General features: G+C 42.8%; 3 protein-coding genes, 1 long non-coding RNA gene and 2 pseudogenes across 4 annotated transcripts in view; 4 read left to right on the forward strand and 2 right to left on the reverse strand.

The window, feature by feature from the left end:
- Positions 1-560: 560 nt before the first annotated feature.
- Positions 561-8,129, forward strand: LOC117426941 (polyunsaturated fatty acid lipoxygenase ALOX12-like). Its single transcript, XM_034045198.3, has 15 exons — positions 561-625; positions 1,224-1,370; positions 1,572-1,770; positions 2,000-2,081; positions 2,218-2,340; positions 2,446-2,552; positions 2,746-2,918; positions 4,905-5,048; positions 5,531-5,734; positions 5,991-6,077; positions 6,261-6,430; positions 6,659-6,780; positions 6,961-7,061; positions 7,152-7,322; positions 7,478-8,129. The coding sequence occupies exons 2-15, from the start codon at positions 1,224-1,226 to the stop codon at positions 7,655-7,657; spliced, it is 2,010 nt and encodes a 669-aa protein (XP_033901089.3). The 5' UTR covers positions 561-625; the 3' UTR covers positions 7,658-8,129.
- Positions 8,130-8,462: 333 nt separating this feature from the next.
- On the reverse strand, positions 8,463-12,653 carry LOC131739326 (uncharacterized; annotated as a pseudogene).
- Positions 12,654-23,939: 11,286 nt separating this feature from the next.
- LOC131739327 (polyunsaturated fatty acid lipoxygenase ALOX12-like) lies at positions 23,940-30,161 on the forward strand. Its single transcript, XM_059032690.1, has 9 exons — positions 23,940-23,945; positions 24,289-24,504; positions 27,537-27,740; positions 28,005-28,091; positions 28,293-28,462; positions 28,691-28,812; positions 28,995-29,095; positions 29,186-29,356; positions 29,512-30,161. Exons 1-9 carry the CDS (start codon positions 23,940-23,942, stop codon positions 29,689-29,691), a joined length of 1,257 nt encoding a protein of 418 aa, XP_058888673.1. The 3' UTR covers positions 29,692-30,161.
- A 333-nt stretch (positions 30,162-30,494) lies between these two features.
- On the reverse strand, positions 30,495-37,027 carry LOC117427047 (uncharacterized). Its single transcript, XM_059032691.1, is given in 8 exon segments — positions 30,495-30,547; positions 30,786-30,956; positions 31,036-31,052; positions 31,054-31,120; positions 31,164-31,317; positions 31,888-32,044; positions 32,416-32,540; positions 37,019-37,027. Coding segments are annotated over 8 exon segments (753 nt in total).
- An 18,946-nt stretch (positions 37,028-55,973) lies between these two features.
- On the forward strand, positions 55,974-69,947 carry LOC117427046 (sodium- and chloride-dependent GABA transporter 2-like; annotated as a pseudogene).
- Positions 69,948-71,411: 1,464 nt separating this feature from the next.
- The window catches only part of LOC117973306 (uncharacterized), an 800-nt gene continuing 122 nt past the window's right edge, over positions 71,412-72,089 (forward strand). The window contains exons 1-2 of the long non-coding RNA XR_004663910.2: positions 71,412-71,538; positions 71,626-72,089. The exon at positions 71,626-72,089 is cut by the window's right edge and continues 122 nt beyond it. This is a non-coding gene — a long non-coding RNA (uncharacterized LOC117973306). The remainder of the gene's footprint in view (positions 71,539-71,625) is intronic.

A 72,089-nucleotide genomic window follows, 5' to 3' on the forward strand; every position in this document is an offset into this window, starting at 1 on the left:
GAAGAAGCTTGAGACCACAAAACATTATTTTACAATGTATTATTATCTGTTAAGTCTACTATTATTATTTTACAATGTATTATTATCTGTTAAGTCTACTATTATTATTTTACAATGTATTATTATCTGTTAAGTCTACTATTATTATTTTACAATGTATTATTATCTGTTAAGTCTACTATTATTATTTTACAATGTATTATTATCTGTTAAGTCTACTATTATTATTTTACAATGTATTATTATCTGTTAAGTCTACTATTGCCCACATAGCTTGCTGCGTGTAGCTGCTTGCTTTATGTTGGCTCAAGGACAAGCTAGATTATCCAAATGTTTGTATTATTATTATTTGTATTATTATTGTTTGCGGAGCGGACGAAACGTCGCCGCTATTATGTGTTTTGTACTTTTTAATTTTAAATACCTTGTGAGAATGCGTGACTGTCAGCTACTGATTGTTTAACTAGCTGACAGTCGCACAGACTTGGTAGACCCGTGCAGAATGTGACCGAGGGATAATATAATTGATAGTTAGTTAGTCCCTCGGTCACAAACTATAAAAGATCTGCCGTTTGGCTGCACTCGGTGAAGGGTTCAAGTAGTGGAGAACGAGTGTGTAGAGGAGGTAATAGAAAAAAAACTAGTCTAGAGTAAACACTTGCTATACATGCTGGCTAAAAACTAGCATGATACTTTTTTTTTAAATATTTTGTTTGATTATTATTTAATAAAATAGTGAGCACTGTATCGTCTCAGTTTCTTCAGCTACTTCCTGAGTCTGTGTTTCTGGTATGACGTCAACCCTGCAGCCATCCTGTTCACTTTTTCTCACGCTGTTTTCCTCTGAAGGGCTCCATGACGTATCGAGGCTCGTTACATTCACATGCCCCCCACCTCCAGAGTGGACTCGGGGCAGCTGAATGACTGCTTTACTGATCTGCCAGTTTCCTTATTCTCTGTAAATCAGATATCATGTGTTTATTGCGGCTGCATGGCAGTTTACACACAGAGGGTTAGGGTTGAACTGACCAAGAATTCAACAACCAGCTATTGTATTATTATTAGTATTAGTTTGATTCTTACTGTAGTGTTTATGTTGTGTCTGTGTTGTATTTTCATTGCTTCTGACTTGTGTTGCATTGTGATTGTGTTGCTGCTGGCTTTGTGTTGTCGTTGTGTTTGTATGACTTTGTGTTTGTATTGCTTTGCATTGTGTTGTGTAGATGGCGGTGTACAAGGTAACCGTGGCAACAGGAACCTCGGAATACTCCGGAACAATCAACTATATTTACCTGACCCTGATCGGAGAGGCAGGGCAGAGCGAGAGGACCGTGCTGGACAATGAGGGGCTGGATCTGTACAGAGGAGCGGTGAGGGGTGGAGATACACTCACGCACACACACAGGCTCAGACTCTAACACAACATACACACACACACACACACACACAGGCTCAGACTCTAACACAGGTACACACACACAGACTCAGACTCTAACACAGGTACATACACACACACACGCACAGGCAGGACCCCTTTGTGAAGGAGATGCTGACTCCGATGTTTCTCTCAGGTTGATGAGTACGAGATTACGAGCCCGGTTCCTCTTGGACCGCTCCGGTTCGTTCGGCTGGAGAAGTGCCGGTACTTGGTGGAGGATAACTGGTTCTGCCGCTTTGTCAGCGTCCGGACCCCAGAGGGCAACACTCACTCCTTCCCCTGCTACCGCTGGTTGGTGGGGGAGGTGACCATTGAACTGAGGGAGGGGCCAGGTGAGAGGGGGAGGGGCCAAGTGGGGAGGGGTGTGATCAGTGGAGAGGGATCGGGCTAAACGGGAGGGGGGATGGGAGAGGGTGATAACTATATTGAGATACAGACAGTCACTGAGTATAAACAGGTAGACACAGACTCTTACAACAATTACACCACAAACTGTCACTGTCCTCTACCCCCACTTTCCTCTCTCCTTTCTCCCCCTCTCTCCCTTTCCTCCTCTCTCAGCTATGAAGTTGTGTGATGATTCTCTCCCAGAGTTTCTGTCTCACCGCAAGAGACAGTTGGACGAGAGGCAGCAGATATACAGGTACTTTGGAGTGATGGAGAGAGTGATAGAATGAGAGTGTGTGTGTGTCTCGGTCTCAGTGTGTGTCTCTTTCCCATTTGTACTGAGCAGAGTTCCCATTCCCTTTCCTGCTTGTCTGTGTTTTTTTCCCCGGAAGGTGGCTGGCCTGGGAGCCAAGGATTCCGAAGTGTCTTGACGCCAAAACAGAGAAGGAGCTTCCGCAGGATGTGCGATTCGACAACGAGAAACAAGGAGACTTTGAGGGATCTCTGCATTATGCGTGAGTCCCACTGAGAGAGAGAGATGCTCTGAGAGAGAGTTGCTCTGAGAGACTCCTCCTTTTTCTCCACTCTTTCTCTTTCTCCCTCTCCCTCTCTCTCCCCAGGTTGCTGGAGTTGTCTCTCAAGAAGCTGGCCATTAATTTCGGGAAGTCTTGGGACACACTGGAAGATTTCAAAAGAATCTTCTGGAGGCTGAAGAGTCCGGTGGCAGGTAGGAACCCCTGTACCCACAAAAACACACCATGTACCCCTCTACCCCTGCACTACTGCACCCTGTTGACAGTGAATTGTACAAGTCCTGTATTTCCATGTATCGGGGCCTTTCACTAATTCACTGCTTTGAATAGACACTTTTGATGTGTGAATCAGTCTCTCTCTGTCCTCTCCCCCCTCTCCTCTCTCAGAGTATGTGATGGAGCATTGGAAGGAAGACTGTTTTTTCGGATTCCAGTTTCTTAACGGCAGCAATCCCACGATGATCCAGCAGTGCCGGAGGCTGCCCAGGAACTTCCCTGTGCGTGCGGACATGGTGCAGGCCTCCCTGCAAGCAGGGACCACCCTGAGCAAGGAGATGATGGTGAGACACCCCCCTTCTCTCTCTACACCCCCCTTCTCTCGACCCACTCTCTCCTCTCTCTAACCCTCTCATCCTCTCATATCCTCCTCTCTCTTAACCCATCTCTCTCCTCTCCCTCTCTCTATTATTATTTATTTATTTATTTATTTATTTATTTATTTATTAGCAAAAGCCCTTACACAGGGCGACTTAAAGTTGAACAAAAAATACATATTAAGAATTATAGTACAATTAAGATACAAAATACAATGACTTCAGCCCAATAAGAGCAAATACAAAACACAGTATGATTTGATCGGGGCAGTTCAAGAGCAGATAAGTGTTCATAGTTACATCAGGGTTAGATACGAGTGCAGGTGAAATACAAAATATTACAGATTAGGGTTAAGTATAGGATTAAATACAGTAAAATAGGGAGCAGATAAGTGCAAGTTAGAGTGCTATATTGTCCAGAAGGGAAGAGTTGTGTTTCAAAGGTGTGGTCTGATGAGGTGTGTCTTGAGGAGGTGCCGGAAGGTAGTCAGGGACTGGGCAGTCCTGACATCCATAGGAAGGTTGTTTCACCACTGTGGGGTGAGGGAGGGGAGCGTAGAGGAGGTACAGCCAGTCTTCTAGTGCAGGTGGAGAGGTCGGGTGGGGGCGAAGGGAGAGATGAGGGTCTGGAGGTAGCTGGATGCAGCCTGGTCAAGGCATCGGTAGGCGAGTACAAGAGTCTTGAACTGGATGCGAGCGGTGATCAGGAGCCAGTGGAGTGAGCGAAGGAGAGGAAGATCTGAGCATCATCAGCATAGAAATGGTATGAGAAACCATAGGATGTGATGAGGGGTCCCAGGGAGCTGATGTAGAGAGAGAATAGGAGAAGACCCAAGACTGATCCTTGGGGGGGACTCCTGTTGAGACAGGGCGAGGTGTAGAGGTTGAGCTGCGCCGGGTTACCTGGTAGGTGCGGTTGGAGAGGTAGGAGGAGAACCAGAGCAGTGCCAGAGATTCCCATGTCAGCGAGAGAGGATAGGAGACTAGAGTGATCAACAGTGTCTAAGGCAGCAGAGAGATCAAGGAGAATTAGGACTGAGGAGAGGGAGGCAGCACGGGCAGAGTTTAGTGAGTTAGTGACAGACAGGAGAGCAGTTTCAGGGGAGTGAGCAGAGCGGAAACCAGATTGGAGAGGGTCGAGCAGAGAGTGGTTAGACAGGAAAGTAGAGAGCTGGCGGTGTACTGCCCGCTGGAGGGTTTTAGAGCAGAATGGTAAGAGGGAGACAGGACTGTAGTTCTGGAGGGAGGTGGGGTCGAGGGTAGGTTTTTTGAGGAGGGTGTGATAGAGGCTTGTTTGAAGGCAGAGGGAAAGAGGCCTGAGAAGAGAGAGGTGTTGAGGAGAGATGAAGGGGAGCAATAGCTTGAAAGATGCGAGTAGGGAGGAGGTCCAGGGTGCACGTGGTGGGTTTGTGTCTCTGGAGGAGGGAGGAGAGGTCAGAGTCTGAGAGGGGAGAGAAGTAGGAGAAGGAGGGTGTGGTGTTAAAGAGTTTGCAGATATCAGATTTTAGAGGAGAAGAAAGAGGCAAAGTCATCAGAGGAGATGGAGGGGTGGAGGGTTGGGGTTGAGGAGGGAGGAGATGGTAGAGAATAGTTTCCAGGGGTTGTTAGTGGAGGATTGGATAATAGATTGGAAATAGGAGTGTTTAGCAGAGGAGTGGAGGGAGCGGTAGAGGTCTAGGGCAGCAGGGAGTTTGGTTCTCTTCCATTTCTTTTCAGCAGTGTGCAGTTTTGGTTCTTGCTGAGAGGAACACAGAGGAGAGCCAAGGTTGGGGAGGGGTGGGCAGGTCAGGAGGTGAGGGGACAGATGGAGAAGATGGTGTAGGTAGCAGAGTCTACAGAGAGTTGGAAGAAGGAGTCGATAACCCCTCTCTCCTCTCTAGCCCCTCTCCGCTCACCCTCTCTCTAACCCCTCTCTCCTCTTCTCTCTTTAACCCCTCCCCACTCTCTCTCCAGGCTGGGAATATCTACCTGATGGACTATGCTATATTGGATGGCCTTCCTGCTAATGTGATCCAAGGGAAGCAGCAGCACCTCACTGCCCCCCTGTGCCTCCTCTATGAACATCCAGACAAGGGGCTGATCCCCCTGGCTATACAGGTACAGAGACCCCCAGACAAGGAGCTCCTCCCCCTGGCTATACAGAGACCGCCAGACAAGGGGCTGCTCCCCCTGGCTATACAGAGACCGCCAGACAAGGGGCTGCTCCCCCTGGCTATACAGCGACCGCCAGACAAGGGGCTGCTCCCCCTGGCTATACAGAGACCACCAGACAAGGGGCTGCTCCCCCTGGCTATACAGAGACCGCCAGACAAGGGGCTGCTCCCCCTGGCTATACAGAGACCGCCAGACAAGGGGCTGCTCCCCCTGGCTATACAGAGACCGCCAGACAAGGGGCTGCTCCCCTTGGCTATACAGGTACAGAGACCCAGTCCTGCAGTCCTATACACCTTGTCTATACAAGCTGTTGCGCGATACAAAGCACTTTCAAATGAGTTTATTTGACTTATGTTAAAAATAATATATATAATATATAACTCGCTCTCTCATTGTGTATGTCTGTGTCTCACTCTCTCACTCAGCTGGGTCAGACCCCTGGCCCCAGCTCACCTGTTTTCCTCCCCTCGGACCCCCCTCTGGCCTGGCTGTTGTCGAAGATCTGGGTTCGAAGCTCTGAATTCCAGATCTTCCAGGTCCTGACTCACCTGCTGCGCACTCACCTGATGATGGAGGTGTTCTGTGTGGCCACACTGAGACAGCTCCCCGCAGTACACCCAGTGTACAAGGTACTGGGGAGACTGGGAACGGGTGTACCAGGGGACTGTGGATACTGGAAACCAGTGTCTGGGGGGCTGGGGTTACTGGGAATAAGTGTATGAGGGACTGGGATACTGGGAAACATCCATAGCAATACAACTCTCCATACAGGATACAGGGACTGGAGATTCGATCGGATAATTCACTGATTTCGTTCATTAATGGTGAGGCCATGTTGACAGCAAATTCACTGTTTTCAGTAATTGTATATTGGTCTCCTCTCAGCTCCTCACCCCTCACCTGCGCTACACGCTGGAGATCAACACCCGCGGGCGCTCCCAGCTCATATCTGAAGATGGCATCTTCAAAAGGGTACATCTGTCTGCCTATCTGTGTGTGTGTGTGTCTGCCTGCCTATCTGTATGTCTGTCTGTTTGTGTGTATGCCTGTCTGTGTGCCTGTGTATACCTCTCTCCCCTCTCACTCCCACACCCCCTCCCCTCTTTCATCCCCTCTCGCCCCTCTCATCTCTCTCTCTCTCTCTCTCTCTCTCAGGTTTCCTCTACAGGGGGTCCTGCTGTCCTCCTCCTCTCTCAGAAAGGGTATCAGACTCTGTCCTACGAGTCTCTTCAGCCCCCGTTAGATTTTCAGCGGCGCGGCGTGATGAAGCTCAGGGATTACTTCTACCGCGAGGACAGCCTGATGCTGTGGAACGCCATCCAGAGGTAACCAGAAACACACCTGAACCAGGAACACAAACACACACCTGAATCAGGAACACAAGCACACACATCTCAACCAGGAACACACACACACCTGAACCAGAAAACACACACGTGAGCCAGGAAGACACACACCTGAACCACAAACACACACACCTGAACCAGAACCACACACACCTGGGCAGGTACCAGGACCGAGCTGCCCTACACAATCTCACTCTCTCTCCTCAGCTATGTCTCCGGTCTCGTCTCTATCTATTATTCCTCGGACTCTGATGTCTCTCAGGACTCGGAGCTGCAGCTGTGGATCCGTGACATCACTGAGGAGGGGTTCGGGGACATCCCCCAATTCGGTGAGGGGGGGGGGGGGGCGATTATGGTGGTCTAATCCCTTTAATCTTTGTCCAGATGGTTAATGCATCGTTAATTTGTTAGCTGATTCATTGGCAGTATGTTTTGTGTATGTCTCATTTAATAATAGATTGTGTCTCTCTGTCTGTCTCCATCTCTCTGCCTGTCTGTCTCTCCCTCAGGTCTATCCAGTGAGTTGAGAAGCAGGAAGGAGCTGGTGACTCTCCTCAGTGTGGTGATCTTCACCTGCTCTGTACAGCACGCGGCTACCAACAATGGACAGGTAACCCCTGTCCCCTCACCCCTAACCCACCACCCCTACATCCTGCACAATTCTCACCCCTCACCTTGTGGTCTCCTTCCTGCCCTGCAGTTTGATTGGTGCGCCTGGGTTCCGAACACGCCCTGCACTATGCGCCTGCCCCCACCCACCTGCAAAGATTCTGTTACCATGGAGATGATCATGGAGACTCTGCCAGACATCAGCCAATCCTGCATGGAGATGGCGATCACATGGCACCTGAGCAGGGCACAGCCAGATGCGGTGAGAATCACACTGTCACCTGACTCGGTTCAGTTTCAATAACACCGATGAATGCACTAGAGCCCAAACGCTGGTCTGCTTGACTCAGCTTAGTTTATAATCCTGGAGGTTTTCCCATGCAGTCTGTGACTCGCTGCCTCGCTTTGTCTCCTCAGATTCCTCTCGGACGGCACACTGAGGAGTACTTCACAGAGGAAGCAGCCCAGGCAGAGATACGCAAATTCAATGAGACTCTGAAAGAGATCGAGCAGAAAATAAAGGAGAGGAACCAGAGCTTGGCGCTGAAATACGAGTACCTGAAACCGAGCAGGATCGAGAACAGCATTACTATATAGAGGGAGGACAGAGAAGAGAGGAGACAGGGAGAGGGGAGAGGCATCTACTACTATCTGAAACTTTATAATGGTACAGTGGGGATCCAGTCACAAGACTTTCACCTTATAATGAGGGGAAAAAAGGCTAGTGTAATAGCATTATGGGGGAAATGGGAGCCATGTCCTTAACATGTTATAACATTGTTTCCAATTTTAAGTGTATTTACCCTGACAAGGAAAGCATGAAGAAAATCGGTACAATTATGATGAATGCATTATGGATGTCTCTAGTGTTTTAATGTCCGAGAAAAATACATTGAATGCAAATTAAGTAAAGGTACAGTTAATGACATTTAAATCATGTTTTGCTAAGCAATTATGACTGAGTGATTAATTTGATTTGCTGATGTAAAACTAAAGAAAAGTATGCTTTGTAATTTGTCCTTTTAACCTCTTTTGAAATTTCAAACTGGAATAAATAAATAACAACCCACCTTGGCTTAGAGTTGGTTCCTGAACAGTGGCTGCCTGTGAATCCTCTGAACACACTGAAGAAAGGGTAGTGTCGCACTGGTAGCAGATATTGGTTGTATTTTGCTATTAAGTGTGAAAACAAATAATTTAATGTGAAAGCACATTGGTGGAAAAAGTCTACATAAATACATACTTGGAGATGAACATGGACATTTGACCTGATTGTATGATTAATATGTTTTTATTTTAGCAGTAACAAAAGCTGTGATGTTAAAGAAGGTGTTTAAATTACAAGTAAGATTAAAGCAATGCAGTAATACCTTCATTTACACACATAGCCTCCAATATATCTTCACCTGTCTGTGATGCTGCAAACATGGCATTCCTCAGACTGCTTGTGCTGCTCTGGAAATTAAACAATGCTGATTTAGATCACATAAGCACTTTTGACACATCATTGACTTCATGCTTATGTCTTGCATCGCAGGGGTTATGTAGAGCAATAAAATACAGGTTGCTGAAGTATTCTCACTCCAGTATCATCAATTAGGAGATTAATCTAAGCATACAACTGTCAGTTACCCTAAGCATCAATAATTACAACAGGAAGACAATGCAAATGTTACAATTGTCATGAACTTACCCATTTCAAATGAAATATCCTTTACTCCTTTAAGGAGAGAATGCAATTGCTGCCTTCCATAAAAGGAGGGCTTCCTAACAGTCAAGTCACAGGGAAGGCAAACCGCTGTTATGGTGACCTTTCCAGCTAACAGAGACATGTAGGGAAGCCTTGCACTACCCCTGGCCTCTCCTAAGAGCTAGAACAACAGTGTGCTTTTCCCTCTATTTGCTTGGCATGTTACTGTTCTGTTTTGAGTTAATATGCTTACTGTAGTTTGTGTTAAAGCTCCTGAACCTCCTTAACCAGTAGTTGCAGAGATTCAGTGCTTTTGGGCACTGAGGATGTTGAAGGGGCTGAAAATAGGAGAGGAAAAATGTACTTGTCATTAATAACCACCTTCCATATACAATCCAAACTTGTTGGCTGTTCCAGTCTATTTAAGGAACTCTGCAGCTCTTTTAGTGTAGAGTTTAGTAACAGCTGGAGATGAACTGAGGCAGTCATATGACATCATTGCCGTTTCCACTCCCAATTCCTCAAGCCTGGACATCTTTGCAGAAACACAGAAAAGATGCTGGTTTCCACAGTGCAACAGTAACACATCTTAATAACCAACCATTGTGTAAGTGACAAGTTGGATTTGTGATTTTCAGGTCTTTTAATATGTTTTCTTAATTAAAAAGTTGAGAATACTGTTGTCAAAAATTGTCATTAAAAGATGTTTAAGCAGAACTAGCAGCAAAGTACATAAATATTTAACAAAACATGATAACACTATTGCACTCAGGGGTGTCAAAGGAAGTTCCTGGAGGGCCGCAGTATCTTCTTGATTTTTTCCACCTCAACTCTTAATGTCTTAATTGATCTAATTATTTAATTAGCCAGATACATTTAACGCCTCTCTCCAGGCCTCAGTATATTTTATAGGCAGCTGTACCTGGAATCAAGTGCACATTTTAAACCATCAACTGTAAAATATTTGGATCGATTAAGTAAATTGAAAGCAGTAGTTGGAATGAAAAAGACACTGCGGTCCTCCAGGAACTGAGTTTGACACCCCTGCACTATCTGATATAGGTTCATTTCAACGCAATGTTGTTAAAACACAATCCTTTCATACCTGCAATCTGAGCTGCTTTTAACTTCCCAATTTGAGTTCCCTCATCTCTAGACTCAGCTGGTCTCCCTGCGCTTTCAGAGCTGCTGTCTCTTCGAGATATCTGACCCTGTCCTCCTGCCCTAAACTGAGCCACCTGCCTTTAATGACTTCCCTGTACCTACAAATTAAAAGCAGTGCCAAGGCTTTACAATCATGCTGTTTTTTGGTTTAGTTTTTTCTCAAATTAAGTACTGTTAAACCATTAACAAACATTTAAAAGTGTTTTTATAAGAACAGTGTGTTCACAACGCATTAAAGTTAATTTTCCAGAATATTCAGACAAAGAAAATTGATATTTTCAAGGCTGTTGCTATAGAAACAGAACTTTAACCAATAGAATTCCTAGTCCAAAGTGGAAGTAACTTGCTACCTTTCTCTTGGAAAAGAGGGTGTGGGAGACTTGCAATAAAATAATAAATTAACCCTTTCAGAATATGTCACATAGTATACAATATTATATGTTGTTTATAGCATACTTTCATACATTGCTTTTTAAGAATGTCCCGGCAAAATAAATTGTATGCAGACAGGTCTCGTGTGTGCAACTTTGGTTTGGTTGGCTTAGTAACTGCAGGAACAGGATTTAATTTGTGTTTATAGTTCCCAATCCAGTTCTGAAAGGGAATCACATCTCATTGCATTTCACAAAAAACAGACATTAACAACATACGTTTTTAAAACTCTTGCATAAGTTATGGTGGTTAAAAAAAAGAAAATCCATTACATGAGAGTAGGTGTTAACAATTCATGCTGATATTGGACTTAGATCTCGCCAAGATAAGCTCCAACTAAGACAGAGCTTATTTTACTGTAAACTAATGTGCTCCATCTGCATTTCCTTCCATCTGATGATGTAGATATATTACTGCCTGGTTTTGATGGCTGAAGTATAATGCTGGCTCCAGGGATCAGCCTATTTTGCCTTCCTGGTGCACCAACACACACAACGGCTGCAATGCTGGCTCCAGGGATCAACCACAGTGCAGCCTCCCTAGCGCAACAGTATGACAACCGTCTGGACTGAGCTGAGTAGGGTACATCTCTGGGGTCTTCAAGTGGGCACCTTCCATCCTTGGTGTTTCGTCGATTAGCCCACGGCACCTTAAGAGGGTTCGACAGTGATTCTGGCATCCCAGCATCACCGCCCTCTATCCCCACTCAGCTAAACCCAGCTTACTTACCTTCCTTTACATTGACATTGCTTTCTTTCTACTGTGCTTAAGGTCCCCAACCAGAATCTTTTCATCTCAACCACAACCAGTTGCTGCCCCTCTGCTGCTTCAGATAAGTTATTCACTATGAGTCACAACTCTTGACCACTGAATCCAGTGTCTCTGAGAAAGTGGGTTGTGGAGTGTGCCACAAATCCTCGACAGCCCACCTCCACTGGGTAAACCTGGACTCCCCATCCTCGCTGTTCTGCTTCAGCAGCTAGTTGTTATACAACGAGACATTAGTGCTTCTTCACTTGTAGCATATGTGGAGTAGTGGTTAGAGCACTGTGCTCTTGACTGGAAGAGCGCGGGTTACATCTCAGGTTGGGGACACACTGCTGCTTTACCTAGATTGGTCTAGGTAAAGACAATATGTTTTAACGGCGAGCGTCTGTGTTGTGTTCAGAGAATGTGAGCGGAGTGAATCGGCGGTGACAATTCTGCTCACCGCCGATAATGGCATCCTCCGCTCTGCTCCGCTCTTTCTTAGCTCCGCTCGGCTTTCTTTCATTCCACCACTGCTGTATAATAATAAGTAAATAAACAAGCTGTTTTTCCCCCTTCGTGTTGCCGATTGCAGATGAAAATATGTAATGTACATTCAGAAATGAATACCGTTTAATTGTCCTTATTAATCGCATACTTGACTCAAGTATAACAAACAAACAAAAGAATCGCCACCTATGACCAGCAAAGTAAAACGCCGACATAAAGCACTCAGAGACGTTATCTAATTGAATTTGAAGACGATTTCTCATTATTATTGTTTGGTACTGAAAACATGTGTAAATTTCAGACTTTGCATATGATTCGTATCAAATTGGATAAGGGCGTCTGCTAAGAAATAAATAACTTTTTCAAACCTGAAGATTGCATGTTTGATAACCTTGCATATCAAACAAATGAAAGAAGCACCAAACTTTGGTGTCATTTTTTCTCTCAGACACCCTCCATATACTACTACAACCCACAAACAAATCTGACCAAATACAATGTGAAAAATGTACAAAAATACAGAAAATCAGACAGGGGCAAATACTTTTTCACGGCACTGTGTGTGTGTGTGTGTGTGTGTATATATATATATATATATATATATATATATATATATATATATATATATATATGAAGAGTTTAGATGAAAAACGCGATATACGCCATTCGCACCAAAACTGAGCTAAAGGCAGGATCAGTCATCACAGTGACTACTTTCTGATGTTAAATGTCATTTGTCCTCAAAACACGAAATACAACTCGTTAAATGTAACTCAAATGATTGTTACTTTCCATAACGCGCTATAAACCAGGCTTCTAATTTAGCAAAATCTGACATATCTCGAGCCAATCAGCATGCAGTATCGCAGTCGGGTGACCCTATTGGCAGCGCCTAGGAGGTAAAGTAGCGTATTTAATCTTGTAAATTATGATTTTATGATTAAATGATGATTTTTTTTTTTTCTAACGGGGTCTAGCAATTGATGAATAACCATTTAAAAATAATGCTTAGAAAACTCACTCGATCGGAACTGTGAAACCTCCCTTCATCTCCCTTGCAATGCCAACCCCACTTAATGGTGTTTTAAGTCTGTGTTCTCCCTCTGCGCGGGATGCGAAGTTTATCGTTTTAATTTACTGAAACGAGTTGCATCTCTAGAAGTACCTTTAAGTGTAAAGTCATTTTACAAAAATGTGGAGATTTATACTTGGTTACGACCCTGACTAAAGATGTCATTAGCAAAGGAGCCCGGTTGTACTAACGAGGTCAAACAATAGGTCGCGTTAAACATTTTAAAACTAATAAACAAACAATTACGATAGTGAACACTAGCTTCACACTGGGTGTTATAGTAATTCAACTGACACCTTTATCTCACTCTCTTCAGTGATGAAAGGGTAACTTAATATCAGTATTTAAAATGTTTTATTTGAAAACGTATCTTACTGTAAAATGTGTCTCCTCATTTCCACATGCCGTGTATTATTATAATTATACACAAATATAGAATAAATAAAAATGTAATAAAAAAGCCAAACATAACAGAGCTTTGCAATTGTATTTGATACAAGAATGCGCCGCTCCTCTTACTCTCCTGCCCCGCCGACTCACTATGGCAAGCCAAATTATCATTTAGAGATATCTCAAATTCATTTATAGATATCTCTAAATATTTGAAGATATCTCTAAATATTTGAAGATATCTTCAAATATTTAAAGATATCTCTAAATCATTTTAAGATATCTAAAATACATTCAGAGATATCTCAAAATGATTTACAGATATCTTTAAATTGAGCTTCAAATGAGATATCTAAAATGCATTTTTAGATATCTTTAAATCATTTTAAGATATCGCTAAATGTTTTTGAGATATCTTGAAATACTTTTCAGATATCTGTAAATCATTTAGAGATATCTCTAAATAATGTCCTGTTCATTTAAAGATATCTCTAAATCATTTAAAGATATCTCTAAATCATTTGAAGATATCTTCAAATAACTTCCTGTTCATTTAGAGATATCTCAGAATAACTTCCTGTTCATTTAGAGATATCTCTAAATCATTTGAAGATATCTTCAAATGAACAGAAAGCTATTTAGAGATATCTCTAAATGAACAGGAAGCTATTTGAAGATATCTCTAAATGATTTGCAGATATCTCTAAATGAACAGGAAGTTATTTAAAGATATCTTCAAATGATTTACAGATATCTTTAAATAATATGTGGATTTGGCTAGCATGGTGCGTCAAACTGTCATTTAGAGATATCTTAAAATGAGGGTTTTAAAGATATCTGTAAATTATTTGAAGATATCTTCAAATAACTTCCAGTTCATTTAGAGATATCTCTAAAACATTTGAAGATATCTTCAAATAACTTCCTGTTCATTTAGAGATATCTCTAAATCATTTGAAGATATCTTCAAATGAACAAGAAGCTATTTCGAGATATCTGGAAATGACTTCCTGTGAAAATGCTCTATGTCTTCAATTGACTTCCTGTCTATTTAAAGATATCTTCAAATGAATAGGAAGTTATTTAGAGATATCTCTAAATGAACAGGAAGTTATTTGAAGATATCTTCAAATGATTTACAGATATCTTTAAATGAACAGGACGTTATTTGAAGATATCTTTAAATGATTTAGAGATATCTTTAAAACCCTCATTTTAAGATATCACTAAATGACAGTTTGGCGTGCCATGCTAGCACAATCCATACGGTTTCCATAGTATTTAAAGATATCTGTAAATCAATTTGAGATATCTTTATTTCATTTTTAGATATCTCAAATTGATTTACAGGTATCTTTAAATTAATTTTAGATATCTTAAAAACTGCACAATTAAAGATATCTGGAATTCAATTTAAGATATCTGGAAATGTTTTACAGATATCTCTAAATATTTCAAGATATCTTAAAATGCAATTTGAGATATCTCTAAATGATCATTTGGCTTGCCATACACTCTCTGCCATTTCTCACACACGAAGTAGAAACGATCAGTTTAACCTGAGGTCTGTGCGACAGTTCAAGGCAATCCCACCAGAGGGCGGTGTAGGACAATCATTTGTTCAATGTTCATTCACAGTCAGCTCACACTCGCCATATCTCCTGGTGCAGCTGCTTTCTTTTCAACACTACCTGTATGAAAACAGTATGAGAATGACACCCCTGCTCACAGCATGAAGCAATGATGTCAGATAAGCGGTGTTACATTGTGTTCTTCCCTCTCAGTAACAACAAGGTCCTCGGTCAATCGGTGTGAATGCAGCCTGTGTATTAAGGTACAGGCAGGCAATGCATGTTGACAATGTCTACACTGTACACAAGATCAAACACATCAAGAGACGTTGGGCCAAATGTTTTCAATTGTTTACTCCATGATTTAATTAACTCGTATTTTTTTAAAAAAGAAAAAAAAATGTTAGTTTGGTTCTAGTTTTGTAAAATTATATATATATATATATATGTATATATATATATATATATATATATATATATATATATATATATATATATATATATATATATATGTAGCTCAAACAGCCAGCTATATAGATCAGACGTTTTAAATCTTTTAAAAAAACTCAGACTAGACCAGTTCAGTGCCATGGACAATAACCATCGTAGCTTCATTTCCAGCGCCCTACAGAAACCATTGTGTTACTGTGTAATCCAAATGCACTCCCTGCTTGACTCTGTCTGTCTGTCTTAAACAGTATTGGAACACAACTCATGACACGAAAGAACCCCGTTCTGGTGCTTCACTGTGTAATGAAGAAGACAGAGCGCAGCGCGAGTTCATGGGTTCTGATTGGACATCAGAGAAACATACCGACACACGGAAGAAACGCCCACTGATCCGCTCGGTGGTGCGGCTGCAGACTGGCATTCAGTACTGAGCAGAAACCAACAGAACAGAGACAGAGAACTCATTCAAACTGAATGTACAGCGATAACCATGTTGTATGCAGGTCTTCTCACTGCAGTCTTCTATTTAACCTTTGGTAAAGATGTATTTTTATTGTAATAACAATTTCGTGGATTCAGCAGCAGTTACTAAATCGTGCATAACTATTTTTTTTTATTTTATAATTATTATTATTTTTTTTTTTGTTTTACAGACTGCAGCCGTGGAGATGAAATTAATCAACTCAATGAAACGATTACCTCGAAAGTTAGCAGCGACACAAGGATATTCTGCAATTACTCCCTGAGCAATAGCGCTGACAATGCGTATCTGTTCTGGTACAAGCAGACTCCAGGCAGCTCGCCTCGATATCGATAGGTTGCGGATGCAACCCCGGTTCCCTGAAAGAGAAAATAACCATCAAGGTATGGGACATTGCCGTCAGGCAGTAGGGATTGGCTGAGCTTTATGTCAAAGCTGCCGATAGGCCTCCGCGCAAGCTGCCGTGCAAGCCCGCCCCCTTGGGAGCTTACTATACGCAGCGCGCGGAGAGTCACTTCCTCTTTTGCCCTTCAGGCCGTGAAGGCCTCCAGAGCGACCTCGCGGCTTGATGGTTATTTTCTCTTTCAGGGATCCGGGGTTGCATCCGCAACCTATCGTTCCCTTTCAAGTCGAAAATAACCATCAAGGTATGGGAACAGTGTACCCAAGCCGTCGCGAGGGAGGATTCTCGGCAGTAGGACAGACTTACGTCATAACGCAACTGCGTAGGCAGTACATCTAGGCATATGCGGAGCTGCGCCTCAGCGTCTATGCTCGCAATGACACCTGTCCCAAGGTGGAATAGTCACACCATATTGTACCTACTCTAGACGTCCGCAACCTGAGGCGTCATAGAGTGCAACACAGATGCTCCAAATGACGGAGCAGAGGATTCCAGCACATTTAGCCTGTAAAACCTCATGAAAGTATGCGGCGTAGCCCAACTGGCTGCCGCGCAAATATCAGACACCGGCACCCCTCGAAAGAGGGCCCAGGATGTCGCCATACCCCTGGTAGAATGCGCCTTCAACTGCCCTGGTGGAGGAAGGCCTGCAGATTCATACGCTAATTTAATAGCATCCACTATCCAGTGGGAAAGGCGCTGTTTAGACAGCGGCTGACCCAAAGATCTAGAACCATGGCATATGAACAACTGTTCTGTCTGCCTCACAGTCCTTGTGCGGTCAATATAACACCTCAATGCCCTCACAGGGCAGAGCATGTGTAACCGCTCTTCCTCTGGGGAAGAAAAAGGAGGAGGATGGAACGCCATCAACTCGACTGACTGGTTCATGTGGAACGGGGATATAACCTTTGGTAAAAAGGCCGGATTAGGGCGCATGGAGACCTTAGAACCGTCTCCTGCAAAACGAGTACAAGAAGGATGCACTGACAGTGCATGTAACTCGCTCACGCGTTTTGCTGATACCACAGCCAGCAAAAACGCAGTCTTAATAGATATGAGCTTCATATCCACGCTGTGGAGAGGCTCAAACGGCGCCTTGGCAAGGGCTTCCAGCACCACATCAAGGCTCCACGACGGTAAACTGGTCGTTCTTGGAGGTCGCAAGCGTCTTGCGCCTTTCAGAAACTGAGATGCCAAAAAATGGCAACCAGGTGATAACCCGTCAATGCGTACGTGGCAAGCCGAAATAGCGGCCAAATACACTTTAAGTGTAGAGGGAGACTTACCCTCATCTAACAGCTTCTGCAGAAACTGTAATATCACTGCCATAGGGCAGGAGACCGGGTCATGGCCCTCAGCCAGACACCAACTCTGAAATAATTGCCACTTATACGTATATTGCGACCGAGTGGAGGGCGCCCTCGCACTTTGAATGGTCGATATAACCGCTGTCGAAAGCCCTAAGGCTGACAGGCGCTCCCGCTCAGGGGCCAAGCCCATAGCTGCATGAGCTTGGGGTTCGGATGCCATAGCCCTCCTTGGGCTTGGGACAACAGGTCCGCTCGCAGAGGGAGCTCCCTCGGGCGACCGTGCAACAACTGCACCAGACTCGGGAACCAAATCCTCCGAGGCCACCGAGGAGCGATCAGAATCACTGTCGCTTGCTCTACCCTGACCTTCTCCAAGAAGGCGGGGAGCATCGAAATCGGTGGAAATGCGTACAGGAGCCCTGGCGGCCATTCGTGAGCCAGTGCATCGACTCCTAGGGGGCTGTCGAGGTCCTTCACCGAGAACCATAGGGGGCAGTGCGTGGTCTCTCGCGAAGCGAAGAGATCGACTTGCGCTGTGCCGAACCAGTCCCAAATGCGCTCTACCACCCGAGGGTGAAGACGCCATTCGCCCGCAAGAGGACCTCCTCTGGACAGGAGATCCGCTGCGTAATTGACTCTGCCCGGCAGATGAACTGCACGCAGAGAGGCTAATCGCGGTTGAGCCCAGAGCAACAGCCGCGTTACCATCCGGTGAAGACCTGGGGACCGCAATCCGCCCCGGCGATTGATATACGCCACTACTGTGGTGTTGTCCGACCGCACTAACACGTGCTTGTCTAGAAGCACTGGCAAGAAGTGCCGAAGGGCGAGGTCCACTGCTCTGAGTTCCAGAGCGTTGATGTGGGCTGACCTCCAGGGTCCTGACCACACTCCACGGGTCCCTGTCCCGTTCCAGACTGCTCCCCAACCTTGGTTGGAAGCGTCGGTTGTGATAACTTCCCTTCGGAAGATGGGACCCAAGCGCACGCCCTGGCGGATGTTCGACTGAACTCTCCACCAGCGTAATGCTTCCCAGCAGGTTCGGGATACCCTCAACCTGCGGTGCTTGTCTCTCCGCGGATGCAGCGCGAAGGCATTGAACCAGGCCTGCAGAGGTCTCTGGTGTAGTAAGCCCAAAGGAAGGGCTTGCGAGGCGGCAGCCATCAACCCCAGCATGCGCTGACAGAGCTCCATGCTGACTGTTTCTCTCAACCTGAATAGGGAGAGACACCGCTCTAATGAGGCAACTCTTTGTGTCGATAGGGTCGCTTCCATGGACACTGAGTCCAGATGCAGACCCAAAAACTCGGTCTGTTGGCTGGGCACGAGGCGGCTCTTGTCTGGATTGACCTTCAGACCTAGCCGCTGAAGATGGTCTGTAACCATCACTGTGTGCTGTGCCAACTGCTCCTTTGACTGCGCGCAGACGAGCCAGTCGTCCAGATAGTTCAGCAGTCGAACGCCTTGAACCCGCAAGGGGGCTAGAATGGCGTCCATACACTTCGAAAAGGTTCAAGGAGCTAGAGACAGGCCGAATGGCAGGACACAAAACTCGTAGACCCTGCTCTGAAATGCGAAACGTAGGTACTTCCTGTGACCCGGACAGATGGGAACGTGAAAGTACGCATCTGTGAGGTCTACGGTGGTAAACCAGTCGCCCTGCCGGACAGACTGGACAATGTGCCTGTGCGTAAGCATCTTGAACGACAACACCCGTAGGTATTTGTTCAGTACACGCAGGTCTAGAATAGGGCGGAGCCCGCCGTCCTTCTTTGGCACAAGGAAGTATTTGGAGTAGAACCCCTGGTCGGTCAGAGCAGGGTCTACTAGTTGATGGCACGCTTCTTGAGCAATGCCTGTATTTCTGCATTTAGAGCTGAGGACTGAACCGAGTCCTTCACTGCAGTTACCACCACTCCCCTGAAGGGGGGGGGGTTTAACCGGAATTGAAGGGTGTACCCGGTGATTATAGTTTTGCGCACCCAGATGTCGTTGGTGCATTGTTGCCAGAACAGGAGCTGTGGAACAGTGTAGGGGTGGGTTAACGGCTGCCGGGGTTTCTCAGGGCTGCTTAGGCTGCGCTCGCTCACGAGGGGCCTGACCAGAGCCACGAGGACGTGGTCTGCTACCTCCTCTGGGGCGCCACCCTCCGCGCTGCGGTCTCGCAAATGCTGGTTGGCTGCGTGCTGCAACCCCCGAGGGGGCGGTTTTACTGCCCTGTGGGTGCGCCTGCTGCTGCGGCGGCGCCCTGCGCCATTGACGCTCCTGCGGCCGCCTTGGCTGGAAAGGCTTGCTTGGCCACATCTTAGCCAACTGCTGCGACGCCTCACGCGCCTTGACGGAGCGTTGCAGCATCTCCTCCACCGCTGGGCCAAACGTGTGCCCCGGGGATATAGGAGCATCTAACAACGGGGCCTTATCAGGCTCCTGTACCCTGGCCTGTGAGAGCCATAGCTGCCTTCTTGCTACTACTAAAGAAGCAATGCTCCTGCCCTGTGCTCGCGCATTTAGCTGAGCCAGCCTGACCAACAGCTGTGCAACTGCACCCAGCTCGGTCCTGAGCCCGACGGGTGGGGACTCAGGCAGGTCGCGAATCAGCGCCGCCTGGTAGACTGTCAGGAGGCTGGCCACGTTGGACAGTCTAACTGCCTCTGTAGCCGCGGCATAACCCTTTTTTAGGTGGGCCTCCGTAATCCTACACTGCCTGTTAGGGCAGGAAGGGTCCTTAGCCAGCCCCGAAAGTGTCGGCGTCTTTACTAGCGCGGCGAACGCGGCGCCCACTGGCGGAAACAACGCCAGCCCAGCTTCGCTCGCCCCGTGCATGGTGAAGGCCGAAGCCTTGCGAGAAGTCGCAGGGGCGGAGGCCGGTGCTCCCCAGGTGGACTGCACCTCCTTAATAAAATCCGGGAATGCCGGGAGCATCCTGGACTGAATGGGCGGAGCCGATGGCAATTCAAACAGAGAGCGACGTGTTGGCTCTGATGCGGGCCAGTCCACGCCTAGATGGCGGGCTGCCCTCTCCACCACTGACCAGATAGGGTCATTAGTATCCAGCACTTCAGGGTCGTCCTGCCCAGAGTGCTGGGATGCCACCTCAGGCTCTGTATCTTCAAAGAGCGGGTCTGCATCAGATGCGTCCCTTGAGACAGCATCGGCGTCCCACTCTACTTCCTGGGGAACTGGTGGAGGAGCCATCGGCTGACTAGCGCTGGGTCCGGTAACCATTTCTGGGGCCCGAGGCGCCACGTTCGCTAGAGTCATGAGGAGGGATTGTTGTCCCATCATGAGCTCCATGAACTGCGACATCTTGGAGGTGAGCTCAGCCACCCCAGATGTGTCTTGATGCCGTCTACCCCTTCGAGGGGAGCGGGAGTGTCTTCTCCGGCGAGGCGATCGAGATCTGGATCGCGACTCTCGACGGGGGCGAGCCCCGCGAGAGGAGGGGCTGCGGGAACGTTCCCGAGCACGCCTAATTGGAGACCTCTGACCAGCTGTAAGCTGGGAAGATGGGCTCATAGGCTGAGACGTCGCCGGCAGCGACACGATAGACGATGGTGGGGCCGAGACGGTGTGGGACGAGCCCGAAGATGGGGAACGACCTCCCACCGCCTTCCTAGCTCTCTGGCGTAGGGTGCGTGTTTGAAACCCCGCACATAGCTGGCAGTATGCCCTGTCTGCCAGGGCAGATGCTGCATGGTCCGGCCCTAAACATGCGACACAGTCCTCATGAGGGTCGCTGGCAGGCAACTTGGCCTGACAGGTCACACAACGGTGGAACCCAGACATAATGACGTCAAAGACGAGAGCGAGGTGCGCGTCGTCGAGCGCCGAAGCGCTGGGCACCAAGCGTCAAGCACCTGATGTGCGTGCGCCGAACGCCGCCGCGTCGAGCACCGAGGCGTCGAGCACCAAGCGCCGAAGCGTCAAGCACCGAGGTGCGTGCGTCGACGTCAAGGGTGCGCGCGTTGAGGCGTCGAACGCCGAAGCGTCGAGCACCGAGCGTCGAGCGTCGAGCGCCGAAGCGTCGAGCGTCGAGCGCCGAAGCGTCGAGCGTCGAGCGCCGAAGCGTCGAGCGTCGAGGCGCCAAGCGCCGAGCACCGAGCGCCGAGCACCGAGCGTCGAGCACCGAGGTGCGTCGAGGGTGCGTGCACCGAGCGTGCGTGCGTCGAGGCGCCAAGCGCCGAGCACCGAGCGTCGAGCGCCGAAGCGTCGAGCGTCGAGCACCGAGCGTCGAGCACCGAGGTGCGTCGAGGGTGCGTGCACCGAGCGTGGAGCGTCGAGCACCGAGCACCGACGTAGATGGAAACGTGCACCGAGCGTCGAGCACCGAGCGCCGAAGCGTCGAGCGTCGAGCACTGAGCCCCAAGTGCAGAAGCACTAAGCACCAAGCGCAGAAGCGCTGCACAAAGCGCCGAAGCGCTGCACCAAGCGCACAAGCGCTGACACCAAAGCGCCGGAGCGCGAGTACCAAGCGTGGAACGCAAGCACAGACGCCTAAGCGTCAGCTGACCCGCCAAGCGGAGACGCAAAGTGCTGGTACAGTGTCTGGTGCTGTGCAATACCTACCTGAAGGTGCTGGGGATTTTGCACGTTGGTGGTTGTCTTCCTCTGTATAGTGAAGGGAAAAACTTTTTTTTTTTTTTTTTTTGTGGACGCTGCAAAAGGAAAGGGAGTGTAGTGCAATACCACGTGGCGGGAACGCGCCGCGGGGGGGGACACTGCAGAGCAGACTACCCGCACACACACACGGTTAGCCTAAGCTAGACCGAGGATGCAATTGCGCGTGGCCAAGGCCAACGCAACACGCGTCCGACACACAATGTAAATATATAACAATATAATTACACAAAATATAATATATATAGAAAATATATATACAAAAAACCCACACAGTAAATATAAGGAACAGAGGAAAGACGGGGAGACCACGAAGAACGCAATGCCGAAGCAAAGCGAAAAGGAATAATGTAGACACAAAATATATCCTAAAATAATACAATACAATAATAATAATAATAACTGAAATAAACTCGGAGAAGGGGATAAACCAGCTTCTCAAGCCTAAGCTTAGTGAGTACAATCAGTCAAAATAGCTCTAAGTCCTACCGCTACTGATGCTGAAGGCAAAAGAGGAAGTGACTCTCCGCGCGCTGCGTATAGTAAGCTCCCAAGGGGGCGGGCTTGCACGGCAGCTTGCGCGGAGGCCTATCGGCAGCTTTGACATAAAGCTCAGCCAATCCCTACTGCCTGACGGCAATGTCCCATACCTTGATGGTTATTTTCGACTTGAAAGGGAACTGTTTCATCGCATGAAAGGTTCCACTGATGAATTCCGATCAGATGAAACTGAGGCCAGGTTTTCCAGTCAGTTGGACACATCGCAGAAGATGACTAGTTTAAAAATCGTGAACACGCAGCTGGGTGATTCTGCAGTGTACCTGTGTGCGCTGAGTACCACGGTGCTGTCTTTACATTACTGCCTTCTACAATAACACAGCGCATTCAGTGCGCACTAATTAACCCATTCACTTGAAAAACACACAAACAACATCACATGTCTGTTTTATTTGTGCTGTTGTGGTTTAAACATCTCAGTTACAATGTGTATGTACAGCATGTTATTATTAGGTACTTACGAGAGTGAGAAGTTTAAAACAGCAGTCAAATTAAGGGGGATATCTGATTAACATTCTACAATTCAACATTAATTCAATAGTTTTGCCTTGTGTTCTTTTTAAACACGCTGGCTGCGTTTGCATGTGTTTTATTCAACAGCAGAGTCTATTTACAAACGTTATATTAAGCTCATTAAAACATTTTAAATGTGTGTTTACGATGATTACATAAAGTTTAAGGGATATTTCCATAAAGCATTTACCACCGGGCTTCTATCAAAAGTGTAGTCGTGTTGATATTGGCCTTCTTTCTGATCTTTGTAAAATAAATGAACAAATCAATAATCACTGTCCTGCTTAACCCTCAGCCCCCGATAAGAGACGCAGCGCTGAACTACACTGGTAAAGTTACAATACAGTCCGCTACTCCCTGCCCTGCTTAACCCTCAGCCCTCGATAAGAGACGCAGCGCTGAACTACACTGGTAAAGTTACAATACAGTCCGGTACTCCCTGCCCTGCTTAACCCCCAGACCTCGATAAGAGACACAGCGCTGAACTACACTGGTAAAGTTACATTCAATGTTAGTCCAACACTGACTACAACACCACACCCACACTTGATGAAACAGGCAAGTGAATTAAACTGCTCATTATTAACTGTTCAGAGCTCTGTAGATGGAATAACTGATTCATAATAATAATAATAATAATAGTAATAATAATAATAATAATAATAATAATTTAGTATTTACTTTTTAAAATTGCAATGTATATTACATTCTCAAAACATCTTCTGATGTACGAACATGGATTATCCTATTCTATACAGTACATATTATTAAAAATAATATGCTGTAGCATAGTGCTGAGCAGATCCATCTGTAGCCTTGTTCATACGACCAGCCCCTATATATAGAACGGGCTCGACTAGAGTAGAACCTGAGATATTGAGATCATAATAAACTGGCGACTCAATCTTTTAACCAAATGCTCTGGAATTTAATTTATTAGCAAATGTAGTCTTATTTTCAGCCAGTAGATGGCGGTACAGAACACTCATTTCACTAAAATTAGGTCAGCCCAGCAAAAGGAGATGAGACAGCATACACATGCAGTGCACTCAGTATCTCAGTTAGAATAACAGGTTTAAACAGACGAATACACAGACTCTTCATCGATATCCATCACTGCACTAATTCAATACTGCAGAGTGCCTGCAGACATGGACCTGCTTCTTCTTCTGTGCACAGTTCTTGGAATTATAGGTACAATATCTCGCTGTAGTGCTACATTGTAGGCCTCTTTATAATAACAATTTACAAAATAATAATTCTGACCGCACGTTGTTGTGTTGTAGCCTAAAATCACCTCTTCTTCCCGTTCCACAGGTTCCAGTTTTGAAGATCAAGACTCTGTTACACAATGGCCTGCTGCACTGCATGCACAAGAAGACCAGTCAGTTACAATACACTGCAATTTTACCCATTCAGCTTCCAGCAGCTTATACCTGCAGTGGTACCGTCAGGACCTGGGAGAGCGAGTCAAATACATTCTCCAGCGGTACAAACCAGCTGGAGGGGCTGAAGATGGGGATAAAGCACCAGGTGTTGAAGATCGCTTCTCGGCTTTACTTGACGCGCAGAATAAATACACGTATTTAAACATCAGCGGGATACAGATGCGAGACTCTGCAGTTTTCTATTGCGCTCTGAGTCCCACAGTGAAGGAGGCAGTGTTGAGCTGCTGACAAAAACGTGTCTGTGGTGTTGATGAAAAAGAGACGCCTATAGTCTGCTTGTCGTTCTGTGTGACTACAGCCTCAGCTTGCATGTAAACACTACAAAGTAACGATCATGATGTGCCATTTTTCCATACATATTTTCTCTAAAATAATCCGTTACTAAAGAAAAATAAACAAACTCAAAGAAATATGAACAAAAGAAACACAGCAGTCACACAATTGTTATACGAGCAGTGATGATGTTGCCACTAATGATGAGCAAATAGATAAGACAATGTATCTGAAAGTCTTCTTTAATCGTTTTATTTATTTATTAGCAGTAGGATTCAGCACCGTGGATAGCGACCAGCGCAGCTCCTTGCTCGGCGGACGATAGAGATCGCAGACACTTTACAATTAGGGGGTGATGTAAGGATATGCGGAGTGATTGCGGGTGAAAAACCCCCATAATGCTGCCAGGACCCTGCTCACTGCACCTCTCACACAGGTCAGCACAGTGATCTCTATTCAGAGGACCCTGCTCACTGCACCTCTCACACAGGTCAGCACAGTTAGCTCTATTCACAGGACCCTGCTCACTGCACCTCTCACACAGGTCAGTACAGAGCTCTATTCACAGGACCCTGCTCACTGCACCTCTCACACAGGTCAGCACAGTGGGCTCTATTCACAGGACCCTGCTCACTGCACCTCTCACACAGGTCAGCACAGTGAGCTCTATTCACAGGACCCTGCTCACTGCACCTCTCACACAGGTCAGCACAGTGGGCTCTATTCACAGGACCCTGCTCACTGCACCTCTCACACAGGTCAGCACAGTGAGCTCTATTCATCAATGTATCGCTTACGGATTTTTTTCCCCGAAGGCTTATGATTAGAACCCTGCGTTTTTCACTTGTTTTTAAACCTGTAATTTAGTCCTCCAGCCACACGATGTCGATATAGCCATCACATTAAGCCACGTAATGAGCAATCATTAAACAATCTTCCCATTACATCACGTTAACTATTTAAATTGCTCATCCCATTGGTACAAAACACATATGAGCAGATTAATAAACAGAACACTGTAGATGGCTACTAGCATTTATTTAACCCTTACATTCCTGTGAATACGTATAACAGCATTTTAAAAGGACGTTTTTTCTTCTTCTCAATATTATTTCTGATAACTCATAAGTATAAATACATTATGTATAGGTTTTATTTTGCCACTACAGTTTTACACAAATAATTTGTTTACGAGAAAATTACTTTCTGAATCTCGGTTTTTGAAAAAGCACTCTCCAAAATCCTCAATGTCTTTTAAAAATACTAAATCTACAACAGTTAAAAACATACACACACACACAGAGGGAGACAGGAATCACAAGGAGCCTCGCTCTAAGTGTCGGCGGCTGTTTCATTCATGCTTTCTCCCAACCCACAGCCGAACACAAACAAGTCGAATTCCTTCTCTGATCCTGCTGGCTGTGCGTCCAGCCTCCACTCCAGACAACCCCGGGTTCACATCAAAGACAAAATCCAATCTCTCGAATGGATGAAATCAGGAACTTTTATACCAGGTGCTCAGCTTCTTCAAATGATCCAATTTACGCCTATGGGGGCTGAGAACAGGAGAGCATCAACGTGCCAGTGGGATCTCTTTACAGGTACAAAAATGTAACACTGACGTGCTAGAAACAAACAAACAAAAAAATCGACAAATGAAATTAATACCACAAAACAAACTAATTTGGCTGTTATGCTTAAATGACTGGCTTTCTAAAAAAATACAATTTGATCTTAAATTAATTGATTAATTAATTAATTAATTAATTAATAATCTTCAGCCCAACAAAGCATGCACTCGTAAAGTCAGAAAAATGAACTGAAACACATCTAAGGAAGGTTTTTATATTTATTTAAAGTCTTTATTAAAAAAAAACACTTTTACTGAAAAAATAATAAAAAACAATTGTTCATAGGGACTATTTTCTGTTGTGGAAAGTTATACATCAAAATGTTAATAAATCTTTAGAAACTATACAGATTTCTCCTTTTTTATAAAATGCTTATAAATCCGTTTTATAAAAGCAGTAAGGAACTTGAGGGCATGGGTTGTGCTGGATAGTGTCACTTCTCCAAAACTCTTTACAAGTGGATACTCTGGGCCAGTTCCAGAAATACATTTCACAATGAGCACCAGTCAACAGGTGCAGCCAGCGACTCTGAGCAGTGCATCTAAAACTGTCTCCCTGACAATACAGTGTCTGATTCTGCCATCTACTACTGTGCAATAGAACCAGCACAGTGATACAAAGCAGCGCCCTACTCATACAAAAACCCTGGAGTGTACAGAGGCTAGTGATTACAATGCTCATGGCATTTCCAACTGGATACAGCAGTGTAATGAATTCATGAATTCATGTATTTAATTCACAAGCTTCTCTTTCATTTCAGGTGCACACAGTGAAGACCAGGTGACTCAAAGCCCTGATTCACAGCGAGTCTCAGAAGGAAAATCAGTTCAGATAAACTGTCACTATCAGACATGCAGCTTTGATGCAATGCACTGGTATAAACAAGATCTAGACCAGTCTATTTAAGGAACCCCTGGCTATACAGAGACCGCCAGACAAGGGGCTGCTCCCCCTGGCTATACAGAGACCGCCAGACAAGGGGCTGCTCCCCCTGGCAATACAGAGACCGCCAGACAAGGGGCTGCTCCCCCTGGCTATACAGACCGCCAGACAAGGGGCTGCTCCCCTTGGCTATACAGGTACAGAGATCCAGTCCTGCAGTCCTATACACCTCGTCTATACAAGCTGTTGCGCGATACAAAGCACTTTCAAATGAGTTTATTTGACTTGTTAAAAATAATATATATAATATATAACTCACTCTCTCACACAGCTGGGTCAGACCCCTGGCCCCAGCTCACCTGTTTTCCTCCCCTCGGACCCCCCTCTGGCCTGGCTGTTGTCGAAGATCTGGGTTCGAAGCTCTGAATTCCAGATCTTCCAGGTCCTGACTCACCTGCTGCGCACTCACCTGATGATGGAGGTGTTCTGTGTGGCCACACTGAGACAGCTCCCCGCAGTACACCCAGTGTACAAGGTACTGGGGAGACTGGGAACGGGTGTACCAGGGGACTGTGGATACTGGAAACCAGTGTCTGGGGGGCTGGGGTTACTGGGAATAAGTGTATGAGGGACTGGGATACTGGGAAACATCCATAGCAATACAACTCTCCATACAGGATACAGGGACTGGAGATTCGATCGGATAATTCACTGATTTCGTTCATTAATGGTGAGGCCATGTTGACAGCAAATTCACTGTTTTCAGTAATTGTATATTGGTCTCCTCTCAGCTCCTCAGCTCCTCACCCCTCACCTGCGCTACACGCTGGAGATCAACACCCGCGGGCGCTCCCAGCTCATATCTGAAGATGGCATCTTCAAAAGGGTACATCTGTCTGCCTATCTGTGTGTGTGTGTCTGCCTGCCTATCTGTATGTCTGTCTGTCTGTTTGTGTGTATGCCTGTCTGTGTGCCTGTGTATACCTCTCTCCCCTCTCACTCCCACACCCCCTCCCCTCTTTCATCCCCTCTCGCCCCTCTCATCTCTCTCTCTCTCTCTCTCTCTCTCTCTCTCTCTCTCTCTCAGGTTTCCTCTACAGGGGGTCCTGCTGTCCTCCTCCTCTCTCAGAAAGGGTATCAGACTCTGTCCTACGAGTCTCTTCAGCCCCCGTTAGATTTTCAGCGGCGCGGCGTGATGAAGCTCAGGGATTACTTCTACCGCGAGGACAGCCTGATGCTGTGGAACGCCATCCAGAGGTAACCAGAAACACACCTGAACCAGGAACACAAACACACACCTGAATCAGGAACACAAGCACACACATCTCAACCAGGAACACACACACACCTGAACCAGAAAACACACACGTGAGCCAGGAAGACACACACCTGAACCACAAACACACACACCTGAACCAGAACCACACACACCTGGGCAGGTACCAGGACCGAGCTGCCCTACACAATCTCACTCTCTCTCCTCAGCTATGTCTCCGGTCTCGTCTCTATCTATTATTCCTCGGACTCTGATGTCTCTCAGGACTCGGAGCTGCAGCTGTGGATCCGTGACATCACTGAGGAGGGGTTCGGGGACATCCCCCAATTCGGTGAGGGGGGGGGGGGGGGGCGATTATGGTGGTCTAATCCCTTTAATCTTTGTCCAGATGGTTAATGCATCGTTAATTTGTTAGCTGATTCATTGGCAGTATGTTTTGTGTATGTCTCATTTAATAATAGATTGTGTCTCTCTGTCTGTCTCCATCTCTCTGCCTGTCTGTCTCTCCCTCAGGTCTATCCAGTGAGTTGAGAAGCAGGAAGGAGCTGGTGACTCTCCTCAGTGTGGTGATCTTCACCTGCTCTGTACAGCACGCGGCTACCAACAACGGACAGGTAACCCCTGTCCCCTCACCCCTAACCCATCACCCCTACATCCTGCACAATTCTCACCCCTCACCTTGTGGTCTCCTTCCTGCCCTGCAGTTTGATTGGTGCGCCTGGGTTCCGAACACGCCCTGCACTATGCGCCTGCCCCCACCCACCTGCAAAGATTCTGTTACCATGGAGATGATCATGGAGACTCTGCCAGACATCAGCCAATCCTGCATGGAGATGGCGATCACATGGCACCTGAGCAGGGCACAGCCAGATGCGGTGAGAATCACACTGTCACCTGACTCGGTTCAGTTTCAATAACACCGATGAATGCACTAGAGCCCAAACGCTGGTCTGCTTGACTCAGCTTAGTTTATAATCCTGGAGGTTTTCCCATGCAGTCTGTGACTCGCTGCCTCGCTTTGTCTCCTCAGATTCCTCTCGGACGGCACACTGAGGAGTACTTCACAGAGGAAGCAGCCCAGGCAGAGATACGCAAATTCAATGAGACTCTGAAAGAGATCGAGCAGAAAATAAAGGAGAGGAACCAGAGCTTGGCGCTGAAATACGAGTACCTGAAACCGAGCAGGATCGAGAACAGCATTACTATATAGAGGGAGGACAGAGAAGAGAGGAGACAGGGAGAGGGGAGAGGCATCTACTACTATCTGAAACTTTATAATGGTACAGTGGGGATCCAGTCACAAGACTTTCACCTTATAATGAGGGGAAAAAAGGCTAGTGTAATAGCATTATGGGGGAAATGGGAGCCATGTCCTTAACATGTTATAACATTGTTTCCAATTTTAAGTGTATTTACCCTGACAAGGAAAGCATGAAGAAAATCGGTACAATTATGATGAATGCATTATGGATGTCTCTAGTGTTTTAATGTCCGAGAAATACATTGAATGCAAATTAAGTAAAGGTACAGTTAATGACATTTAAATCATGTTTTGCTAAGCAATTATGACTGAGTGATTAATTTGATTTGCTGATGTAAAACTAAAGAAAAGTATGCTTTGTAATTTGTCCTTTTAACCTCTTTTGAAATTTCAAACTGGAATAAATAAATAACAACCCACCTTGGCTTAGAGTTGGTTCCTGAACAGTGGCTGCCTGTGAATCCTCTGAACACACTGAAGAAAGGGTAGTGTCGCACTGGTAGCAGATATTGGTTGTATTTTGCTATTAAGTGTGAAAACAAATAATTTAATGTGAAAGCACATTGGTGGAAAAAGTCTACATAAATACATACTTGGAGATGAACATGGACATTTGACCTGATTGTATGATTAATATGTTTTTATTTTAGCAGTAACAAAAGCTGTGATGTTAAAGAAGGTGTTTAAATTACAAGTAAGATTAAAGCAATGCAGTAATACCTTCATTTACACACATAGCCTCCAATATATCTTCACCTGTCTGTGATGCTGCAAACATGGCATTCCTCAGACTGCTTGTGCTGCTCTGGAAATTAAACAATGCTGATTTAGATCACATAAGCACTTTTGACACATCATTGACTTCATGCTTATGTCTTGCATCGCAGGGGTTATGTAGAGCAATAAAATACAGGTTGCTGAAGTATTCTCACTCCAGTATCATCAATTAGGAGATTAATCTAAGCATACAACTGTCAGTTACCCTAAGCATCAATAATTACAACAGGAAGACAATGCAAATGTTACAATTGTCATGAACTTACCCATTTCAAATGAAATATCCTTTACTCCTTTAAGGAGAGAATGCAATTGCTGCCTTCCATAAAAGGAGGGCTTCCTAACAGTCAAGTCACAGGGAAGGCAAACCGCTGTTATGGTGACCTTTCCAGCTAACAGAGACATGTAGGGAAGCCTTGCACTACCCCTGGCCTCTCCTAAGAGCTAGAACAACAGTGTGCTTTTCCCTCTATTTGCTTGGCATGTTACTGTTCTGTTTTGAGTTAATATGCTTACTGTAGTTTGTGTTAAAGCTCCTGAACCTCCTTAACCAGTAGTTGCAGAGATTCAGTGCTTTTGGGCACTGAGGATGTTGAAGGGGCTGAAAATAGGAGAGGAAAAATGTACTTGTCATTAATAACCACCTTCCATATACAATCCAAACTTGTTGGCTGTTCCAGTCTATTTAAGGAACTCTGCAGCTCTTTTAGTGTAGAGTTTAGTAACAGCTGGAGATGAACTGAGGCAGTCATATGACATCATTGCCGTTTCCACTCCCAATTCCTCAAGCCTGGACATCTTTGCAGAAACACAGAAAAGATGCTGGTTTCCACAGTGCAACAGTAACACATCTTAATAACCAACCATTGTGTAAGTGACAAGTTGGATTTGTGATTTTCAGGTCTTTTAATATGTTTTCTTAATTAAAAAGTTGAGAATACTGTTGTCAAAAATTGTCATTAAAAGATGTTTAAGCAGAACTAGCAGCAAAGTACATAAATATTTAACAAAACATGATAACACTATTGCACTCAGGGGTGTCAAAGGAAGTTCCTGGAGGGCCGCAGTATCTTCTTGATTTTTTCCACCTCAACTCTTAATGTCTTAATTGATCTAATTATTTAATTAGCCAGATACATTTAACGCCTCTCTCCAGGCCTCAGTATATTTTATAGGCAGCTGTACCTGGAATCAAGTGCACATTTTAAACCATCAACTGTAAAATATTTGGATCGATTAAGTAAATTGAAAGCAGTAGTTGGAATGAAAAAGACACTGCGGTCCTCCAGGAACTGAGTTTGACACCCCTGCACTATCTGATATAGGTTCATTTCAACGCAATGTTGTTAAAACACAATCCTTTCATACCTGCAATCTGAGCTGCTTTTAACTTCCCAATTTGAGTTCCCTCATCTCTAGACTCAGCTGGTCTCCCTGCGCTTTCAGAGCTGCTGTCTCTTCGAGATATCTGACCCTGTCCTCCTGCCCTAAACTGAGCCACCTGCCTTTAATGACTTCCCTGTACCTACAAATTAAAAGCAGCGCCAAGGCTTTACAATCATGCTGTTTTTTGGTTTAGTTTTTTCTCAAATTAAGTACTGTTAAACCATTAACAAACATTTAAAAGTGTTTTTATAAGAACAGTGTGTTCACAACGCATTAAAGTTAATTTTCCAGAATATTCAGACAAAGAAAATTGATATTTTCAAGGCTGTTGCTATAGAAACAGAGCTTTAACCAATAGAATTCCTAGTCCAAAGTGGAAGTAACTTGCTACCTTTCTCTTGGAAAAGAGGGTGTGGGAAACTTGCAATAAAATAATAAATTAACCCTTTCAGAATATGTCACACAGTATACAATGTTATGTGTTGTTTATAGCATACTTTCATACCTTGCTTTTTAAGAATGTCCCGGCAAAATAAATTGTATGCAGACAGGTCTTGTGTGTGCAACTTTGGTTTGGTTGGCTTAGTAACTGCAGGAACAGGATTTAATGTGTGTTTATAGTTCCCAATCCAGTTCTGAAAGGGAATCACATCTCATTGCATTTCACAAAAAACAGACATTAACAACATACGTTTTTAAAACTCTTGAATAAATTATGGTGGTTAAAATGTAAAAAAAAATCCATTACATGAGAGTAGGTGTTAACAATTCATGCTGATATTGGACTTAGATCTCGCCAAGATAAGCTCCAACTAAGACAGAGCTTATTTTACTGTAAACTAATGTGCTCCATCTGCATTTCCTTCCATCGGATGATGTAGATATCTTACTGCCTGATTTTGATGGCTGAAGTATAATGCTGGCTCCAGGGATCAGCCTATTTTGCCTTCCTGGTGCACCAACACACACAACGGCTGCAATGCTGGCTCCAGGGATCAACCACAGTGCGGCCTCCCTAGCGCAACAGTATGACAACCGTCTGGACTGAGCTGAGTAGGGTACATCTCTGGGGTCTTCAAGTGGGCACCTTCCATCCTTGGTGTTTCGTCGATTAGCCTACGGCACCTTAAGAGGGTTCGACAGTGATTCTGGCATCCCAGCATCACCGCCCTCTATCCCCACTCAGCTAAGCCCAGCTTACTTACCTTCCTTTACATTGACATTGCTTTCTTTCTACTGTGCTTAAGGTCCCCAACCAGAATCTTTTCATCTCAACCACAGCCAGTTGCTGCCCCTCTGCTGCTTCAGATAAGTTCTTCACTATGAGTCACAACTCTTGACCACTGAATCCAGTGTCTCTGAGAAAGTGGGTTGTGGAGTGTGCCACAAATCCTCGACAGCCCACCTCCACTGGGTAAACCTGGACTCCCCATCCTCGCTTTTCTGCTTCAGCAGCTAGTTGTTATACAACGAGACATTAGTGCTTCTTCACTTGTAGCATATGTGGAGTAGTGGTTAGAGCACTGTGCTCTTGACTGGAAGAGCGCGGGTTACATCTCAGGTTGGGGACACACTGCTGCTTTACCTAGATTGGTCTAGGTAAAGACAATATGTTTTAACGGCGAGCGTCTGTGTTGTGTTCAGAGAATGTGAGCGGAGTGAATCGGCGGTGACAATTCTGCTCACCGCCGATAATGGCATCCTCCGCTCTGCTCCGCTCTTTCTTAGCTCCGCTCGGTTTTCTTTCATTCCCCCACTGCTGTATAATAATAAGTAAATAAACAAGCTGTTTTTCCCCCATCGTGTTGCCGATTGCAGATGAAAATATGTAATGTACATTCAGAAATGAATACCGTTTAATTGTCCTTATTAATCGCATACTTGACTCAAGTAAAACAAACAAACAAAAGAATCGCCACCTATGACCAGCAAAGTAAAACGCCGACATAAAGCACTCAGAGACGTTATCTAATTGAATTTGAAGACGATTTCTCATTATTATTGTTTGGTACTGAAAAAATTTGTAAATTTCAAACTTTGCATATGATTCGTATCAAATTGGATAAGGGCGTCTGCTAAGAAATAAATAACTTTTTCACACCTGAAGATTGCATGTTTGATAACCTTGCATATCAAACAAATGAAAGAAGCACCAAACTTTGGTGTCATTTTTTTCTCTCAGACACCCTCCATATACTACTACAACCCACAAACAAATCTGACCAAATACAATGTGAAAAATGTGAAAAAATACAGAAAATCAGACAGGGGCAAATACTTTTTCACGGCACTGTGTGTGTATATATATATATATATATATATATATATATATATATATATATATATATATATATATATATATATATATATATGAAGAGTTTAGATGAAAAACGGGATATACGCCATTCGCACCAAAACTGAGCTAAAGGCAGGATCAGTCATCTCACAGTGACTACTTTCTGATGTTAAATGTCATTTGTCCTCAAAACACGAAATACAACTCGTTAAATGTAACTCAAATAATTGTTACTTTCCATAACGCGCTATAAACCAGGCTTCTAATTTAGCAAAATCTGACATATCTCGAGCCAATCAGCGTACAGTATCGCAGTCGTGTGACCCTATTGGCAGCGCCTAGGAGGTAAATTAGCGTATTTAATCTTGTAAATTGTGATTTTATGATTAAATGATGATTTTTTTTTTTTCTAACGGGGTCTAGCAATTGATGAATAACCATTTAAAAATAATGCTTAGAAAACTCACTCGATCGGAACTGTGAAACCTCCCTTCATCTCCCTTGCAATGCCAACCCCACTTAATGGTGTTTTAAGTCTGTGCTCTCCCTCTGCGCGGGATGCGAAGTTTATCGTTTTAATTTACTGAAACGAGTTGCATCTCTAGAAGTACCTTTAAGTGTAAAGTCATTTTACAAAAATGTGGAGATTTATACTTGGTTACGACCCTGACTAAAGATGTCATTAGCAAAGGGGCCCGGTTGTACTAACGAGGTCAAACAATAGGTCGCGTTAAACATTTTAAAACTAATAAACAAACAATTACGATAGTGAACACTAGCTTCACACTGGGTGTTATAGTAATTCAACTGACACCTTTATCTCACTCTCTTCAGTGATGAAAGGGTAACTTAATATCAGTATTTAAAATGTTTTATTTGAAAACGTATTTTACTGTAAAATGTGTCTCCTCATTTCCACATGCCGTGTATTATTATAATTATACACAAATATAGAATAAATAAAAATGTAATAAAAAAGCCAAACATAACAGAGCTTTGCAATTGTATTTGATACAAGAATGCGCCGCTCCTCTTACCCTCCTGCCCCGCTGACTCACTATGGCAAGCCAAATTATCATTTAGAGATATCTCAAATTCATTTATAGATATCTCTAAATATTTGAAGATATCTCTAAATATTTGAAGATATCTTCAAATATTTAAAGATATCTCTAAATCATTTTAAGATATCTAAAATACATTTAGAGATATCTCAAAATGATTTACAGATATCTTTAAATTGAGCTTCAAATGAGATATCTAAAATGCATTTTTAGATATATTTAAATCATTTTAAGATATCTCTAAATGTTTTTGAGATATCTTGAAATACTTTTCAGATATCTGTAAATCATTTAGAGATATCTCTAAATAATGTCCTGTTCATTTAAAGATATCTCTAAAAGTTTTTGATATATCTTGAAATACTTTTCAGCTATCTGTAAATCATTTAGAGATATCTCAGAATAACTTCCTGTTCAGAACACATGGAGGCGATTCTGGGAAATATAAACCAGCAGTAGATACCTCATCTAAAACTGGCTCCCTGACAATACAGCCTTCAGTGTCTGATTCTGCCATCTACTACTGTGCAATAGAACCAGCACAGTGATACAAAGCAGCGCCCTGCCCATGCAAAAACCCTGGAGTGTACAGAGGCTAGTGATTACAATGCTGATGGCATTTCCAGTGACAGCTCTTCTGTGTAGAAGGGTAACTGCAGTGTTATGATTCTTCAAATGATTTACAGATATCTTTAAATAATATGTGGATCTGGCTAGCATGGTGCGCCAAACTGTCATTTAGAGATATCTTAAAATGAGGGTTTTAAAGATATTTGTAAATCATTTGAAAATATCTTAAAATAACTTCCTGTTCATTTAAAGATATCTGTAAATCATTTTAAGATATCTTCAAATAACTTCCTGTTTATTTAGAGATATCTCTAAAACATTTAAGATATCTTCAAATAACTTCCTGTTCATTTAGAGATATCTCTAAATCATTCTTCAAATGAACAGGAAGCTATTTCGAGATATCTGGAAATGACTTCCTGTGAAAATGCTCTATGTCTTCAATGGACTTCCTGTCTATTTAAAGATATCTTCAAATGAACAGGACGTTATTTAGAGATATCTTCAAATGATTTACAGATATCTTTAAATGAACAGGACGTTATTTGAAGATATCTTCAAATGATTTACAGATATCTTTAAATGAACAGGACGTTATTTGAAGATATCTTCAAATGATTTACAGATATCTTTAAATGAACAGGACGTTATTTGAAGATATCTTCAAATGATTTACAGATATCTTTAAATGTACAGGAAGTTATTTAGATATATCTTTAAATGATTTAGAGATATCTTTAAAACCCTCATTTTAAGATATCTCTAAATGACAGTTTGGCGTGCCATGCTAGCACAATCCACACGGTTTCCATAGTATTTAAAGGTATCTGTAAATCAATTTAAGATATCTTTATTTCATTTTTAGATATCTCAAATTGATTTACAGATATCTTTAAATTAATTTTAGATATCTTAAAAACTGCACAATTAAAGATATCTGGAATTCAATTTAAGATATCTGGAAATGTTTTACAGATATCTCTAAATATTTCAAGATATCTTAAAATGCAATTTGAGATATCTCTAAATGATCATTTGGCTTGCCATACACTCACTGCCATTTCCCACACACGAAGTAGAAACTATCAGTTTAACCTAAGGTCTGTACGACAGTTCAAGGCAATCCCACCAGAGGGCGGTGTAGGACAATCATTTTTTCAATGTTCATTCACAGTCAGCTCACACTCGCCATATCTCCTGGTGCAGCTGCTTTCCAACACTACCTGTATGAAAACAGTATGAGAATGACACCCCCGCTCACAGCATGAAGCAATGATGTCAGATAAGCGGTGTTACATTGTGTTCTTCCCTCTCAGTAACAACAAGGTCCTCGGTCAATCGGTGTGAATGCAGCCTGTGTATTAAGGTACAGGCAGGCAATGCATGTTGACAATGTCTACACTGTACATAAGATCAAACACATCAAGAGACGTTGGGCCATATGTTTTCAATTGTTTACTCCATGATTTAATTAACTCGTATTTTTTAAAAAAAGAAAAAAATATATGTTAGTTTGGTTCTAGTTTTGTAAAATTATTATATATATATATATATATATATATATATATATATATATATATATATATATATATATATATATAGCTCAAAGAGCCAGCTATATAGATCAGACGTTTCAACTCTTTAAAAAAAAACTCAGACTAGACCAGTTCAGTGCCACGGACAACAACCATCGTAGTTTCATTTCCAGCGCCCTACAGAAACCACTGTGTTACTGTGTAATCCAAACGCAATCCCTGCTTGGATCTGTCTCTCTGTCTTAAACAGTATTGGAACACAACTCATGACACGAAAGAACCCCGTTCTGGTGCTTCACTGTGTAATGAAGAAGACAGAGCGCGGCGCGGGTTCATGGGTTCTGATTGGACATCAGAGAAACATCCCGACACACGGAAGAAACGCCCACTGATCCGCTCGGTGGTGCGGCTGCAGACTGGCATTCAGTACTGAGCAGAAACCAACAGAACAGAGACAGAGAACTCATTCAAACTGAATAAACAGCGATAACCATGTTGTATGCAGGTCTTCTCACTGCAGTCTTCTATTTAACCTTTGGTAACGGTGTATTTTTGTTGTAATAACAATTTCGTGGATTCAGCAGCAGTTACTACATCGTGCATAACTTTTTTTTTATTTTATAATTATTATTATTATTATTATTTTCAGACTGCAGTCGTGGAGATGAAATTAATCAACTCAATGAAACGATTACCTCGAAAGTTAGCAGCGACACGAGGATATTCTGCAGTTACTCCCTGAGCAATAACGCTGACAATGCATATCTGTTCTGGTACAAGCAGACTCCAGGCAGCTCCCCTCGATATCTGCTTCATCGCATGAAAGGTTCCACTGATGAATTCCGATCAGATGAAACTGAGGCCAGGTTTTCCAGTCAGTTGGACACATCGCAGAAGATGACTAGTTTAACAATCGTGAACACGCAGCTGTGTGATTCTGCAGTGTACCTGTGTGCGCTGAGTACCACGGTGCTGTCTTTACATTACTGCCTTCTACAATAACACAGCGCATTCAGTGCGCACTCATTAACACCTTCACTAGAAAAGCACACAAACAACATCACGTGTCTGTTTTATTTGTGCTGTTGCGGTTTAAACATCTCAGTTACAATGTGTATGTACAGTATGTTATTATTAGGTACTAATTATTATTAGAAGTTTAAAACAGCAGCCCAATTATAGGGAATATTTGATTAACATTCTACAATTCAATATTAATTCAATAGTTTTGCCTTGTGTTCATTTTAAACACGCTGGCTGCGTTTGCATGTGTTTTATTCAACAGCAGAGTCTATTTACAAACGTTATATTAGGCTCATTAAAACATTTTAAATGTGTGTTTACGATGATTACACGATGATGTTTCCATAAAGCATTTACCACCGGGCTTCTATCAAAAGTGTAGTCGTGTTGATATTGGCCTTCTTTCTGATCTTTGTAAAATAAACGAACAAATCAATAATCACTGTCCTGCTTAACCCTCAGCCCTCGATAAGAGACGCAGCGATGAACTACACTGGTAAAGTTACAAGACAGTCCGGCACTCCCTGTCCTGCCCCTCAGCCCTCGATAAGAGACGCATCGCTGAACTACACTGGTAAAGTTACAAGACAGTCCGGCACTCCCTGTCCTGCTTAACCCTCAGCCCTCGATAAGAGACGCAGCGCTGAACTGCACTGGTAAAGTTACAATACAGTCCGGTACTCCCTGCCCAGCTTAACCCTCAGCCCTCGATAAGAGACACAGCGCTGAACTACACTGGTAAAGTTACATTCAATGTTAGTCCAACACTGACTACAACACCACACCCACACTTGATGAAACAGGCAAGTGAATAAAACTGCTCATTATTAACTGTTAAGAGTTCTGTAGATGGAATAACTGATTCATAATAATAATAATAATAATAATAATAATAATAATAATAATAATAATAATAATAAAAATAATAATAATAATTTAGTATTTACTATTTTAAATTGCAATGTATATTACATTTTCAAAACATCTTCTGATGTACTAACATGGATTATCCTATTCTATACAGTACATATTATTAAAAAATAATATGCTGTAGCATAGTGCTGAGCAGATCCATCTGTAGCCTTGTTCATACGACCAGCCCCTCTATATAGAACAGAATCCTCTAGAGTAGAACCTGAGATATTGAGATCATAATAAACTGGCGACTCTGAAATTGAACTTATTAGCACATGTAGTCTTATTTTCAGCCAGTAGGTGGCGGTACAGAACACTCATTTCAGTAAAATCAGGTCAGTCCAGCAAAAGGAGATGAGACAGCATACACATGCAGTGCACTCAGTATCTCAGTTAGAATAACAGGTTTAAACAGACGAATACACAGACCCCTCATCGATATCCATCACTGCACTAATTCAATACTGCAGAGTGCCTGCAGACATGGACCTGCTTCTTCTTCTGTGCACAGTTCTTGGAATTATAGGTACAATATCTCACTGTAGTGCTACATTGAAGGACTCTTTATAATAACAATTTACAAAATAATAATTCTGACCGCACGTTGTTGTGTTGTAGCCTAAAATCACCTCTTGTTCCCGTTCCACAGGTTCCAGTTTTGAAGATCAAGACTCTGTTACACAATGGCCTGCTGCACTGCATGCACAAGAAGACCAGTCGGTTACAATACACTGCAATTTTACCCATTCAGCTTCCAGCAGCATATACCTGCAGTGGTACCGTCAGAACCTGGGAGAGCGAGTCAAATACATTCTCCAGCGGTACAAACCAGCTGGAGGGGCTGAAAATGGGGATAAAGCAGCAGGTGTTGAAGATCGCTTCTCGGCTTTACTTGACGCGCAGAATAAATACACGTATTTAAACATCAGCGGGATACAGATGCGAGACTCTGCAGTTTTCTATTGCGCTCTGAGTCCCACAGTGAAGGAGGCAGTGTTGAGCTGCTGACAAAAACGTGTCTGTAGTGTTGATGAAAAAGAGACGCCTGTAGTCTGCTGGTCGTTCTGTGTGACTACAGCCTCAGCTTGCATGTAAACACTACAAAGTAACGATCATGATGTGCCATTTTTCCATACATATTTTCTCTAAAATAATACGTTACTAAAGAAAAATAAACAAACTCAAAGAAATATGAACAAAAGAAACACAGCAGTCACACAATTGTTATACGAGCAGTGATGATGTTGCCACTAATGATGAGCAAATAGATAAAACAATGTATCTGAAAGTCTTCTTTAATCGTTTTATTTATTTATTAGCAGTAGGATTCAGCACCGTGGATAGCGACCAGTGCAGCTTCTTGCTCGGCGGACGATAGAGATCGCAGACACTTTACAATTAGGGGGTGATGTAAGGATATGCGGAATGATTGCGGGTGAAAACCCCCCATAATGCTGCCAGGACCCTGCTCACTGCACCTCTCACACAGGTCAGCACAGTGAGCTCTATTCATAGGACCCTGCTCACTGCACCTCTCACACAGGTCAGCACAGTGAGCTCTATTCATAGGACCCTGCTCACTGCACCTCTCACACAGGTCAGCACAGTGAGCTCTATTCATAGGACCCTGCTCACTGCACCTCTCACAAAGGTCAGCACAGTGAGCTCTATTCACAGGACCCTGCTCACTGCACCTCTCACAGAGGTCAGCACAGTGAGCTCTATTCACAGGACCCTGCTCACTGCACCTCTCACACAGGTCAGCGCAGTGAGCTCTATTCACAGGACCCTGCTCACTGCACCTCTCACGCAGGTCAGCACAGTGAGCTCTATTCATAGGACCCTGCTCACTGCACCTCTCACACAGGTCAGCACAGTGAGCTCTATTCACAGGACCTTGCTCACTGCACCTCTCACACAGGTCAGCACAGTGAGCTCTATTCACAGGACCTTGCTCACTGCACCTCTCACACAGGTCAGCACAGTGAGCTCTATTCATAGGACCCTGCTCCTGCACCTCTCACACAGGTCAGCACAGTGAGCTCTATTCACAGGACCTTGCTCACTGCACCTCTCACACAGGTCAGCACAGTGAGCTCTATTCATAGGACCCTGCTCACTGCACCTCTCACACAGGTCAGCACAGTGAGCTCTATTCACAGGACCTTGCTCACTGCACCTCTCACACAGGTCAGCACAGTGAGCTCTATTCATAGGACCCTGCTCACTGCACCTCTCACACAGGTCAGCACAGTGAGCTCTATTCATAGGACCCTGCTCCTGCACCTCTCACACAGGTCAGCACAGTGAGCTCTATTCACAGGACCCTGCTCACTGCAGCTCTCACACGGGTCAGCACAGTGAGCTCTATTCACAGGACCCTGTTCACTGCACCTCTCACACAGGTCAGCACAGTGAGCTCTATTCACAGGACCCTGCTCACTGCACCTCTCACACAGGTCAGCGCAGTGAGCTCTATTCACAGGACCCTGCTCACTGCACCTCTCACGCAGGTCAGCACAGTGAGCTTTATTCATAGGACCCTGCTCACTGCACCTCTCACACAGGTCAGCACAGTGAGCTCTATTCACAGGACCTTGCTCACTGCACCTCTCACACAGGTCAGCACAGTGAGCTCTATTCATAGGACCCTGCTCACTGCACCTCTCACACAGTTCAGCACAGTGAGCTCTATTCACAGGACCTTGCTCACTGCACCTCTCACACAGGTCAGCACAGTGAGCTCTATTCACAGGACCTTGCTCACTGCACCTCTCACACAGGTCAGCACAGTGAGCTCTATTCATAGGACCCTGCTCACTGCACCTCTCACACAGGTCAGCACAGTGAGCTCTATTCACAGGACCTTGCTCACTGCACCTCTCACACAGGTCAGCACAGTGAGCTCTATTCATAGGACCCTGCTCACTGCACCTCTCACACAGGTCAGCACAGTGAGCTCTATTCATAGGACCCTGCTCCTGCACCTCTCACACAGGTCAGCACAGTGAGCTCTATTCACAGGACCCTGCTCACTGCACCTCTCACACAGGTCAGTACAGTGAGCTCTATTCATAGGACCCTGCTCACTGCACCTCTCACACAGGTCAGCACAGTGAGCTCTATTCACAGGACCCTGCTCACTGCAGCTCTCACACGGGTCAGCACAGTGAGCTCTATTCACAGGACCCTGTTCACTGCACCTCTCACACAGGTCAGCACAGTGAGCTCTATTCACAGGACCCTGTTCACTGCACCTCTCACACAGGTCAGCACAGTGAGCTCTATTCATCAATGTATCGCTTACGGATTTTTTTCCCCAAAGGCTTATGTTTAGAACCCTCAGTTTTTCACTTGTTTTTAAACCTGTAATTTAGTCCTCCAGCCACACGATGTCGATATAGCCATCACATTAAGCCACGTAATGAGCAATCATTTAACAATCTTCCCATTACATCACGTTAACTATTTAAATTGCTCATCCCATTAGTACAAAACACATATTAGCAGATTAATAAACAGAACACTGTAGATGGCTACTAGCATTTATTTAACCCTTGCATTCCTGTGAATACGTATAACAGCATTTTAAAATGACGTTTTTTTTTCTTCTCAATATTATTTCTGATAACTCATGAGTATAAACACATTATTTATAGGTTTTATTTTGCCACTACACTTTTACACAAATAATTTGTTTAAGAGAAAATTACTTTCTGAATCTCGGTTTCTGAAAAAGCACTCCTCCAAAATCCTCAATGCCTTTTAAAAATACTAAATCTAAAACAGTTAAAAACATACACACACACACGGAGGGAGACAGGAATCACAAAAGAAGCCTCGCTCTAAATGTCGGCGGCTGTTTCATTCATGCTTTCTCCCAACCCACAGCCGAACACAAACAAGTCGAATTCCTTCTCTGATCCTGCTGGCTGTGCGTCCAACCTCCACTCCAGACAACCCCGGGTTCACATCAACGACAAAATCCAATCTCTCGAATGGATGAAATCAGGAACTTTTATACCAGGTGCTCAGCTTCTTCAAATGATCCAATTTACGCCTATGGGGGCTGAGAACAGGAGAGCATCAACGTGCCAGTGGGATCTCTTTCCAGGTACAAAAATGTAACATTGACGTGCTAGAAACAAACAAACAAACAAAAAAATCGACCAATGAAATTAATACCACAAAACAAACTAATTTGGCTGTTATGCTTAAATGACTGGCTTTCTTAAAAAAAAAAAATACAATTTGATCTTTAATTAATTAATTAATTAATTAATTAATTAATTAATTAATTATCTATCTTCAGCCCAACAAAGCATGCACTCTTAAAGTCAGAAAAATGAACTGAAACACATCTAAGGAAGGTTTTTATATTTATTTAAAGTCTTTATTTTAAAAAAAAACACTTACTGAAATAATAATAATAAACAATTGTTCATAGGGACTATTTTCTGTTGTGGAAAGTTATACATCAAAATGTTAATAAATCTTTAGAAACTATACAAATTTCTCCTTTTTTATAAAACGCTTATAAATCCGTTTTATAAAAGCAGTAAGGAACTTGAGGGCATGGGTTGTGCTGGATAGTGTCACTTCTCCAAAACTCTTTACAAGTGGATACTCTGGGCCAGTTCCAGAAGTACAATTCACAATGAGCACCAGTCAACAGACAAAGCCAGCGACTCTGAGCAGCGCATCTAAAACTGTCTCCCTGACAATACAGTGTCTGATGCTGCCATCTACTACTGTGCAATAGAACCAGCACAGTGATACAAAGCAGCGCCCTACCCATACAAAAACCCTGGAGTGTACAGAGGCTGGTGATTACAATGCTGATGGCATTTCCAGTGACAGCTCTTCTGTGTAGAAGGGTAACCGCAGTGCACATTATAATGTGATGAGTGCTGGATTTCCTGAGTTCTGGGAAGGTTCATTGGAAAGTGGGTAGGGCGACTGCAGTTAGTCAATGAAGAATTGAAACCTCTTTGACTTGCATCCAGTTAACTGCTAATGAAGGTATTGATAAAACAAGATGGAAACCACAACTATGAACTACAGAGTTACATGATTACATCACATTTACATCACATGTTTCTGTTTCTCTTTGCTGATTGGTTACAGACATACAAAACCTCAAAGCAGAATATTTCAGAGCAGCATTGTGAAGAGAAAAGCACCAGAATCAACACAGAGACAGGACCTTTCTATTCTGTTCATAAAGAAATCAGCACTGAGCTAAAATGTGCATGTTTATTATCCTGCCAGGTAATTACAACACAATAAGAAACATTATTATTATTATTATTATTATTATTATTATTATTATTATTATTATTATTATTATTATTATTATTATTATTATTATTGTTTCTGACTGTCTATTAAATGTTATTTTTCTCCTCAATGTTCAGTCATGACAAGCGGGGATTCCATCAGTCCTCAACAGACAGTAGTCTCCAGAGCAGAAGGAGAGTCAGTAACGCTCAGCTGCTCTTATACTACAGTTAGTAATGATGTTTATCTCTACTGGTATCGGCAGAACTCAAACCGAGCCCTGGAATACATAGTGCTTAAAGTAGCTCGCTCCAATAGTGATTCTCACACTGCAGAATTTGCTAAAAGCCGGTTCACTTCTATAGCAGACAGCTCTTCTACTACAATCACCATTTCCAATCTTGCTCTGAGCGACACAGCAATCTATCACTGTGCTCTTTTGGTAGCACAGTGTGAAAACTCATTGGGACGCTGTACAAAAACTCTCAGCAGTAACTGGCATAGGCTCAGTACCTGGTATAACATGAAAGAAAGTCGTGTTGAACTGCTTCCACACATTATCATTGGCATGAGTCCATTATAAAGGAAGTGGTTTCAGTGCAGGCAAACTGTTTGCATTCTGAGTCACTTTCTTCTCTGCACTCTTTGGAAATGTGTTCCCTGTTCATAGAATTGGAATAAGAGAGCAGGTTATGGTGAACCACAATGAACAATATAATATAATAAACACATGTTTGATACAGGACTTCATTAACATATCAAAGTGCTGTGAAGGCACCAGATGTGAAGACTCCACTGAACACACCCCTGAACTGAACACTCTGCAAACGCTCCACCTCAATCATTCCCTGACTTGTGATCTTAGTTCTAAGAATAACAAGAGCAAGAAACCATATATCATGGCTTACCACATCACAATGGATACACACAAATAGAATGTGCTGTACCAGTAAATAAAGAGAACAAACACTTCAATCTTATTGCAACGTTGTTATGGTTTTTTTTTCATTTTTTCTTCTGTTGTAGTGGAGGGGTTATCTGTTCTTGACTTTTCCTAAATACATTTATTAAATACCCCTATGGCGTTTGAAAGTCAGAATTGCAAAAATAAAAATGTTATAAGCACTTCTACCTAGAACTGCCAAAGTAGCCATTTTGACAGCTTGTTACATGCTTTTATTGTTAATATATCCTACAATATGCTATTTTTTATATGTATACAAGCCAGTTTGTTATCTCTACCTCCGCTGAGTTTACAGCAGTATGTATCTGAATAGAATATTGCTCTTGACATCTAGATATGTGTTATCCAAATCTCTATTGTAATCCTTTCAATTCCTTGGATAACTTTTAATGTTACTATTACAAGAATCTTTCGTGAAATCTTGAGATTTTTGCATTTTGATTTGAGAGCAACTACAGATGTATTTGCCTTGGCACCAGAAATGTGGAATGCCTTCATTGAAAACAGCTTTGCCTGCTTCAAGCTAAACATAAAACATTACATGGACAAGCAGCCGTTTCCTACAAAAGCACGGTGTCGCTGGACACAATACATGTCAAACAAACCTGTCAAATTTGGGATCAAGTTTTGGCTGGCAGCAGACCCTGCCCCTACCTGTGCAAAGATGAAACTCGTCCAGCTGGTCAGAGAATGGGTGACATTGTGGTACTTAGGCTGATGTAACTGTACTTAGGAAAAAGGATCAATGTTACCCATAATGTAATTAGCAAAACAGTTGAAAAAAAACCCAGCCTGGTTAGAACAATTGTAAGTCGCCCTGGATAAGGGCGTCTGCTAAGAAATAAATAATAATAAGTTGATAAGCGTTACATCTGTGTGGATTGTGCTAATATGGGGGGTAGTTTGAAGTATGTTTCCCTGAATGCGCATTCCCATTACACAGTGGGAATTGAGTTATTTTCTTTTTTTATAAATAAACAAGCTTCCTATAGTATGCCATCCATATAGGCGGTCAGGATACCTGCCATGTTTGCTAGGCGGGTCACCTGTGCTGAAGTGACCCTGCACTGCGTGTTTGGGCACACAGGGTCCTTGGGAAGCCCTCCACCAGTAGAGCCTTGACCAAGGCTGCAATGGTGGAATCCACTGGGGGAAAACCCGCTAGGCTCAGCTTATGCATGCCTTCTAAGGAAGCGAGCGGGGGCCCCTGTGGCCCTGGCAAGCCTATTGTGAAGCACCCAGGGCTGAAAAGCCACGCAGATATCACAGAAGGTCTCATCCCCAAGGGCTGAAGTAGCGTGCTGGACACCCAAGCATCACAAACATAATGAATGCCCATTCTCCTGGGGCATGTTCGCCCTGCAGGACGTGCAAGCATGGAGCCATGACATGCCTGCATTCAGTTTGCAATATTGCTGGGATATTTAAACCCTAAGCACTGCACACCACCCTGCACATAGTGCAAGGCATGGGAGCACTTAAGCACAGCATGCACCAAGGTACCGAAGCACCGAGGGCACTGCATGCACCAGGCTATGTGTGCACTGAGGCACTAAAGTACCGCATGCACAGACCCCAATCACCGTGCACCGAGTGCAGCAGGCGCCATGCACACCATGTGCACCGAACACTGCGGGCGGTATGAGCACTGAGGTACTAGACACCATGCGTACCGAGCACCGTGCGCACTGAGTACCACAGCACAACACAGCAAATATTCACAGCACAACACAGGCAAAGCAGGGTTGTGCGACAGACAGGGTCAACAGACAGGAGGACACACAACAACAACACACAAATAATATTTATTTTTATTTCGCCCAAGCTGCGCGAATGGCAGCCGGTGGAGTCACTCAATGGCAGGGTTATGGCAAAGGAAGATGGAAGGATCACTTGCTGCATCGGTTAGCTCAAATCTAATGGCAGTGTACGTCACAACCTTTCTAAATGCAAAATGGACGTGGAGATAGCCCACAGACAAAAGGGCCTCACTAACCCAATAGTTCTGACTACGCCAGCTTAGGTTTAGAGAAAATAAGGGATTCTTAATTATTAACCTATGTCTACATTTTATTATAGGTCTGGGGTTCAACTATATTGACAGGAGGGTACAACACCCAAACCACACCCAACCCAAGGAGGGCACCAAAGGTAAGTGTTTTCAATGTTATTACTTCAATAGGACATCACAATTCAAAGTTAACATACCACATTCACTCTCAAGTATCAGGACTAAACAATTCCACCAATAGACTGCAACAGGAGTAGGGTGGTTCCTAATTGATTGAGGTTAAGCTGTATACAATTGTTCAAAGTTAGGCTTAAGCAATTCACCCATAATTATTCAAATGACTAACCCACAATGCAAACTACTTATGATTAAATTAGCATTCAACAGTGCAAAACTAGTTAATTATCAGAATTTGCATTAAACAATACAAAGTTATTTAGTTGTCAGAATCTGCATTAAACAGTGCACGACTAGTGGTCACCACTTGCCCTGGCCAGGTCATCAATGGAGGATATGGCTCCAGTCTCCTGCTCGCCAATTTAGCATCACCAATTCCACCTCTCCCCCAGCAGGGGGTGTCACTCCTCCATTGAGCCCAATCAACAGACTAGGACATATTCAAACGCTGGTTCAATATGGCCTCTGTCGCCACCAATGCAACAGCCGCTCCTCTGACAATGTAGTGATGTATACTGGAAGTGGTCAGGACAGGTTCGGCTCTCAATTCGATCTCTGCTACTCAAGTCCAGAACAATCCAAATCACCATCCGCCCATGATCCTCCTTTAGACACATAAATAAAACAGTGTATTTATCTTCAGGTCTAACACATGAGTCTGTCTCTCTCCTGTTCATGATCCTGCCTGCATTCCTTGTCCTGCCTCACTTATGGCTTACTTATCCTGCCTTGGTTGCTGTATGGTAATCACACAAAGGAAGTCCACATTAAAACTTATCCACACACAACCAGTGTCTCCTTGCTGGCTCAGTTGCTGCTGCCGCTTCTCTCATTTTCTGCTCCCCTGCTTCTTTCTCTCTCCTCTGCTTGCTCAGCTGCTGTGCCTTTTCTCTCTCCTCTGTCTTCCTCTCTCCGTCTGCTTTTCTTTGCTTGCTCAGCTGCAATCGGTCCCACCACTCCTCTCTCTTACGTCTCAGCTCTGCACTCATCTCTCTGCTTTCGTCTCTGTTTTACTTTTCTTTTGTCAGCCTTATATACAAGCCTTTAAGCATCCCCAGCTGTACTAAATCTTGATTAATGAGCACCTAGCATCCTTTCTCTTAGGCAACAAATGTTCCTGGGAATGTCATGGGGAACAAAACGAAACAAATACAAACACACATACAAATGCACTCAAATATAACAATACTCTAAATATATGTGACTTTCTAATAACACATATACCACACGCAGTCATCTCAGTTTTCCTCCTGCAGTTCTGACTAAATTACCACCGCTTAGTAAATTAGGCTTTTTATGTTAACTTTTAGACTTGTTTATTCTACATATCTAATAAGGTCTACTCATTTGAGACAAGGATTCTGTTATCTTAAATGTATAAACAATTAAAAAATACAAGAACATCTTTCTTATTAAGAAATGTTAAGAAAATTCTTAAGCATTGTTGTGAATAGCAGTTGTGAACTATGAGTTGTGTAATTGTTGTGGTAGCCAAGATTTGCCTTTGTAGAGAGGAGACTGAACAGCAGGATAACTGAATCAAAAGGTACATTTTTATTTGATAGAAAAATAAAACAAGAGAATAGAGCCCAGAGGGCAGGTTGCTTCACTGTTCCTTTTGTCCCTAGATAATTCTGCTGAAGCTTGTAAAAACAATATTTATATAAAATAAATATTGTTTAAATATCTAAGTATTCTGTAGTAATTAATACAGCTGGCCAAAGTCCAGTATTGGGGTGCACGATATGGTTCACAAGACCTCAGGGTTGATAGGGCTGTACACTCCAAGTCCATCCACTTTATTCCCCTTGACCCAGGGGACTTTTACGACCTCAAAAAAAAGAAACAAGGACCAGGGGTCACAAATGGAGATTAGATAAAGGGGCATTTAGAACAGAAAATAGGAGGCACTTTTTACACAGAGAATTGTGAGGGTCTGGAACCAACTCCCCAGTAATGTTGTTAAAGCTGACACCTTCAAGAAGCTGCTTGATGAGATTCTGGGATCAATAAGCTACTAACAACCAAACGAGCAAGATGGGCCGAATGGCCTCCTCTCGTTTGTAAACTTTATGTTCTTATGATGTCCTGGTAACTCTGCTGCTCTGTTTTTCCTTCCACAGGTAGATCGTTCTGTTCCTTCAGGAGTCCTGCAGAGGAAGCGCTTCACAAGACTGGATAAGTATAACAGGTTATGGTCTCAGGCGATATTTCACTTTAATATGTTTCCTCACCATCTGTTTCTTTGTCCCCAGACAGACATCCTCTCGTATCCCTTGAACAATCGTGACCAGACTGGGCCTGCTACAAAATGCAGTTGTTGGCAGAACACGTTTTTGCTTAAATAAACAGTAGTTTTATTGGTGCAATTATTTCTGTCTGCAGTGTCCCTTTTAGTGCAGGTAAAATATCACAGTCCTTGCAGGGAGTTATGCAGGCTCTTACAGTCAGCCTTTCAACACAATATAAAAGTATAATACTTCTCAGAATGTAAGCAGAGTACAACATATCTTTTATTATTATTATTTATTTCTTAGCAGACACCCTTATCCAGGGCGACTTACAATTTTACAAAATATCACATTATTTTTACATACAATTACCCATTTATACAGTTGGGTTTTTACTGGAGTAATCTAGGTAAAGTACCTTGCTCAAGGGTACAACAGCAGTGTCCCAGACCGGGGATTGAACCCATGACCCTCCGGTCAAGAGTCCAGAGCCCTAACCACTACTCCACACTGCTGACCTTTTAAATTAAATACAACCAATATGACCTTTTGAAAACACAAATTAAACCCAGGCAATGTGCAGCTCCATGCAGCTTAAAACAAACACTAGGCCTGATTGTTTACATATGCAGCAGGAAGTTCAATCCTGCTAAGTCCAAGTAACACAGTATATAAACTAAACAAACAGTCTTTGTTCCACGAAGGATAAGACACAGTAAGTACACCTGCATCTTTTGTTCATACACTGTACATTTTTAAATATCTCAAATGATAAAAGATTATTGTACTCACACTAGCTCTTTGTTGTTCTCTGCATTCCAGAATCGCAATGTATTTGAAATTGACACTGTTTCAATTCCAATTATTTAGTGATCCAAAAATAGGAAACACTTCACTCTGTTCCAGTTTGATCCACTGATGTTTCTTCTATCGCTTAGCATTTGACTCCACACACTAGGAATACCAAGCAGACTTTTTTAAAAAAAGATTTACTTTCCAACACAATTTTCTGTGTCCCTTCACTTGAGGTTAAAGATGAACCACGTTCCTTTGGGAAGTATCATTTCAGTCGGTACAGCATAAACTTCCTCCAAGACTCTACACCCAACTTGTCTTTCTGTACTGCTCCCTTTTTATACCTGCCTGAAAGTTAATTGGCTCCTCTACCTTCCTGGTTCTGAGTGGCTTATGGGAGTTTTCTCTCTTTTTTACTCTATTGTTCTGTGTAAGGGATTCAATATCTGAGGACATTTTATTATGAACTCCACACTCCTGATATCCTTTCCTCACCCCCCATGGTTTCCACCCCTCACAAGTTCAACGTTTTTCTTAAATACCAACTGATGGATTGTTGGATTTAAGAAGATTTTTCTTCTTAAGAACGTTTCAAGAATGCGGCCCCTTTGGAATGCTAGAATGTTTGTTTCTTTTGTTGCTTCTGACGGATATTTCAACCCCTATGTGTCTGTTTTGAAGTTCAAATGCAGGCCTGTAAAAAGAAACATTTCTGGAGTAGCTTTTACAAAAGAGAGGTTTAAAAAAGACGAGGCCGCTAAACCATGAATGAATAATAATAAATAATGAACACGCTCCACGGTGATGCCCTGCCACCTATCCCCCAAATATTGAATTTAATGAAAATCAGCAGCTAAGATACGGCCCGTCCCCCAGAGCATGACTGCGCTGGGGGAGAGAGCCCAGCCTGTCCAACCCGACCACTCACCCCGCAGAACTAAATACAAACCGCTCAGCACTCAGGTAAGGAAAACCCCCTACTCACATATTTATAATTTTTTTTCTGGGGAAACCTCAGGAAATCCATGGCTGAGGGCAGCCCTTCCTCCAGACTCTAAGCGGTCAACTCCCGTTTCGGCCTCCCAGCACTTGACTGAGCAGCCGAAACAAAAAGAAGCGACATGAAAGAAAAACACACTGAGCTTTTATACGCTTGCTGATGATGTATTGGTTAGGGGTGGATTCTCCTTTGCAGAAAAGCAACCAAGTTTACAAATTTTCTTTCTTTTTTTTTTCCCAAATCCCAAATTTGTTACAAATAGTTAGTGTCCAAGTTGTAGGTGGTTCTGATGTTCAGTTGGGGATATGAGATTTAAAAAGTTAAAAAAAGGCTTGCTAACTTATTAAAAAGACTTTGCCCTTTCTTTGAGGTGGGTGAAGGAAAGATTGACTGTACTAATGAAAGATTTATTGATCGCTGACCTCAGTGTGTTGTGCAAGGTCACAGGGTATAAAAAGATACTAAAAGTGCCTTTCCTTTATAAGAGGATTTTGTAGGTCAATGAGCTTTATCCAGCAAAAATTGAATGTATAGATCTCTAAATTCCTTTAACTAATAGAGAATTACCATTTTATAACTCAGGAGGAGATAAGAAAAGACCCTCTATCTTTTGATTGTCATCTCTTAGTAACATGTCCCCCAGAACAGATGGTGAAGAACAACAAACAGACAAGAACAGCCCCTTTGAAGACTTGAAACGTCTAATAAACAGAACACATTTGGGGCTCCCACGAGAATAATGTCACTACCTTTGTTTTTCTTTCTTGTGCAGGTTCGTTTTGAATTGCAGTGGACCACCCTCGACCCCAACCAGGATGAACAGAGACAACGGCCAAGGTAATTATCAAAAATACAATTTAATAGCACAGCACACCAAATTACACAGCACAGCAATCACACAGCAAATAATTATAAAAACAATAGTGAAAGGAAAAATCACAGCAAATCTGTCACACCAAATTCATCCCCAAAAAAAGAAAGGTTAAACTTTTCTAAAAATCGCTAAAAAAAAATTCACACAAGCTGTGCACCAATTGTCCCTCTACCCCATGCAGCGGTAGTATTTCTTGCGCCAGGCTCCGTGCATGCTAGGCTGAGTGCAGTATCTCTGAGTTTCCCTGTGCATGGGAACACGCTGCAAACCAGCGCAGCATTTTCACAAAGCTCTAACACAGGAGAAACAGTTTCTTTTTATGAATAAATCAAATCTTGATGTTCATGAAATGCTTGTAGGTTGACGTTTAAAAGATGCTTCACAACAGTCAAGAACAGTGTTTCTCTCCCCATCCCCCCCCCCCCCCCCCCGAAAAGCTAATATCCTTACTCACCTCACAGCCTTTAGGAACAGGCAGGAATTAAATACACTGCAGCATGCACATGCTGCCACCACTCTTAGTGTTAGATGAATTTGCATGCTACAGTTCTGGTCAACACAGCACCAAAGTCACATTGAGATTCAAGAGATGCTTCTTCACACACAGAGTGGTGAGGGTATGGAATGGGTTACCTACTCATGCTGTTGAGGCAGAATCACTTGGATCCTTTAAGACACAGCTTGACAAGGTTATGACATCAGTCAGCTATTAGGAACCAGATGAGCTCAGATTGGCCGAATGGCCTCCTCTTGTTTGTACATTTTCTTATGCTCTTACATTCTTACATTCTTCAAACACAGATCACTTTCAACAGCTTGATACTGGATCTTCTTTTCACCTACCTTATTGAGCTGTTGTTTAATTTGCTGTGATCTTCATTCACTATTTTACATGGCTCAAACAAGAGAGTATGTATTCAAAACTGTGATATAAAAAGAAGAAAACAATATCAGTATCTTTCCCAGTATGTGTTCAGTTTATCTACAGCAATCTACAGGCAGGCAGTGATCTGTATGGTTAAAAATAAGCATTATCTTAGGTTAACGGAGGAGGCTCTGCAGCATAGTCTCTATGTACATTTCTCAGAACAAAAGGCCTTGTTCATATCACCTTTCTGAAACAAACTGACTTAAATTCATAAGAGAGAAAAAAATCAAAAGTGAGAGCACTACTTATTAACTTTCTGTGAAGTTCTGTGAATGCATTAAACTAAGCATTGTGATTACCACATCAGGTAGCAGCTTCGTCAAGTAAATAACCAGGGAGACCCAACTCTAACACTTGCAATAGCTGTTACTACACAAGTTATGTAACCTATTAAAAGGAGGGTGGGAGCTTTCTAGCACTACACCCAAACCAGCTGCGCCAGCTCCCTCATTATTTAAACAGTCACTCCAGAGAAAACTATATTGAAGACCAGCAACAGCTAGCTTTAAGGGTAAAAGGACAGTTTACAATTCTTTGTGTTTGTTTTTCTATTGCAACCCTTTTCAGTTAAAAGTGTATTTTGATGTTGTTTTAAACAGCTTACAAGCACATTGGCGTCATTAACTCTCTAGGGTGAAATATGATTAAAAATGTGTATTAGAAACTATTGTTGTTTCACTTGCAAGAGGCTGAGAAAGAGAGAAGGGGGAGGGAGCAAATGACTAGGGTGTTATTATCATTTTAATCTTGAAATAAGTTCTGTGTTTTTCAATATTTTATTCTAATTGCATAAATGTGTTACATATTGTATTATTGCACATGTTAAGATATATACAGAACCAACAAAATGAGCTTTAAATGGCCTTTTGGTTTATATTGAACACTTAAGAGCCTTGTTTTGCAGTGTCGCTACTTGTGTTGTAATGTGAGTCGTTAACTATTTCTGTAAGATTTCACCTGAAAGAGGTGTTATGTAATGAGTTCGCTGTCACAAGAGAATCTCAGTACTGTTCCAGAGGTCATCATGTTTTGTGTAAATCGCACACTTGTGGTCGTACATAATATATCACCTACAATTCTAGGATTGAGACATAACAAAAAAATCCCTATATGAACATAATTTAGATATTTTATTTAACATCATGTAATCAAAGAATCTACCAAATGATTTTGCAAAAGTCTACCGGAAGCCATAATAGTAGTGCAGCATTTCATCTTAGATTTCAAAATGTCACATTTTTCAATTTTTATCAGTTTTTTTGTTAAATATATGGAAAACGACAAAGCAGTATGTAAATACTACAACATGCGTCAGTTATTACATTTTGCATTGGTACAAATTCTGGAGACTATACCACCAGGGATTCAGGTTACAGCCATGTGCCCTTCAGCAGTCTGAGGGGCCCAGCTTGACAGGATGGTGTAAAATACAAAACTGAGAGCAATCAAGTGTAGGACTGACCCCCCTCCCCCTCATCTCTCTCTACACTCCCCTTTGAAGACTGACAGCAAAGTATGTGAATCTACATTATGAAATAAGTCTTTACAAGCTGAGATTCGTTTGCTTGGCAATGTGATGGTTCTGTCCAGCGCTACTGCAGTGAACTCAATCAACCCCTTTTCTAATGATCTTCTTGTGTGCAGGATGGAAGTTCAGAGGGGGGCAACAATCAAGGCGAGGGGCCAATGGGCAAGCAAAACAGAGTTCATCCTGGCTGTTGCCGGGCAGATTGTCGGGCTGGGAAATGTGTGGAGGTTCCCCTACCTGTGCTACAAAAACGGAGGAGGTGTGTGACAGTATTGTGCCGTGTAATAGTCAGCAGTCTCTTGTTTGTGTCACAGGGCAGAAGGTGGGCATGAACCAGTGACTAAGCATACTGCAAGCGAGGATCTCAATTACTGCAATTCGTGGTTATAGTGCTTTTAATCTGATTTAATCAAACAATATAAATGCTGCTAATTAATTTTGCAATGTATTTTGCTTTAGTAATTGGTCTGATGCCACAGTGAGATAAACTGTCAAGGCATGGCAATGGGTATTTAAATTATCTCACAATGTTTCTTCAAACAGGTGTGTTCTTCGTCCCCTACCTGCTGTTCTTGGTGTTCTGCGGGATACCTCTGTTCCTCCTGGAGACAGCTCTGGGGCAGTACACCAGCCAGGGGGGCATCACCGCCTGGAGGAAAATCTGCCCCCTCTTTGAAGGCGAGAGAATCATTGTCTGTTATATTTGTTTAATCCACATTAATTATTAATGTGTTGGTAACAAGCAATCAGTTATAACTTTAATTAACTATTTAATCATACCTTATTATTAGGAACCAAACTAAATAAAAAAGGAAACATTTTACCATGCAAGGCATTCGTTTATAGGGGTAATAACTAAGGCTTAGAGAGAGAGAGAGAGAGAGAGAGAGAGAGAGAGAGAGAGAGAGAGAGAGAGAGAGAGAGAGAGAGAGAGAGAGAGAGAGAGAGAGAGAGAGATGGCAGCAATCTGTTCCAAAGTATTCATACAAGGTTGATAGATAATCTTTGTGGCTATGAAACAACAAGGGCAGCCTGGACAATGTTGAGGCTACGCAAGAAAGCCACGTTTATCTGTGTGTTTAAAAAACGGTTCAGCAATTCACAATTGGTGCGAATGAAAATCCAGTAGAGTTTCTCAAACGAGCGTAGCCCTTCTGAAAGCTTACCACAGTAAACGCATGGCAAAATGTAATAAAGCATTTAAAGAGGTATGGTAAAGCATGGTAAATGCATGGTATAACCATGGGGAGCAGCACAGAAAATTGCAGTGCAAACTTGTATAAGAGAGATCTTAATCTTCTGCTCTTTCTGCCACATGTCTGCAGTGAACTATGTGAATAATTTGGATTAGTTACTTCTTAAATAAATGAAATACATGAAAAGTCTTGTAGTACCGGAACTGGTAGATGTTTAACTTCTCATGTGCTTCCCCCCCCCTCCCCTCTCCAGGTGTGGGTTATGCCAGTCAGTTGATCGTTGTTTACAGAAGCATCTATTAAATCATTATCCTGGCATGGGCTCTCTTCTACTTTTTTCAATCCTTCAGCTGGGAGCTGCCCTGGGCCAGCTGCAGAAACACCTGGAATACAGGTACTCTGACTGGGAGGATAGCAAGGGATTGGGGGGGGGGGGGGGGGGGTGCTAGAATTGTTTGAAAAGATATCTATATGACATATTATATGGCATACTAATCAAGTAGCATGATATCATTCATTTTGGACATGCACGTTCCTATTTTGCTTATATTTAAAAACATATTAAGAATATATGTACATCAATATATGGATATAAAATGGTTACATTGCATATATTTATAATATATTTAAAATGTGTTCTTTCCCTATGGGACATGCCTCTCTCCTTCACACTTCAGCAGGTACTGTTTTATACCTCCAGGTAGCTACCCAGAGTAACCTGCTTCAATAGCTGTGAATCATCCCTGAGTGTGGAACTGTTTACCGCTTTCCTTTCCAAAGTTATCCTGTTCTTTCCCTTACCCGTGTTTTACAGGGCAAAAAATAGTCACATTTATAAATAGAAAACAAACAAATAAACAAACAACCAAACAAACAAACAAACATGTCAGATGAAAAAAATATGAAGATGTCAAATGAAGAAATATATAATGTAAACACCAGGAACTAACTTAAAAATATATATGCAAATAAAAAAAAAAAACAGATACAACAATAAAAACTAAAACAGATAGATACATACATATACATATACATACATATTATAAAAATGCCAACTCAAACAAATATGCTTTTAGTCTGGTTTTAAAAACAGATAGAGGCTCAGCTTCCCTCACATGTGTTGGTAGCTCATTCCAAAGTTTGGGGGCTCTATAACAAAAGGTCGTTCCTCCCCATTTAACATACTTTATTTTAGGGATTACCAGCAATCCCATATTCAGGAAGGTTACGATTGGGGATATATGGCGTAAGCAGTTCTCCTAAATAGGTTGGTGTCAAGTTATTTAGGGCCTTATAAGTTAAAATCAACTCTAAAATGTACAGGAAGCCAATGCAAACAAGCTAACACTGGGGTGATGTGTTCCCTTTTTCTGGTTTTGGTCAAGATTCTAGCAGCAGCATTTTGAACCAGTTGCAAACGAGACAATAAACATTTTGGGAGTCCAGAAAATAACGCATTACAATAATCAATTCTGGAGGATACAAAGGCATGTACTAGTCTTTCAGCAACAGATGTAGAGATTATAGGTCTAAGTTTTGCAATATTTCTCAAATGATAAAAAGACAATTGTGTAATATTTTTGATATGTTTCTCAAATGAAAGAGTAGGGTTGAAGATCACACCTACATTTTTCATTTCTAGTACAGGTTCAGAAGGTAGTCTGCTGAAATCCAGGCCAAATGATTCAGGCTTATCTAGCTGGTTTGATGAACCACTAACAAAACCTCAGTTTTTTCTGCATTCAACATTAAGATATTTTATACATCGAGCCCTTAATGTCAGTAAGACTAGATACTATATTGGTCCCAAAAGAGGCATCACCAGGTTTAGAGACAAATACAGCTGGGTGTCATCTGCATAAAAATAGAAATTCACTCCATGTTTGCTTATAATATCACCAAAAGGATGCATATCAATGGAAAATAATAAAGGACTTAAAATAGAGCCCTGTGGAACCCCACAAACTAATTCAGACAATGCAGTTTTTTCATTCCCAATTAAAACAAATTGAGACCTATCAGAAGATAAGACTTGAACCAGGATAAAACAACTCCACAACATTTTGCAGGCGATTGATTAAGATAGAGTGATCCACTGTATCAAAAGCAGCACTTAGATCTAATAAAGATCGGAGAGAAGGAATCAAAAATAACCAGAACAGGTCTGGTAGGTTCTGCTGGGGTTACGTCTTTCATCACCAAAGATATCTGTGAAATTTGATTTCTGATGTTTCTAATTTTACAATAAAGTCATTGCAAGAGACTGTGGCAGCAGAAGGATTACGAGTAGTATACTGATCTGGCTCCTACCAGAGCTTCTCTATACTATACTTGATGGTCCTTCCATATAATATCATGTACATGTAGTTTAGTACCTCTCCATTTACGTTCTAATTTTCCACCATCCCATTTAAGTTTTCGAGTGCCGTCATTAAATCATGGTGAGGATTTTTTTTGTGAAACATTTCGAACCTTAGCTGGAGCAATAGCATCAAAGGTACTAGAAAGAAAGATATTATAATTATCAACAAGCTCACCCATAGATACAGAGTGCAAAGGCAATAAAGAGCCAGGTGCCTCTGAAAACTTTAAAGCAGTTGAAGGGTTAAGTTCCCATGTTGTAAAAGTGTGTATCACTTTATTTATAAGTGCTGGCACATTAACCTAAAAAATAACAGCAAAATTATCTGAAATGATAAGACCAGTAAATATAAAGTCCATAGCGTTTAGGCTGTGAGAAATTACTAAATCTAACCTGTGTCCATGATTATGAATAGGACCTGTAATATGCTGGACATAGTCTAAAGAATCAAATAAATTAAAAAAAAAATGTGTTGAGTGCTTGTCTGATTCTATATCTACATAAATGTTAAAATCACCCATCAGAAGAATTCTATAATAGTTGGAAGATAGGAAAGATAACCAGGTGTTGTTTACCTCATGAACACTGTTTTCTATAAACTGCTCACTTGTATATATCTCTATGAGTGTTCTGATTTGATTTTCAACTTCAGCGACTTTGTGCGTTAATATATTTATAAGAGAACATCTCTGACAATACAAGACTTCCAAAAATTGTGATGGATCAACAACTATATACATTTCACATGAGCTGCACTCCATAGCACACAATGCAGATTCCAGATTTGTTATAATACTCGCCTGATAATCGTAAAATTTTAGTTCTCTCCTCAGTTGATCCAGAAATCTGGGCGGCTGCAGAATGCTTCCAAGTCGAGGACAAGCGCAGACAAGCCCTGCACTGTAGTTGTTATGAAGCCGTCAATCCTGAACTTTCCTACAAGGTCTCCGCTGTCAACAGATGTTGCAAGTAGTGTAGGGAGATGTAGGTGATTCAAGCTGTAATCTCAGCAAGCAGTATAGATGAGTAAAGAGTGTGTGAGGTACACAGGTACACTAAACACAGCACCCCCCTTTTGAGTCTGGAACTGTTTGCCGCTTTCCTTTCCCAAGTTATCCTCTGCCTTCCCTTCCCCGTGTCTGACAGGTACCTGTGTGGAATTTGACAAGCAGAACCTCACTTCTAACTGGACTGTTCCCAAGAACGCCACGTCCCCGGCCATGGAGTTCTGGGAGTACGTTAGTTAAATCCACGCATGCACATGTTTGTTTACAGTATTTTTCATTGACTCTCAATACGGTGTAGAAACACTGATTATCCCTGTTTGACTGTGTGTGTCCTGGTCCCTTTAGGAGGCGGGTGCTGAAGATCTCTGGTGGGATTGAGGAGGTGGGCAGCCTGCACTGGGAGATGACGCTGTGTCTCCTGCTCGCCTGGATTATCTGCTATTTCTGTGTCTGGAAGGGAGTCAAATCCACAGGAAAGGTGAGGTCTTAAGTCTGCATTGTTCCTAGTACACTAGACCTTGGGTATCTATTTTAATGACCTTAACATCAGCAGATCTAAATACTTCTGCTTGGCAAACTTTGGGGCATTTGATAGATGTTGCTATATTTCTATCTTATTAGGTGTGGATGGATGCAGGCACACAGATTTTTTTCTCTTATGCGATCTGCCTGGGATGCCTGACCGCACTTGGCAGCTACAACAAGTATAACAACGACTGCTACAAGTAAGTGCCTCTGCCCTGTTATGGGCAAACTAGAGAGGAGCGGTCTTGGCATTGGGATGGCACAGCAAGGATGAACTGCTTTCCCATTGGCCCCTTGCCTGGATTTTTGCTCCCTTCTGAACTTCCATCCTGCACACAGGATCCAGGTTAGAATCCTGGCATTGCTGGTCACATATCTCCCACAGCTTCATCCAGACACCCTGGAGAGCTGTGCTGGTGCAGCTGAGTACATTCACTATGAGACAGTGCAGTCTAGTGTCAAGAGGCCAAGGCCAAACACATTTTTCCATGGATGCGAGCAGAAATCTGCTGTGCTGATTTAAATTTGCTGTGCTTATAGACGTGCCCCGGACAACAGATCGCTGTGCCCGAGGTGCCAGCCGACGTAAATCTGCAATACTGACGTGGCTGTACAGGAACTGAAACAGCTAGTCGACTACCGTATTATCTTAACCTCTCCTTTTATGCCATTTGAGAATTAGAATGTCATTTTTATATTTTGGATGTATTTTAGAGAAAAGGTTTTGTATTTATGATGAGACGGGAAGTCTTTCCTTTAACATCTGTGTCCATGGCCAAAACACTGAGGACCGTTGACCTAATGAGGAGAATGCGTTTCTAATGATACTGTCCTTGTGATTTCAGGGACTCCGTGTACCTGTGCCTGCTGAACAGCGGAACAAGCTTTGTGGCCGGGTTCGCCATCTTCTCAGTGCTGGGCTTCATGGCGTATGAGCAGGGAGTGCCCATCTCGGAGGTCGCAGAGTCCGGTAGGGGGAGATGAGGAGTGCTGAGAAGCTTGGTGTTTCTTCATATGCAGTTTTCGTCCATGTTTCTCAATTCTTGACTTCCTCAGAACCTGTGGCAATAAAAAGCTGTATACTCTAAGACACAACATGAGTAATGAAGGTAGTAGCTTCAAATTACATTAACTTCCCCACTCCTTATTACAGAACCCCACACCCGTCACTCAACAAGGGAATCCTTACAAGATTTTCCTCATCCTGCACCCTCAGTCCAGGGCTGTGTTATCAATCCCACCGCTGACACCACACGTAACAATTCCACTACTGCACACTCAGTCCAGGGCTGTGTTATCAATCCCACCCTGACATCACACGTAACGATTCCACTACTGCACACTCAGTCCAGGGCTGTGTTATCAATCCCACCGCTGACACCACACATCACGATTCCACTACTGCACTCTCAGTCCAGGGCTGTGTTATCAATCCCACCACTGACACCACACGTCACGATTCCACTACTGCACCCTCAGTCCAGTGCTGTGTTATCAATCCCACCGCTGACACCACATGTAACGATTCCACTACTGCACCCTCAGTCCAGGGCTGTGTTATCAATCCCACTGCTGACACCACACGTCACGATTCCACTACTGCACCCTTGCACAGATGATCTCGGATTTGAAATTGTAACCTTCCAGCTCCAACTCTACTGGTATGCCATTTTACATACACAATGCAATCAGATTCTCCTTATTTAAGGACTCGATTTCCTGTATTGGCAATATATATTGCATATCAAACCAAGTTGGAATTTATTATGATTCAAGTGCACACTAGCAGATTTCTGAACCCGATTAAATTTGGCTGCAAATCATTTGTAAAAATCCAGAATAAAAAAAAAAAAATCAATTACAAAGGATGTATTTTACTTGTGCATGAAGACGTAGTACTGGGGAATGACTAGGGAGTTCCATGTATGAGCCTGGTCAGGCCTTGCCTTATTCCACAGCTCATCACAATGTGATTAATTTGTATTGTCTCCTTGCGCAGGTCCTGGACTGGCATTCATCGCATACCCGCGTGCCGTGGCCATGATGCCATTCCCCCAGCTGTGGGCCAGCTGTTTCTTCCTCATGGTCATCTTGCTGGGGATGGACAGCCAGGTGAGTTCATATATGCTGGACTAGGTTAACATCAAGCCAGCCTGCCCATCATTACAGCAGGTAAAGTGAGTCACTGATCACTGTCTTCCCCATGGTTATACACTGCATTTACCATGCTTTACCATAACTCTGTAAATGTGTTATTACATTTTGCTATGCTTTTACTGTGGTAAGCTTTTTGAAGGGCTACCCTCATTTGAGAAACTCTACTAGATTTTCATTAGCACCATTTTTTTTTAAACACACAGATAAACGTGGCTTTCTTGCGTAGCCTCCACATTGTCCAGGCTGCTCTTGTTGCTTCACAGCCACATAGATTAGCTATCAACCTCATATTAATACTTTGGAACAGCCTGCTGCCATCTCCCTTTGTCCTTCTTACCACTCTATTGTACCTGTATGTGCTGTGAAGTATGTGAAAGGTAAGGGTTTGTGGTGCAATATCGCAGTCCTGAAGTTTGTGTTATAATCCATTAAGAATCTGGTCCCGTCCACTCTCTCTCTCTCTCTCTCTCTCTCCTGGTACAGTTTGTGGGTCTCGAGAGCCTCACCACAGCTATCTCGGACATGCGGCCTGCGTTCTTCCAGCAGGGCTCTCGTCGGAAACTCCTCCTGCTGTTCATCTGCGTCTCCTGCTTCTTCGTCGGGCTCGTCATGATCACAGAGGTGAGCGCTACTATTAGAAAGCTGTTGGTGTGCGGCTAACTCTTCTCTATGTTGGTGCATACAGCTGATGGTGACCAACCATCTGTATTTATGGATTTTATGCAGTACCAAGTGACTGACTTGACTATGTTAGATGGGATCTGGTGTCATGAAGACTGGCACAAAATTGCGCTATTGTCTACACATAGCCGGAAGCCACGTTTTCCTACACTTCCCAAGTTTCCCATGAATACGTTGGCTTTGCCACACAGTACTGAAGAATTAGAACTATTTTTTTCTCAACTGAACCTTGTAAAAACAGAGGTAAGAAATCAACTGTCTATAGAGATTCTGGATCGAATTCTGACTATCAAGACTGCTGTTAGAAACTGCATCAGCTTCAGCTAATGAAGCAAATGATTCAGTCTGCAAATGTGTCCATATATGGCAATGAAAAATAAGACTTAAATAAATGTAAGTACATAGAAATCGCTCATTTTATAATGTATTTTATGGTCACTAAAAACTAAATTGCAAGATTGGCAACCCTGCTTCTGCTGAACCAGAGAAGCACCAATCACATTTAGTTCTTATTAACAAGTCATTTGTTTCCGTCACACGGGACGATGCAGTCAAATAAAACGTGCTGGATACTTGGTGAATCACCACTTAATGCTGTGAGGGGTTGACTCAGTGATTTCTGTGGTTAATTGTGCTTGCTAAACAAACACCATCCCATCACCATGTGTTTCTGATGCTAGAGATCTGAGGCGATTCAGAAGCTCACCTTAATGCTTCCAGACAAGCTGTGCTGCAGTCGTTGTGACCCGACACAGACAGGCGTGTTCCAGCTCACCTTGCATAACGTTCCCATCGCTCTCTCTTGTTCTGCAGGGTGGCCTGTATCTTTCCAGCTGTTTGATTACTACGCCTGCAGCGGGATCTGCCTCCTGTTCCTCTCCATTGTCCAGTGTGTTTGTGTGGCCTGGGTCTACGGTGAGTGATTGTGGCAAAGTGCCCCGCCCCTGTGTGCATTTGTGTGATCTGTGTTGTGTGTTGTATGTTGCGTGTGTTAATGTCGGTGTATAGATTGGTACACGGGATATAAACAGGTCTGTGTTTCACGTGTATTTAAAAAGTGTAGATTTGTATTTAGGCACGAGGAGAGCACAAATCACTTCACGTGCTGGTTAAATGTAATATGTGAGCACGGGGTTGCACGTAATTAATTCACGTGCTGGGATTCAAGTGAATAATTAATTAGTAATTGAATCCCAGCACAATAGTATATATAGACGCACATTTCTTGCAGTCGGGGTTAGGTGTTCGGTGAGTGGAGAACGGGAGAGAGAGAAGGAGAAACGTAAAATAAGAACGTAAATATTAGTGTTATCTGCTCACCGTGTTTTGTTCGTCTGTCTGTGCACTGTCTAGTCCGTTTTGTTCGTCTGTTTATTTTGGCTACAAGTGCCGTGTCCTGTGTTTTGTATTCCATTGTTTAAACCTTTTATTTGTTAATAAACGCTGAGTGCAGCCATTGCACTCAGCTCATCATCACCACCGTCTGTGTATTCCTTTTCTGGTCTGACGCCACCCACTCTGGCCGTCTTTGTGACAGTGATGAATAGGGCTGTATTGTTTTCATGGGAAAAATGTGCTTATTTCATGGCATTTCATAGTATAAAAACATAAATAAATTGCGTTGTTCCTACATATTTAAATGCTTATCTGAAAAACAGTAAATGCTAAATTGTAGAATACTTTGTTTTGTATGTCCATCTTTTAAAGACATTCTATTTTCACCATTAGTGGATTATCAAACAAAATAAATAAAAACATAAATACGTGTAAAAATAACAACAGACACGTGGAATGTGGTGGGTGATGAACAGCAGCCCACAACTCCTGACCAGCTTGAAATCACGGACTATCCTAATAATAATAAAATAATAAAATAAATGAATGTAATATTCATTGGTTTCCGAAGGCTGTTGCTCTAATACTGATAAGAGTATTTTTCTCTATTGTCAGACTGCCATCTTTCTTTCTTGCAAGCCTGTGGTGTTAAGCAGTGTTTTTGTTTATTGGTGTTGCTTCCTGGTTCTTGAGAGATCATGTGATATTGTGGTATTGTATCAGAACCCCCATGGAACTGCACTGACTATTTACAGTAAGGAGTTTACTGTCCCTTCAGAACAGTGTGACAGAGCTGGCAGACTGCGGGAGCCACTGGAGCAGGGGAACTGTGTTAGCATTCTCATCCAGCTTCTTACCTCTTGTGTTTAATTCTTTAGGTGCTGACCGGTTTTATGACTGCATAGAAGACATGATTGGCTACCGGCCTTGGCCTCTGATTAAATACTGCTGGCTCTTCTTCACTCCAGTCATCTGCACGGTAAGTGTCCCAGTGTATACACTTCCCATTCTGTTATTTCTTATCATATAAATACAACTATGATATTTTGTGTAATGACATCTCTCTCCACTAGGGGACCTTCATCTTCTCCCTGGTCAAGTACACCCCACTCAAGTACAACAGGACATACGAGTACCCAGAATGGGGATACATCCTCGGCTGGTTCCTCGCTCTCTCCTCCATGGTCTTGGTTCCTCTGTGGATCGTCTTCAAACTCATCAGGACCAAGGGGACCATACGCGAGGTAGGTAAAATCACATCTTGCGTGTCTGTGCCTTTATCGGTCGGTACACCAGCAGACACCTTTGTCTACCTGATGTTCTTAGAATGTTTAGAAAGGTTTACCATATACAGTGCTCCCTTGTTAGTTCCCAATATTTGATAAATCACAAATTCATGAATTCACAATGGGACCATTTTGATAGCTACTAGTCATGCTCTGTGCAGTGTAAGGAGCCTATTTTTTATCTTTAAGTCAGATAGCAATTTATATATATATATCTAATATACATATATATATATATATATATATATATATATATATATATATATATATATATATATATATATATATATACACTACCGGTCAAAAGTTTTAGAACACCTCAATTTTTCCAGTTTTTATTGAAATTTAAGCAGTTCAAGTCCAGTGAATAACCTGAAATGGTACAAAGGTAAGCGGTAAACTGCCAGAGGTTAAAAAAAAAAGTTTAGGTTACCAAAAACTGAAAAATAATGTACATTTCAGAGTTATACAAAAAGGCCTTTTTCAGGGAACAAGTAATGGGTTAACAACTTACAGCTGTTCTGCAGCAATGGAAGTAAATTAAGCCTTGAAAGCTGATGCTAACAATTCCTACAGGTGTCCCAACTTTTGTTGATTACTTACAAACCCTCTGTCTGTATAAAAGCAGTGTTGGAACAGACTGTGTTACTACACCCTCTTGTACTGCTGGAAGTAGTATATTGCTCTCATAATGGTGAGAAAAAGGCAATTAACAAAGGAAGACAGACAGACCATTATAACCCTTAAAAGTGTAGGTCTTTCCTTTAGAGAAATTGCAAAGAAAGCCAAGGCGTCAGTGAGTACAGTTTCCTACACCATCAAGAGGCACTTGGAAACTGGAGGAAACTCTGACAGGAAGAGGTCTGGCAGACCCAAAGCCACAACAGAATCAGAAGACAAGTTTCTGAGAGTCAACAGCTTGCGTGATAGGCGGCTCACAGGACAACAGCTTCAAGCACAGCTTAACACTGGTCGAAGTAAGCAAGTCTCAGTTTCAATTGTGAAGAGAAGACTTCGAGCTGCAGGTTTGACAGGTCGAGTGGCAGTAAGAAAGCCATTGCTATTATTATTATTATTTATTTCTTAGCAGACGCCCTTATCCAGGGGGACTTACAATCGTAAGCAAAAACATTTCAAGCGTTACAATACAAGTAATACAATAAGAGCAAGAAATACAATAACTTTTGTTCAAGTAAAGTACAAGTTTGACAAACCACAATTCAATAATACAGCAGGTAATAGTGATAGTTACATCAGGATATGATTAAATAGTGATAGTTACATCAGGATGTGATTAAATACAAAGTACTACAGGTTAAACACTTGGCAGATTACAGTATTCTGAAGTACAGGATTAAAATGCAGTAAAATAGGGGCTGATAAGAGCAAAATAAAGCACATTTACATGAAGGGTGATAGTGTCCCAGGATACAAACAGAGGAGTTCTACAGGTGCTCTTTGAAGAGGTGAGTCTTAAGGAGGCGCCGGAATGTGGTCAGGGACTGGGCAGTCCTGACATCTGTAGGAAGGTCATTCCACCACTGCGGAGCAAGGGTGGAGAAGGAGCGGGCTTTGGAGGCAGGGGAGCGTAGCGGTGGTAGAGCTAGTCTTCTAGTGCAGGCGGAGCGGAGAGGTCGAGTGGGGGTGTAGGGAGAGATGAGGGTCTGGAGGTAGCTGGGTGCAGACTGGTCAAGGCATCTGTAGGCTAGTACAAGAGTCTTGAACTGGATGCGAGCGGTGATCGGGAGCCAGTGGAGCGAGCGGAGTAGTGGAGTAGCGTGGGCGAAGCGAGGCAGAGAGAACACCAGGCGGGCAGCAGAGTTCTGGATGAGCTGGAGCGGACGGGTGGCGGACGCAGGGAGGCCAGCCAGGAGGGAGTTGCAGTAGTCTAGGCGGGAGAGTACCAGGGCCTGGACCAGGAGCTAAGATGGCAAAATAAGAAAAAGAGGCTTGTCTGGGCCATGAAGCACCGCCAGTGGACTACTGAAGACTGGAAGAAGGTTTTATGGACCGATGAATCAAAATTTGAAATCTTCGGTTCATCACGCAGGGTTTTTGTACGCCGTCGAGTAGGCGAAAGGATGGTTCCTCGGTGTGTGACACCAACTGTCAAACATGGAGGAGGAAGCGTGATGGTCTGGGGCTCTTTTGCTGGATCCAGAGTCGGCGACTTGCACAGAGTGAGTGGCACCCTGAACCAAAACTGCTACCACAGCATTTTGCAGCACCATGCAATACCCTCTGCTATACGCCTAGTTGGTCAGGGGTTCATCCTACAGCAAGACAATGACCCAAAACATACCTCCAGGCTATGTCAGAACTACCTTAGAAGAAAAGAACAAGACGGTAGGCTTCAAATCATGGAATGGCCAGCACAGTCTCCAGACTTAAACCCCATCGAGCTGGTTTGGGATAAACTGGACAGAAAGGTGAAAGCAAGTGCAACACATTTGTGGGAACTTCTACAACAGTATTGGGAAGAACTTTCCGAACAATATTTGATTTCCATTGTAGAAAGAATGCCACGCCTGTGTTCAGCTGTTATATCTGCAAAAGGTGGCTACTTTGAGGAGTCAAAAATTTAGATTAAATTTTGTTAAACAAAACGATTCCATGATTTCTTTTTCATCTCCAATTGTTTATTTGTTCTATGCTTTAATTTCAGAGTACATTGAGACATTAAACTGCGTAAATTTCAATAAAAACTGGAAAAATGGAGGTGTTCTAAAACTTTTGACCGGTAGTGTATAATATATATATATATATATATATATATATATATATATATATATATATATATATATATATATATATATACATTGTATACAGATTTTTACAGAAGCGTCTGCACTGATCTGAAATGTCTCTGCTGTTTCTGCCCCCCACCCCCCCCAGCGTCTTCGTCTGCTGTGCCTCCCTGCCAGCGACCTGCCCCTTGGCAACAAACACAAAGCATGCAGCTGCCCTTTCAACTCTGAGCTTCTCACTGCCTCCAGCGAACAGCACAGGAAGAATGGACTGAAGGACTTCAGCACAGAGACGGGGGTCCTGTAGGACTGTGCAGCGGGGAGAGGGGGTCTGAATGACGCTCTGCTCTGAGCAGCGCTGAGGAAGGAGCCCGGCGTGCTGTGCTGTGAGGAAGAGTCTCCACAGCCTTGCAGAAGATACAGTGTTAAATAACTCAGTTAAATAACTACGCTTAATATAAAAATAATAATAATAATAATAATAATAATAATAATAATAATAATAATAATAATAATAATAATAATAATCATTATACAGAGTATGCACACTGCTTGAGCTGGCAATAGAATCGGACAGGTCAGCTACACCTCAAGTTATTCAATAGATATCAAAGATTCAAGATCTGTGTGCTGAGGGGTATCCACCGTATACTTGCTTACTATCCAATCAAACACAATTAATCAGGAAGAATCGTCACATTTTTTTTGTGTCTGTGACTGAGGAGGAACAGTTTGTGCTGCATTTTCTGATAATGTTTGAAATTGATTTTGGTGATTGAAGCAGAGATTACAATTAAATGTGATGTGATATCAATGTAGCACCCAGTTTGTAAAAAGACATTGCAATTTTAGAAGTTTGTGTATTTATGTTCTCTATTGCAAAGATATATTTTAAAGAGGAACACAACATTATAACAGTAGACAAATAGCTAGAAATGTGGCTGTTATCTGAAAACTTCCTTGCTAGCTTTGCACTGTTAAATCTGTTCATTCTTTTAGAGAAGCTGCATTTGCCTTGACACTCGATGCTTCAAAATAGGGTCCTATATTTCTTTTGGGCTTAATGTTGAAAATATAAACAGCCAATCACAGAACATCTTGTGCAAGCTTCTTTTTTTTTGCAAGTCGTATCGTTTATACTTTAGACATCTGCAATGTTGACTGGTTATTTATTTACTGCTTTCTGTGCAAAGGAACTGGGGGAAAGTGAAATGTTAAAACACACACTACACAGTAACCTGACTAACCGTACACATACTGAGCTGTTCAAATTCACAGATCATTTACCTTGCCGTCATTGTGCTGTACAATTGTCGGCTAGCCAATATAAATATAGTAGATGCACTTTAACTTATATTGTAAGATTTCATTGTAGTTGTCTAAAGGTAAAATTAAAGTCCTGCACAGTGTGAGAGAGGGGGTGGAAAAGGAAAATGTAGTTTTAAACGTAGTCCTAAAATAACCAATCAAACCCCAGAATACCGTGGGAGCTGACCGGCTCTTGAGCCAATGATGAGGCACACCTGCTCCCAATTGAGAAGGTATAAAGCAGGTCTAAAATGTTTGTCTGTCTGCCTCTGGGTGAGAGGCCTGCATGAAGTTGGGCATCAGCAATCTCAATCTGTATCAGGTGTTGGTGCTTAAGCATCATAAATAAACAATAAATAAATAAAACAAAAGCAAAACACACGCAGTGATAATAAAAATAAGAAACCAACTTAGTGACACACACAATAATATTAAAGATCCAAAACACGTTCATAATAGTGAATAGTAAAATATTCAGTCCACATAATAATTAAAAACGAATTAAAATCTGACACTCGTTCCATCCTCAAACTGGTCATTTATAACACACACATGAATCTGTACCTGCTGGTAACTATCCCCCTGCACTCTACTAGAGAAAACAGCACACATGAATCTGTACCTGCTGGTAACTATCCCCCTGCACTCTACTAGAGAAAACAGCACACATGAATCTGTACCTGCTGGTAACTATCCCCCTGCACTCTACTCAGAGAGACGTATTTGTTCTCATTGGATTCTATGAATCAATACAAACCTCCCGCTACTAACGTGTTACTCATATGAATATAATCCGTGGTGCGTATTTACAACATATCAAACAAATCTGTTATGTTGTTATATTAATAAAACATAATATGTAAATCAAACAACGCACATTGACATTTGTTTAAATTTTGTCCATGATAACTGCTGATTAAAAGAAATGGTTTAAAGGGTTTCCTTTCACACTGCAAACAGACTGTCTGACGGATATCATTGCTGTTATTAAAATAAACACAGCTATACAATGAGGTGTTAGAAGCGTTTCAATAACTTCTCATAACTCTTCTTTTCAAGGTTATACTGAATATCTTCACATTGAGTGTTATAGACACTCAATTGACGCCTTTATCTCACTTTCTTCAGTCGTGAAAGGGTAACTTAATATAATTATTTAAAGTTTTAAGTTTTAAGAAAAGCCCATAAAATAATAGAGATTTACAATTCTAGTTGAACTATGTAATACCAGAATGCAGCGCTCCTCTTACTCTCCTGCCCCGCCAACTCACTGCCATTTCCCACACACGAAGTAGAAATGATCAGTTCAAGGGAATCCCACCAGGAGGCGGTGTAGGACAAGCGTTTGTCTACAAATGATCAAATACATTAAGAGACATTGGGCCATGTCAATGTAAAAAGAGAGTGCTTAAAATGACTTGAAAATATGGCCCTTTGTTTCCCGAATTTAGTTTATTTTTAGACCGTTCCTAGCGCTCGACAGAAACCACTGTGTTACTGTGTAATCCAAATGCACTCCCTGCTTGGATCTGTGTGTCTGTCTTAAACAGTATTGGAACACAACTCATGACAGGAAAGAACCCCGTTCTGGTGCTTCACTGTGTAATGAAGAAGACAGAGCGCGGCGCGGGTTCATGGGTTCTGATTGGACATCAGAGAAACATCCCGACACACGGAAGAAACGCCCACTGATCAGCTCGGTGGTGCGGCTGCAGACTGGCATTCCGTACTGAGCAAAAACCAACAGAATAGAGACAGAGAACTCATTCAAACTGAATGAACAGCGATCACCATGTTGTATGCAGGTCTTCTCACTGCAGTCTTCTATTTAATCTTTGGTAAAGATGTATTTTTATTGTAATAACAATTTCGTGGATTCAGCAGCAGTTACCACATCGTGCATAACTCTATTATTTATTTTACAGATTCCAGTCGTGGGGATGAAATTAATCAACTCAATGACACGATTACCTCGAAAGTTAGCAGCGAGACGAGGATATTGTGCACTTACTCCCTGAGCAGTAGCGCTGACAATGAGAATCTGTTCTGGTACAAGCAGACTCCAGGCAGCCCCCCTCGATATCTGCTTCATCGCATGAAAGGTTCCACTGATGAATTCCGATCAGATGAAACTGAGGCCGGGTTTTCCAGTCAGTTGGACACATCGCAGAAGATGACTAGTTTAACAATCGTGAACACGCAGCTGTGTGATTCTGCAGTGTACCTGTGTGCGCTGAGTACCACGGTGCTGTCTTTACATTACTGCCTTCTACAATAACACAGCGCATTCAGTGCGCACTCATTAACACCTTCTCTAGAAAAACACAAACAACATCACGTGTCTGTTTTATTTGTGCTGTTGCGGTTTAAACATCTCAGTTACAATGTG

The sequence above is a fragment of the Acipenser ruthenus genome, chromosome 11 (genome assembly GCF_902713425.1).
Source record: "Acipenser ruthenus chromosome 11, fAciRut3.2 maternal haplotype, whole genome shotgun sequence".
In the NCBI taxonomy this organism is placed as follows: domain Eukaryota; kingdom Metazoa; phylum Chordata; class Actinopteri; order Acipenseriformes; family Acipenseridae; genus Acipenser; species Acipenser ruthenus.

Coding starts and splice junctions, on each gene's coding strand:
- LOC117426941 (XM_034045198.3), top strand. CDS start 1,224: ATGGCGGTGTACAAGGTAACCGTGGCAACAGGAACCTCGGAATACTCC. Junction 5,735..5,990: donor CAGTACACCCAGTGTACAAG/GTACTGGGGAGA, acceptor GTCTCCTCTCAG/CTCCTCACCCCTCACCTGCG. Junction 7,062..7,151: donor CGGCTACCAACAATGGACAG/GTAACCCCTGTC, acceptor CCTGCCCTGCAG/TTTGATTGGTGCGCCTGGGT.
- LOC131739327 (XM_059032690.1), top strand. Junction 24,505..27,536: donor AGATGGGGATAAAGCACCAG/GTGTTGAAGATC, acceptor TCTCTCACACAG/CTGGGTCAGACCCCTGGCCC. Junction 28,092..28,292: donor AAGATGGCATCTTCAAAAGG/GTACATCTGTCT, acceptor TCTCTCTCTCAG/GTTTCCTCTACAGGGGGTCC.